The 70,906-nt window shown below is 50.3% G+C and overlaps 1 protein-coding gene across 4 annotated transcripts; it reads right to left on the bottom strand.

Annotated features, from left to right (window-relative positions):
• Nucleotides 1-13,019: 13,019 nt before the first annotated feature.
• On the bottom strand, nucleotides 13,020-46,214 carry ZBTB40 (zinc finger and BTB domain containing 40). 4 transcript variants are annotated; one of them, XM_062626331.1, is made up of 16 exons: nucleotides 46,092-46,214; nucleotides 39,573-40,357; nucleotides 38,847-38,980; nucleotides 33,551-33,746; nucleotides 32,892-33,034; nucleotides 28,163-28,355; nucleotides 25,613-25,746; nucleotides 24,042-24,210; nucleotides 18,982-19,389; nucleotides 18,312-18,518; nucleotides 17,238-17,402; nucleotides 16,611-16,825; nucleotides 15,774-15,936; nucleotides 15,358-15,444; nucleotides 14,222-14,442; nucleotides 13,020-13,500 (listed from the first exon to the last, which is right to left on the bottom strand). In XM_062626331.1, the coding sequence occupies exons 2-16, from the start codon at nucleotides 40,303-40,305 to the stop codon at nucleotides 13,309-13,311; spliced, it is 3,360 nt and encodes a 1,119-aa protein (XP_062482315.1). In that variant the 5' UTR covers nucleotides 40,306-40,357; nucleotides 46,092-46,214; the 3' UTR covers nucleotides 13,020-13,308. The 4 variants fall into 4 exon arrangements, 3 of the variants coding, with proteins under 3 accessions (XP_062482315.1, XP_062482314.1, XP_062482316.1); XM_062626330.1 differs by having other exon boundaries at nucleotides 39,573-40,360; nucleotides 46,092-46,208; XM_062626332.1 differs by having other exon boundaries at nucleotides 38,847-38,977; nucleotides 39,573-40,360; nucleotides 46,092-46,208.
• Between the last annotated feature and the right edge of the window lie 24,692 nt (nucleotides 46,215-70,906).

The following is a 70,906-nucleotide window of genomic DNA, read 5'->3' as shown; positions in this document are numbered from 1 at the left end:
GCCACCTCTATCTCAGACCCAGTGGTTGGAAGTAGCCTATAGCATGACCATGGCCTTCATGGGCTGCACAGGGAAAGCTGTCCTTTCCTAAATCTGTGTGGGCTAACCCATTCGCTCTTCTTGGACCACGAGGTCAAACTCAGCCAGTCCCCATGGCTTCTTACTCCCCTCATTTCAACCTCAGCAGCCACCTCCTCCATGACACATCCAAGTTGGCATCTGCTTGTGGGTGCAGGGGAAGGCTGTGTAGCAGGAGCAGAAGGTGGAGGCTTTAAACTGCAGGTGGTGACATCCATAAAGCTGTTGGTCCACCCTTCCTGGCTCCTTGGTCCTGCTGGCGATGATCTCCCAGCCTAATGCTCATCTGGTGAGACAGATGCCCCTGTGCCAGCTGGAGGGATGCTGGAGAGCAGACACCCCAGGGTCAAGCCTGGTTCTCTAAAGTGCTTTATTTCTCTAACAGTGTAAGGCAAGTTGCTCTTTCCCAGTGCTCTGCCCTTTGGGATGTCAGGTTTTCACCAGAACAAGGTGGCAAACACCATCTGAACCCCACACTCCAACAGTGCCTGGGGAGCTGAGGAGGACACTGGTGATGCTCCATGCAGAAGCCAGCCAGAGGAGTGAGGTTTATCTCCATGCAAAACTTGCCACACATGACAGTGAAATTCATTCCTGGAGAGATATTTCCCCTTGCTCTCCCCCCGCCCTGAGACCAGGTTTGCTGAGCTTAGCTCTGAAATGAGGGACCATAATAAGTCCATTAGCTTCAGAGGAGTTATCCTGAGCACACAGTTTGACCTGTGATCCCTCATTTTACAAAGGGCTAAAAGCAGAGAGGATGGAGCAGTGGAAGTAAGTGAGAGACCCTCGGCCGTACTGCACACAGGAGGACACGGCTGTGATGTGAAAATCAGTGCTGGGGTGAAAGCAAGGTTATGTGGGGCTTATTTCACCGTCTGAAACGTGTGGTCCTGGCAATCGAGCTTCTCATAGCTGCCTCTGTGCTGTGGGATGGGGTATGGGGCATCTCACACTGAAGGGTGTCTGCAGACAGGGGGTACATGAGTCAGGGAGTCCAGCAGTTGGGTACCTCTTATCTTCAAGGTGTCCTCAGCCGCAGGGCAGATTGGAGGGTCCACCCCCACAGCACGGGGTGTCCTGAGGATGTGGGCGTTACAGCATCCCAAAAAGAGCCCCTTTGGCTTCATTTTCCCTAGGAACAAGCCTGGCTGGATGCAGGGAGAGGTCTGCAGGGGAGAAGAAAGCAATAACAAGGGTCCCAGCGCTGTGGCTCGGACGATGAAGAAACAACCCTGCAATTTGCAGCTGAGCCCACAGTTTTGGAAGCCCATCTCATGGCTTTTGAAGTGCGAACCAGCACAGCACCCTCCCCACTCACCGCGGACACAGCCCTTTGTGTCACCTCCATGGCAGGAGGTGTCCGGGACCCACTGAGCAAAGCCCCCCACTCCTGCAGCCCAAGCTGCTGGGCAAGATCAAACACAACCCATTCCCCAGGCTCCCCCCGCCTCCTCCAGCTGCCCGGATAATCCCTTGGGCTGAAAGGGAACCTGAACCCTGAGTGGTTTCCTGCGATGGGAAACGGAGCTGAGCCCCCGAACCCCTCTTTGTGCCGGGATAATGGTCACGGTGCCTCACCACATCCCGCGGCGCTTGGCTGGGAAGATGAGCTCCGGAGCATCCATCCAGCAGAACCCAAACTTTTGTGTTTAAGGTAAAAACCGAACTAAACCAAACCAAAAAACCAAACCCCAAAAGCAGCAAAAGGCAGCGCCACGTCTTTGATCTTGAATAAAGCTTTTATCACGGAGCCTTCAGTCCCGGTGAGCAAAGGGGGATTATCTTTCTCTCACACAAAAGTTCACCTCCCCATGCAGGTCACAGGAGGAAGATTTCACTGGAGTTGGAGGCGTTTTCTCCGGGGCATTCACCCCCAGCCCTGCAGGCAGCAGCTCCCAGGGAAAGCTCTTTATGAGCTCACCTATGGCCTCGCATCCTTTCAGCTGCAAAGGGAGGAGAGGGAAAAGCTTCCACAAGGAAGAAGTGGGTGCGAACAACCTGACAATCACCGCCGGCCTCACTTAGCAGGACAGACCCCAGCCCAGCATCCTGCCGGCTATCCCACCGCCCAGAGAACAGCTGGGATTCGAAGGAGTCACTTGAGGCCATGTCCTGACCCAAACCCCAGCCTGGCTGAGGTTAGTATGGATAGGAATATGGTCCGGACCTGGCTGGGGCTGTCCCTGTGAAGCGGCTCCTCACACAGGGCAGGCTGGAGCCACAGGGTCATCCCTTTCCCCATTGATAGGGGAAAAGGTGCTCGCTGCCTGCACCGAGGGTAACTGCTTTCATTACCGGGCTCCCTGCCTTCATCTCCCTTGCCCACACGTCACGCAGGCAAGTTATCCCCTGATGCCAGGATCCAGCAGGAGCAGGAGGCAGCATCACCACAACCTGTCCCAGGAGGGCACACAGGCACCTGCAGCACCCATCTCCACACCCCTGTGACAGTGGGGAGCCGCAAGGAGCAGAGCTCCATCCCTGCCATGGCCGCAGCTAGGAAGGAAGGATGCGGGGAGGCCACATTCCCTCCTCACTCTCAGGACATTAATCGAAGTGACAAATACACCTTGACATCAATTACGTTGCTTTCTTGTTCAGCCAAGAAGTAATTAACTTAAGTGAAGCAATTAGGTAAACTTATCAAGTGAGGTTTGCAGTACCTTAAGCAAACAGCTAATTGGGCTGAGGGATAAAAGGGGATGGGGACAACACACACCCAAAGGGGATGAGGGAGTCCCCAGGGATTGAGGGTGCCACAGGCAGCCGCTCAAGGGGTAGATCCTGCTGCAGGATCGTCTGGAGTGGAATATCTTTGTACACCCAGAGCAGGTCACATCCCCATTGCTGTCCCTGCTGCTTGTCTCAGGACATAGGCGAGAGGAAAAGACACAGCGATCGCTGGGGACCCCCACCATGTACAAGGGATTCAGACAAATGGGTCTCAAAGCGTTTGCTGATAATAGCAGGTGAGGCAGAGGATGGAGACTGATGCTCAGTGATGCTGGATTCCTGCAGGGACAGCAAAGACACGGCTGTGTCTCACTCCCAGCCTCCCACACCAGAGGAGGAAGAGAAAGGGTTGGGATGCTCTGCTGGGACAGACATGTGCGCAGTGACAGTGTCCCACAGGGCAGTGGCATGGAGAGAGATGCTGGGCTTGGAGCCCCCATGGCCCAGAAACACTGCTGGAAGCTCCCAGGACCCATCCCATTATAAAGAGACTCGAAACTCTGCAAAAGCTGACTCAAGAAGAACCATCAAGGGTCAAAGCAGTCCCCCATGCACCAGCCTCCTGTCACGAGTGGACATGGATCCTGTGCTGCTGCTGTGGGTGCATCTGTGCCATGGTCTTGACTACGGTCACTTTTCAAAGACCCATTAAGGTTTTCTTCTCCATGGTGCATCCAGCCCCTTTCCCCACCTTTCAAGCCAGTGAACTACCACATGTTCAGGCTCAATTCCCAGACTTCAGCAGAACCCCCGGCACGAGTCGCTTTTACAGCTTGCTAAAGGTGTCGAATCAAAACGCAACCCTATAAATCATTAATGCACCCCCGGGTCGCAATGAGGCTGGAATATTTTAATCACTGAGTAATGAAGTCAATACTCACAAATCCCAGCTGTCATTAAAGGAGCTGCTTGCCTCTGTGCGCCCAGCACGAGAAGGAATTCTGCAAATAGACTGGATTTGCCCACTGGAAGGGCAGCCGGGAGTAGTGCAGGAGCAGTGGGACACAAGGGGATGGGGTTTGCATCCTTTGTGGCTCCTGATGCTGTGGGAGCAGCACGGTTGCTGAAAGAAATAAAGTTAAGCTTCACTGCTGCATGGTTCCTGGGCAGGAATAACGGTGACCTGAGCGCATTATGGCTTGGGTGAGTGATGGGTTCTCAGTGTGACCACCACCAGGCTGCTTGCCTTGGTACCACGAGAGATATCTCCAGCCCCAGTGAGGACAGACTGAAGCATGCCCAGAGCGAGAATGTTCCATTTAGGGCTGGAGAGGCCCTGGAGACCAGGCCAGGTACCAACCTAGAGCTGGATTGACCCTGGAGACTGCAGCATGGAGAGTATCAGCAAGGGCAGAGCTGGAAGGTGGTGAACAGAAGGCAAAAGGGCAAAGTTAAAACAACTCTGCAAACACTGGGACGTGCCTGCAGGCAGCAAGAGCCACCGTGTCCCCGGCACAGATGGAGCATGTGGATTAGAGCCACAGCAATGGTGCGGGGGGGAGTACCACAGGGTTCCATCAGTACAGGTGGCTCTGCCAGAGGAAAGGGGGACGGGAGTCAAACATGACTGAGAAAACACGGCTTCCCCAAAGAGAGGAAACCCCTGGAAGGGCAGCATCAGGCTGGAAAACAGCCACAGCCAGCACGGATGCTGGACACAAAGAGAAGCACCTGTATGTCTGCCCGCCCCCAGTTAGGATGCTCAATGGGATGCACTGCTCAGGTGCAGCACCCAGAGGCACAGCAGGACATCCAGCCAGTACTCTTCTATGGGTGATCATCAACAGGTCCCAACAGATGTGACTTCTGGTTCACTGTGCTTGAGGCCATGAGGGGCTCAAATTTAAACAGGGGAGATTTAGGTTAAATACAAGGCAGAAGCTCTTCCCTGTGAGGGTGCTGAGGCGCTGGCACAGGGTGCCCAGAGAAGCTGTGGCTGCCCCATCCCTGGCAGTGTTCAAGGCCAGGTTGGACACAGGGGCTTGGAGCAAGCTGCTCCAGTGGAAGGGGTCCCTGCCCGTGGCAGGGGTTGGAGCTGGATGAGCTTTAAGGTCCCTTCCAACCCCAACCAGGCTGGGACCCTGTGACTATTTCACAGGTGGAGCATCCTGTATGTCCAGAACTGGTCCCCTGAACACAAGGGGCCTGGACAACTGACCCCTAAATTCATTTCAACCTGGACAACACCCATAGGCTGTGCTGCACTGTGACAGTTCTGCCCTCCAGAAGGGATGACCAAACCACTCATTTAAAAGCTGAAGGGGGTACAACAATGTTCCAAAGGGATTTCTTTCCCCATCAAGCTGCTGCAGAAGTGTTTGCATGGGTGGGCAGAGGATTTTCACCTTTGGGGCATGAGACTGGGCGCTTCTGAAGTGAGGACCCCGAGCGAGCTGGCCCAGCGTGGCAAATCCCATTTCCTCACCGATTTTCTCGAAGGATGCTCTGGAGGAAGCTGGGTGTATGCACTCATGTGAGCAAGGGATATTAGAGACTCATGCAGTGAGATTATAACCGACACCGAAGGTCGTTCTCTCCTAAACCCCTCGTTTCAAGCATTAACAACTTAAAAAATAATGGGAAAGGATTCTTTGTGCTGGAGCTGTCTCTGGCTTCATCACAGATGAAGGTTTTTGGGGGGAGAAAACAGAGATGAAATCTCCACGGATGTGTTCTGCATTATTTGAGCTTGGAAAAAAAAAAAAGGAAAGGGAGGGGAAGTGCTCCCTGGTAATTCTGTTTGTCGTAATCCTCTTCCTCCATCATCCTGCCCAGCAACAGCCTCTCTGTCCTGCCACTGCTCCAGCCACCGATGAGTAGAGCCAGGAGAATATGGATCAACCTATTGATGAGCAGAGACCTGCCCCAAACAAGACCAGAGGATGGGGATGGCTCCCCCCTACCCCAGCCCTCATCACAAAGACCCCAAGACAAACGATGTCTGCAGGTTAAACTGCCAGGCTCCAGCCCCCAGAGGCCTGCCTGGGGTCTCCAGAGCACCAGCATCATGTTTCCTCCTCCCAAGACACTTCCCCTCAGTCCCGTGACACAGTGCACTGGTTCAGGGTGGTCTTGGCAGTGATGGGGTAATGGTTGGACTTGATGATCTGAAAGGTCTTGTCCAACCTGGTTGTGTCCATGATCCTCTGTGGGCACAAAGGGCCAGGGCAGCAGAGGAGCTCTTGGAAAGCAGAAGGCTCTGGAGGTTCCAATGTCTGAGCCCTAAGGGCCCGGGCAGTGTCTCCAAGGGTCAGGCAGACCCTACTGCCCCTGCTGCAGCCCATCATGAGCAAGGATCTGTCTCCATCCCCCTGACTCGCAGCCACTGATCCCAGCTTCCTTCACATTCTTTCCCCTTCCCATGGGGGAAACAGCTCAGCTCCTTTCACGTTTAAACCAACAGCAGTTAATTCCCCCAAAGGTTACAGGTCCCCAGCCCAGGGAAAGGGATTGTTCCCAACAGGACACCTCTCCTTCAAAGCACCAGGTTTGAGCACAGCCCCAGGAACAGGCTTGGGACAGGGACAGAAGGAAACTGTGTTCGATGGCTTTGCCACAGTGAGCTGCAGCTCCCAGAGGGAAAGGGATGCTCCGGGTCCCTGTGGGCTGTGGAGCTTTGGCAGGGGGAAGCAGCCAGGCAAGGCTGCAGAGGAGCGCATGGAGGAGCACAGGGACCCTGATCCCTGCCCCGAGCAGCTCCAACATGCTCAAAATAATCTCTTGGGCATTTGCAGTTCTCTGCCAAGTGCTGAATCATCCTCCTGCAGTGTTTGCATTAGGCATGCAGGAGCAGTAGAGCCTTTTGCAGCGAGAAACAGGGAGGGGGAACAGGTACCAACACACAAGTAGTAATGCTCTTTCAGTGCTACCTGCTCCATCAACCCCAGGCTGAGCAGAGGATGGCATCGCCTGTGCATGTCCCATAGGGACATAGGCAAAGAGAGCAGGGCTGACGGTTTGCTCAGCCACTGTGAACCCCCAAAGCACGTCCTACCCATCCTCATCCTCCACCACGGCTGCAGGCAGCCCCAGCACCAACTGTGCAAAGCTCCGGGGATCCCCCATCACATCACCTACCACAGGGTCCCATCAGCTGCATCACCAGTACTCTCAATGAGTGCACCAGGTGAACAGCAATGCCTCACCTCTAAGAAAGAAAAGCCCTCTCCATCCACTCAGTAAAAGGGGGTTATTTATTTAGGCTTTCAATAGAAGTTTGACAGTACCCTGCACTGGGGGATTGAAAATCTCACAACCTACCCTGGTTACGCACAAGGACACCAGAACTTTTGTGTGTTTAATAGATCTACAGAGATGTGGCAGATAGCTGAGGATTATCTGGGTTAGTCGATGAGAGAGGCTGTAGGGAGCTGCAGAGGGAATTCACTGCTAACAGAGACCAGATCTGCTGCGAGGGAAACGTACTGTTGATAAATGGAAGTTCACACACGCCACAGGGATCATCTGACCTACTCCTGCGTATCACCAAATTCACTGTCATCTACACCCTGCTGGAAGAAGCCCTGTGTGTCACCGGACAGCTCAATACCAACCACATGGAGTCAAAAGAAACAAGGTTTGCAGTGCAATGAGCTAAAACCAATGGCATTATTATGGCATTAAGTATCAGCTGACAGGGCAGCCCTGCTGTAGATACTGCCTCAGCTGTAGCCTCTGAGCTGGAAGGAATTAATACAAGTCGGATAAAGGGAACGACTCACACGGTTGTAATTGCCAAGGGGTCCTTCCATCCATCCCACCCAACTCAGAGCCCTCCTCACAACTCCTGCAGGAGGCCAGAATGGGAGTTATTTACCAGCAATTGGAGACTTCCCAGATGTGCATCCGCACGTAGTCCCTACAGAGAGCAAAGCCCTGCGTGGGGCTCATGGCAAGTGTACTTTGAGATGCACCATGTCCGTGGAATGGGCCTTGAGGAAGATGCTCTGAGAGATGACAGACCAGGTGAAGATGGTGGAGGGCTGGGGTGAACCTGCAGGGAGACCTTGTCCAGGTGAAGCACAGCAAAGGGCAGGGATGAAGGCAGCTGACAAGGACTGGAGCTCAACTCTTCCCTACCAAAGTGCTGGCCAAGGCAGCCAACACCATGAAGCTGGTGGCATATGGCCTTGGCCTCCTTGGGCAGAGAAAGCCAGATTCACATGTCAGGGAAAGCCATCATCATACCCGATAGCAGGCTCGGCACAGCTGGAGCGGCACGGATTATCTCCACAGGCAGTTTGAAACCTAAGGCAGGGCTCTGCTCACCTCCTTACAGCCAAGAGGAGGAGAGCAACCTCCATCAGCAGCATGAAGCCTCCAGTGGCTGAAGACCTGTGGGCTGAGATGATTTTGCATGGCACATAACTAGATCTAATCTATCTGCACAGACCCATTTGTTGGCAGCTGCTTTGTGCTCCGAGTGAGAGTGCGTGCAGCAGACCCACCCTGGCCAGCCCTCCCCATCTGCAAGAGGCTCTGGGGCCACTGGGAGAAGGTCTGGGTAGCACAATGAAGAACACAAGCAGACAGCCTGCCCAGACCAGGCTGCCCATATGCTGCAGGGCTCTAAGGATCCCTGATCCAGGGGATGAAGGAAATACCAGCCAACAATTTGACCCTGAGCTCTCCAGGAACAAGACAGGGACCGACTGCTCCTGTTAGAAGTGAAAAGGTCACTGCTTGAAAAGGACTGCCCTCAAAGCTGGGCACCTCCAAGGCATCCAAGAGGGGAAGGGACATAAGGCAAACCTAAGCATTTGTGCTGTGTACAGATGGACCCTTGCTAGCATTGATGCCCTTCAGCACTTTGCCTTTGCTGGAGTCCAGAGACAGGAATGAACACAGTCTCCAGTGCAGGGGGGAAAGACTGCCCCAGGTCACTCCTTACCCACACCAAGCAATTACTGCTGCTTCGCTCTCATGCAATAAGGCAGATTTTCCAGCTCCTGACTTGGGCTGTCAGTTGTTTCCTCCACAGCCTCCAGTTTGTCATTCATTTGTCTTACACTGCTGTGGGTGAGCAGCTGTATGGGACTGGCATCGAGCCGCAGCGGTGCTCAGAGCAGGGGCAGCAGTAAACACTTCCTGACTCCTGCCAAAAGCAACTACTAAAGCCCCCAAACGTCACTTACAGCTCCAGTTACCTTGAGCACACCTAAGGATGCCTTCAGACGCGCTGGCCCTGATCCCCTCCCTCTTTCCATGCACCAGCATCACCTCTTCCCAGATACACAGCCTGACATGTAGTGATGGTAAGACACACACAGCTTGGCTGCGCCCGTGTGCCTGGCAGTTTGGATCCCCACTGCTCCTTATCACTCCTCCAGCCCCTGCCTCCTCAACACGCTTTGCCAACAAGGACTTTCTGTTTCCTTGCAGGTCATAGAAACAGGTGCCATGGTCTAACCCACGGGTGCTTCCCAACCCCATCCCATTTGTAGATGAAGGCTATATACAGCAATTTAACAGCAGGCACCATGCAGCATCCGTGTGCCTCATATTAAACAAACTAAGAGCTACACTTTATCAGGTTTGCTTAATATGATTAGAAACCTGGGCAGATTTCCTGCTTTCAGTGATCATACATGGTGCAGGGAAGGCAAAGTGAGAGCTTCTGCTTTTGCTCTCTGTGCGAAACACCGGCTGGAGACCTGATAAAAGGAATTGCTGCTTTAACACAGGAAATTAGGAATCGTGGCAACTGACTGCAAGGAAGCATCATACAGCTGACTGTACCGGGGGATCAGACACATTAACTGATGCTGGAGAGACAGCCGAGCCCCTCCATCAGCAGCCTGCTCCTCCCCACTGCAAAGGTTACTGAGCCCAGCTCTCAGGGCAGCTCCTCAGCTCTCCCTGTGTGCAGCAAACCGCTGGGTTCAGGAGAGGGAATTGCCTCTGGCTGCTGAAGCATCTCATCCCTGCCCTGTGGAACACCGCATGGCGCTCACCGAGCTGGAGCCCATCGAAAACATTATTTCCTTCCTCCAGTGCTTGAATCCGCTGGGCATGTGCCAGCAGCCTGACAGATCCATCATGAAATCTGCCAGGAGCAGCATCAGTCAGGGCTTGCCCCACTCACAGAGGGTTTCAGGCTGTTGGTACCTGCTCTCCTCCTCTTATCCCCCAGGAGGGGCCTTCAAGCACTGTCCCCCCCCATGCTCCTGCCACCTCCATCCCTTGCTCAGGGCAAGGCAGCAGCACTGCGCTTGCACACACTGTGTTCAAATAACACCCTGCAAAAGTACATTTTGCATTGGGAAATGCCAAGGGAGGGCTGCTCACAGCCTGCTTTTTTCCAGAGGATCCTCCCATGAACAGGGCAGATGCCAGGTCAAAGTTGGGCATAGAAACAGACATTTCCTAACAGCCACAAGCTTAGTCCTGCACCCTAAACACTACCAATTAATGCATGGAGATAGAGAAATCATGAACTGATCTAATGTCCTCATGGATGTTACTCCCAAGACTTCTGTTCCCAAAAGGGCAGGATGGTCCCATGCTTCAGTCTGAGAAGACAATAGCTCCTCTGCTCCCTTACAAGGGATGGCACCAAGGTCAAGAGGGCCACAGGACCTCACAAACCCCAGTGGGTCACCCAGCACCTAGGATCACATTCTCAGAAACAAGCCCTTTACCTTCCAACCAACTGCTTCACATGACAACCTGTAACATCTTCCCTTCTCCATCTTTTATTTTTACAGAGGAAAAAAAGAGAGGCAGCACAACCAGAAATCTCTAGCGATCAGCATCTTCAGTGTTACGCACATCAGACCAGGATGTGCCCTAGGAAACGCATCCTCCTCCCAGGTAGGACATAGGTGTTGCTAACACTGCAATTTGCTCTGATGTGCACATTTCATCCATCAAAAAGAAACTGGAATGGGGGAATCTGAGTTGTTATCTCCTCATAATGATATGGGAGATGCTTGATGGTGTCTGTACAGCTGCGGAGCACTCACTGGGTGTTTACTGCTGGCAGGACTCTGCCAAGGACATGTCATCAAGGCAGGAGAAATGGCCCTAAATGAGACACATAAGCCTGAACTGTGCCTGATGTGCAGTCGACACAGTTCCCCTTCACCTGTGACAATGCTTGGTCAACAGGGACCAAATGGATCAAAGCCAAAATGAATCCCTAGCCAAGCTCCCTCTGCCTTATGAGAGGGCTATATATAAGGCAGCTTCTCCACAAGCCCTGCTAAACCTTTCCTCTTCCTTCAGATTTTTTCAGGAACAAAGGCAAATCATCCTCCACCGTGCAGATACTGGCTCTCAAATGAAGGCCAGGACATCTGCAAAGCACTGCCTGGACAACTCATCCCTGCTTCAGAGCACTCATGCAGCCTGTGCAGGATTCCCACAGCTCCCAGCCCTAGGGTGACAGAAAAGGGGGAACAGCTTCCACCTCCATCAGCCCGCAGGACAAAATCCACTGTTAACATCCCAACACATCTGCTCTGAGACCATCAAGATGTACTTGCTCACCCTGCCATTACTCCCATGCTCATCCTAAGCACCACACAGAGCTCATCCATGCTCAGGCATTAGATGGTCTTCAGCAGTTCCACCTCTGTTCTTCTGGCCAAGGAGGGTCCCAGCCTTTAGCACTGCTTTGCCTCAGTAACAGATGTATTTTCCCCCCCTCCACAGGTGGCCACAGCCCAGTTGCAGCCTCTCATTTAAGCAGCAATATCCAGGGCTTGTAGGTGTCCTGCCCAGGGCTTGGAGCTGTCCTTCAGCTTTGCACTAGCTTAAGGACTCTCCCTGCCAGTCCAAGGAGCTGGGGAAGGCCTGGGAAGGCCAAGAGGAGCTTCAGCAAAGGTGCAGAGGCACCTGCCCATCAGCACTAATCCTCAAGACCTTGAGCACCATCTCCTGGTCATCCCTGGATTCAGTGGCAACTTAACCTCATGCTTCCTCCATTTCATTTCACCATCACTGCAAAGTCTGGGGGACAAACCGTGCATGCAACTGAGGAGGAGAAAGGTGGGAGCCCTTCAAGGCAAACGCAACACTTCACCAGTCGTTTGCTGCCACGCACACACCCCAAATCGGCTCCACCAAGCCCTTCTCCTGGGAGCACCCCTTGCTGTTCACCTCTCCCCAGACTGTAACAGGAACAAACTCTCTCATAGCACAGCCAGCTCAGCAACCATCTCTGCCTGGTGCCTGTGAGCAGCCAGCACGAGAAGCTGCTGGAAAACTCCAATCTGTTCCTCTCCTGTGCTCCCGTGGCTCTGGGCAGTGCAATGGAACAGGGCTGCTCAGGGATCACTGCTCAGTATGTAAATACCACAGTGGCAGAGTTCAACCTTTTGGCATGAGGGAAAGGAAGATAAATGCTATCAGTCCCCTCAGAGCCACAGGAACCCTGCATCTATCTAATTGCACTTCATAATGGATTCAGCAAACCATTAATTATCAGATTATATTTTAGGAAACTGAAGATAAAAAAGCTTTATGAAATTTAGCCTTAAAGGGGCCAGTGTGCTACAATGAAGCTGTTGCATCAGGCTGGCACCAGAGAAGCAAACTTTACAGTAGGTATCTGAATGCATTTTACAAAGCACTGCCCTGCGTGCCAGGGGAACATCTGTGTGCAGTCACTGCAGCTACTGCACACTCAGACAGAAATACCTTCACTAGTGGCAATCCATTGATAGCAGCAGCAAGGGGCCCTGCTCCTTTCTCAGATGTGGCAGCTTCAGCATGTCCTGGTGAATCAGAGGGGGTGGGAGGTCTCAGGGATGTCTGCCCTGCGAGGACATGGATGCCCAGACATGCCTGTGACCCTTCCTAACAGACAAATGCAAAACATGGATGGGATAAGACTTGTGCTACACAAGGTATTACCTGAACAGCTCCAGAGCCATTTAGCACAACTCAAAAGAAGTCTTTGCTTCAGCAGAGAGTCCCAGATGTCAGCTCTGCATGGCAGGGCTTCTCTAGCTGGCACAACAGATAGCACAGTGGCACAGGGGAGAGCAAGAGAAGAAACAAAGCAGCCCTTACACACCCTGCAGAGCAGCAGATACCTGCAGAGCACATCACTGCTTCAGCCATAAAAATCTCCACCCCAAATTCTCAGGACAGCTTTTCCTTCGGTTTCACATACTCACACCACCCCAACTTTGTCTTCATTAGTCTCCTCCCTCCACTCTTGTCCCCAGCAGTGCAGGAACACAGCTGAACACCCTCAATTTCCATCTTTTCCTCTGCTGCTTTATTTCTCTTGAGCTGGGAGAGATGAGTGGTCCAGCTCACCTGAGCTGCCAGGTGCTGACTGCAGAGAGACATCCCAAGCCCATGTGAATGTCTACAAACCTCTCCTGTCCTTGGCCATGCTGTACTTGCTGCATGCCATTTCTTTGCAATGTCACATCCCCAAGGAAACCCTGAATCTCCCTGCTGGAGCAGCACGTTGAGGCACAGCTCCTGAACGAGCCCAGTGGATACCAGGGGCCCTGCATGGGCACCCGCTGCTCACTCTCACTTGGTTTCTTCACAAATCAGCATGATTTTGTCATCAAACAAGTCCTCCATAGTCACTGCCACCAGCTCAGAGCCAGTTTGGCTCACTTGAGATTCAGGCAATGTCACAAAGACTTGGGAGCCAGCCAGTTGGGCGTCATCAAAAGAGATGATGTGCTGTGCTGCTCCTTGCTCCGACGTCTGAATCACCTGCGTGGAAGATGACCAGAGAGTCAGCCACTTCCAGCACCACTTCCCCCCATGCCCACTCTGCTGCTCACATCTTTCCCAGCCCCAGCTCTGGTAAGAACGTTTAGCTTCACACCAGAGGTCTGCAATTACAGTAGGTGTGAGACTAGTGGGAAACACTAAACCACACACACCGAGGATGCAAAAGAGAAGACAGGAGAGCAATTTAAATATTTCTCTCCATAAAATCGCTATTATTTAGCTCCATAAGCAATGGCTGACAATAAACACTCTGTGATTATCTGCTGGAGGAATGCCAGCCCAGGGAATCACTGGGCACCCTCATCCAAGGGGCTATTCTTCACTGAAGGCTGAGACATAGAAGAATCTGGTTCAAGCCCAGCATTTGGCCTCCAACAAAACAGCTATAATGTCACAGGGTATGTCACTTGGATTTTAATAGCCTCTCAGTGACCAAGCACCTCTGCACACACTGGTGGTCCCTCTTCCTAAGCTCCTGAAAACCAGGACTAAGCTCCTTCTCCTTCAGTGAGCCCACCTCACACTAGCACAGAAATCCTAGAGCACTGTGGGCTGGGGAGCTCACACCCTGGACTCCTCCAGGAAGGGGGAATCAGGGAGCAGAAGGGGTGGATCTGGGAATGGATCTGGGAAGAAGAAGCAGGTTAGAGGTGGAGGATGGATAATAACTGTGGGGGCTGAGGCACACAGCAGTCTTTACCTGTACAATCTGGGCTGTGGTGGCATGGGAGAAGAGCACCTTGGGATGCTCAGCACTGCAGTGCTCTTCCAGCTCGCCCTGGGACGGGAAGAGCTCCCCACAGAGCTCGCAGGGGAAGGTGCTCTCCTTCTGCTTGAAGTGCTCGCTGGTGACGTGGTTCTGCAGGGCCCCTGGGAGGTGGAAGGATGCAGAGCAGTACAGACAACGGAAGGGCTGTGAGCCTGGGAGGAGAAGCAGCATCCTGAGCCTAGGATGGGAAGACCAGGACCAGCCCAAGGGCACAGGGAGCTGCAGATGCACAGCCAGGACATGCAGGGCTGAAACCCACCAGGGACTCAGGCACAGCATCTGCCAGCATCCCTTCTCCTGCTGCACACAGCTTGTGGCTGTTCAGGTCCACTTTAGCTCTAGCTCCCTGCAACACCATGTGCAGAAACAAGGCTGGTGTATCTGGCTGTAGCTGTAGCTGTCCCTTCTCACAGTAGTCTCTTCTCCCTATTTCCTGCACCACTCAGCACTGCTCTTTATCGGCCTAGCTTGCACCTCCTGATGCAGCTATTGCAAACCCACTATCCACCCCAGGGGCTTTCTCCTCTCAGAGAGGGCTAGGGGCAAGTCTCCTTCTTCCCCACTCTCCTGGCTGCTGTTGGCTGTCTCCTCCAATGTCTCCTGATCCTGCTATCCCACGCACAGACCTGGAGACCCACCTTTCATAGTGGTCTGGTCTGCCAGTTTACTGCCCTCACAGCCCGGGTCCCTCTCTGATCTTTCTGGCGCTCAAATCCCTTTTTCTTCAGTCCCTCACTACCTCCATCCTCTGCAAACTCCAATGCTCAGGGCTCAGGTCCTTGTTTCTCTGTGCTGCTGTCTCCTCACCCATACTTAGCTCTCTTCTATGCTGTAACAAGCAAACCCAGAACCCTCCTTGACTCCAGTGGCTCCAGAAGATTAACAAACATGCCAGCCTCACCAAAAGCGGTGCTTTTCCAGTTCATCCATGTTTTCTGTTTCCTCACACCCTGTTTCCTTACCATGACCATCTTCACTCTTCTGCTTAGAGCTTAGACATCACCTACTCAGTGAGAGGAGCAGTCATTGCCCACAAGGTAACATGAACAACAGCAAATGCAACAGACCTGAGTGCCTGCACTTCACATGGACCTGCAGGAGGGCCAAGGTAGGGAACTGCTCCTTGCATGTCTCACACTCATGGAACTTCACATCTGCAAACGAAGCGAAGAGCAGAAATGTGTGCTCCCAAGGTCTTCAACAAGAGACCTTCTGGACCAGAGCTCTGTTAATACTTCAGCAACACCATAAGCACATACAGAGAAGCATCTTTGGAGAGAAGGCAGGAAAAGGAGAGGCCAAGAGCAAGTGAGCTGCAAGGTGCCGAGGTGAGACTTGCCAGAAGAGACTGCTACAGTATACAAAGAATCTATTGTGATTTGCAAGGTAAAGGGGGGTGTGCAGCCTCGTCCTGTCACAGTTACTACTACACCTCTCCCAGCAGTCCCCATGTGGTTGTGTTTGCTGACGAATGGGTTGTTACCTGTGTGCTCTTCCTTGACGTGCTTTCGGTGAGCGGCAGTGCTGGAGAAAGTTTTGTCACAGGAGCTGCACTGCAGGGAGGAGAACTTGGAGGAGCGGTGGTTCTGAGCTGCAAAGACATCAGGGTGGTGGGTCCGGTTGTGGTACCATAACCCTGACAATTGCTGCAATGATAAGGATCAAATCATGGTTACAAACCAAAGCTGCTCCAGGGGCATCATGACAGCAAGAAATTGCATGGGAAGCAACAGAATCAGTGGGGTTGTGTTCAGCAGCTACAAGACCTGCTCATCCTCCCACAGGAACAGACCCAACGCCTCACTTATGTTCTCCATTGCCCCTGAAGAGATGAACACAGCCCTTCAGTGAACAATCTCTCATCCTGATCTCACTTGCTGCAGATCTCCTTTTGGTGTGAATTTTTGTTCCCTACTAGGAACACGCTCCCACACTTACTCCCACTGAGGCATGCCATTTGCAAAACAAGCATTTTATTCCTACACTTCCTGGCAGCTAGAACCTTGGGTGAAAGAGATTCCTGAGGGTCCAGGTGGGCAGGGATGTAGCCCTTGGCAGCCACAGCCTATCTGTCATCACTGACTTGGCAGTCCTGGGGCAAAGGGTGGACTTGTATAATCCTTGAAGGTCTTTTCCAACCTAGTTGAGTCTACGACTCTATGGACCTACCTTTTCCCTATGGACTCTGCCTCCTCTGTGCAATCTTTCCCTCTGCTAACCCCAAACTGCTGCATGTAGCGTGCATGGAAGCAGCCTGGTGCACGAACAGGCAATGACAACCTCCAGCACACGAGACCAAACCCTCGCTGTCCCAGCTCACCTGGTAAGCTTTGTCACAGATCTCACAGCTAAAGGGCTTTCCCCCAACGTGGGTCACCATGTGGCGCTCCAGGAGTGATGGGGCACTGAAAACTTTGGAGCAGGTCGGGCAGGGGTGGTATTCCCGAGAGTGAGCTTCATGGACGTGCTTGCGGTGCTCCTGCAGGGTGGCAAAGCTCATCCGGCACTTCTTGCAGTCATAGGGATCTTCGATGTCTGCCACCCAGAGACACAACAGAAATCACAGGGGCAAAGAAATAAAGACAAAAAGAATTAAGAGAGGAATTCACAGAGGGAGGAAAGAAAAAGGGAAGAAACCCTTGTTACTTCCCAAATGAACGCTAACACTTTGCATACAGATGATGCTGCTCCCGCTCACCTACAGCTTCCTATGGTGGGTTGGCAGCAGCTTGCTGGAAGCCATTCCTCCCATTTTCTTTGGGATAACCCTACTCACAGCAACAAAACACTAAATTTTCCTGCTTTTCTTGGGTGGAAAAAAAATCCCATCACAAGACATGCAGCCAGCCTGCAGGCACCGTAACACTCGCATAAGCCTCCACTGGCACAGATGAGTGTGCCATGACTTGGGTTTGCCCAAGCCAGGAAGGCCGCTGGCCACACTCACTGTGGAAGCTCCGGAGGTGGATGGAGAGCCCGTTGGCCTGGCGGAAGCCTTTCCCACATTCCCGGCAGACGTAGGGCTTGTCCCCGGTGTGCGTGCGGACGTGGCGGGACAGCTCGATGGACTGGGCGAACACGGCGTCGCAGTACTGGCAGGCGTACATCTTCCCTGCAGTGACACCAGGGTGAGAGCCTGCACCTAACGGGACAGGAGCTCTCTCTGGACTACGCCTAATTTCAAAGGGAGAGGGAAGAGATGATAAAGTGGACAATGTGGCTCTCCTGAGGCAGCCAGAGCATCTCAGTGCAGGGTCAAAAAGGTCCTAGAGGTGCTGGGGAAGACCACACCTGCACAGACAGTGTTAAATTACCACAGACCTTAAGTATCTGGAGGTATTACACACTTCTAGAGGTAGTACATGCTGGTGCGTCTCATAGAATCATAGAGTCAATAAGACCTTTAAGATCATCAAGTCCAATTGTTTCCCCCAGGACTGCCAAGTCCACCACTAAACCATGTCACTAAGGGCCTCATGTTCAAAACTGCCCAGCTGCATCACACTTGAGCAACACTGGGAAAGACACCCAAGTGTGTTTATCACAAACATAGCAATGCACCCTCTGTGCCCATGAGCTGGAAGAGGCAAGACTAAGGACCAGTAGTGCATGGGGCTGAGTGTGGGGGCAGGAGAAGCACTGGTGTGAAGAACTGTGTGAAATTCAGCCAGAGGGAGGGACAGGAGAAAGAAAGTTAACCAGAGGGGAGGAGGAGGCATTGCAGGAGTAAGGGAACAGAGAGGAGCTACTGAGGAGAAAAACAAGGAAGAGAAGGACGAAGATCCTCTTAATGAAGAGTACACTGGGTAGCTATTTGGATGATACAGAGAAGGGGATGGGGGAAAGGCAGAGTGGGGAACTGCAAGCAAAATCATGCATGTGAAAGAGATATGGGAGCAACCTGCTGCCCAGGGCTGCCCAAAGGATGGAGAAGCAGCCTGGAGGCAGATGGAGCAACAGGGCACAAGGGCATGGATGGAGTAAGCTAAGCCCATGGCTGGGTTCCATGGGGAAGGCTCACCCTCAGCATGTTTCTTCTTGGTGTGGTAGGCAAGGGCCGAGGCCTGCATGAAGGTCATCAGGCAGTGCTTGCACACGAAGGGCCGGTCCCCGGTGTGTAGCCGCAGGTGGTTCTTCAGCGTGGAGTTGGCTGCAAACTTGGCCCCACACTCCTTGCAGGAGAAGGGCTTCTCATCGAAGTGCTCCGTCAGCTTGTGGTACTGCATCCCTGTGGAGGCAGGCAGGACACTGAGATGGCACTGGTGGGACACCCAGGGCGAGCCCTGCCTGCCCCTGTGCAAAGGCACCACTCCACCCAGCCTGGAGGCCCATCAGCCCACCCGTGACACCAGGGGTCCACCAGGATATCATGAGCTGCCACAGGGAGGGATAGAGACTCAACTCCTCTTACTCATCCAGCTAAACCAGTCACAGAGCTGGAACAGCTTGATTATTTCTGGAGGCTTTTAAATGTGCCAGTAGCCCCACTTTTCCTTGATGAGCCATGTGGAAAACCAATTAAGGAAGAGCTAATCGGAAAGCAGTTGTGCTCAGTGGGGCAGGAGAAATGAGCCAAGCTGCATTTCTCACACATGACGATAACAGAGCCCAGGAAGGAGGAGATTTCCAGCTATCTCTTTACTATGTTGCCCAGGCTTCTGTCCAAATGCCCCTGCTTCCACCAACCCTACCTGAGGCGTGAGCAAACTCTCGGCCACAGATGTCACACGTCACAGGGAGCCGCTTCTTCTTCTTCTTGACCATCCCCACCACACCGTGGACCTCCAGCTGATGCTTCTCCAGCTCTTTCTTTGTCAATTTGACTTCGCTGCACTCCTTACACTGGATCTGCTTCCCTCTGGCCACCCGACAACGTTTCATGTGCACCTTCAGGCGGCAGTAGAAATGGAAGGTCTTATCACAGGCTTTGCAGACAAAACTCTTCTTGGAAGAAGGTTTTTCACAGGGTTCCTTCGGTTCCTTGGCACCAGCACCTCCTGCCTTGTCCTCATCTTTGTCCAGAGCTTCAACTTGGGATTTACTGTTCACCTTCCACTTCCTAATCCCAGGCTTCTCCCCACTTCCCTCAGTCAAGAGACCTACAGGAATAGCAAGTCCTGTTTTGGTGGTGACCAGCAGGACTGGGCACCAGCCCCTTGGTCTCCTATCTCCTGAATGCTCTTACACTGACAGTTGTGCCTGCACAGCAATAACAGACACATATCAGACACACTGTCCCCAACACAGCAGTGGTGCGTGCCTCTGCCCAAAAGCAGCCATGGCCATGCATGGTACGATGCATGAAATCACATCCTTGGTCCTTGGATTTCTTCATCCACAATACCAGGGGCCGGATGAGGTGGCAAGAGCCAGATTTTCCAAAGAGCTTGCTCCTCAAACACCAACAACTCTTGTTTCCAAGCATCTGCCTGCTAACATGAAGTTACAGAGGTGCTTAAAAGTCTGAAGGTCTGAGCCTCAGGGGTGATACTAAGTCTGCCACAGAGATTGGATATCTAGCCATTAATCACAAGAACTCTCAGGAACACTTCCCAAACACAAACTCTTGGAAAGAGAACAGACAATCTTGCTACAACCCGTTTGAATCTTCTGGTTAGGGCCCTGAGGTATTTTGAATCGCTCATTACATTCATTTCTTACAGAGCCTAACACTTTCCTGAGCCCCTGTAACATCATCATCTCAAAAAGCGAAAGCTGGAAAATTCACCTAGGATCTCAATCTACAGAAAAGACCCACAGGGAATGTATATATGGAAGGAATCAAAATACAAACAGATATATTTGGCTTTTTTGCTCTAATGAGAACCATGCAACTGTGTGGCCATGGAAACCACTGCAGACTTCTCCTTTTGCCAACACACAGGAAATGAAGCCTGTGCCTGCAAAACTTCATTTCTGCCTTCCTCACTATGGGAAGAGCTCAGCAAAGTGTCCTCCCTGCACAGTGTTACTGCCCCGGATCTCCAGCCATGTAAAAACCAGGTTACACAGCCCAACAGACTTGGAAATCTTAATACTTAGGTGGTAGTGACCCACCAACCTGTGAACACATCAAGGGAGAAAAACAGACTGGATGTCAAGTTTCCAGTCTGCCCTGCTCTGTCAAGATAGCAACACACACCTTTCACCTCTGAGGTCTCTTCCCACATTCCCTACAACCAACAGTGCCAGTTTTTCTGACCCAAGTGAAGAAGTATCTTTAAACCTCCCAGAAATGTTAAACATCAGAAAGAGTCATCTTGCTGCGCAGGATGGATGTGGATGAAGAGATGAGCACTAAAGAAACCAACACTGGAAATGTCTAGAAGCAGTGCCATGGCGGCAGGGGTGTAATCTGAGGCAGATGAAACAGTTTTGCCACAGACCCAAGTGCACCAAGAGCCACCTCGAGGTCCTACTGCTCTTATGCATGTGAAAATGTTGTTCAGGATTACAAACCTTTAGCTTGGACACCAGCACAGGACTGTAATGGTATAAAAGCAGGGGCAGCTCTCAACTTGAGTCCACCTTCATGGGTGAAATGCATAAAGGGGCTCCAGGAACAGGTCTCCATCTTCAGGGGGATGCTACTACTCCCAGGGAATCATTTCGAAGGAAAGCTGAAGCAGATCACATGAAGAAAACCTTACTGTTAATTATGGTGTATTTCACACCAAGTTCTCTTTCCCTTTTGTAAGTGGCCTTCAGAGTCTGTAACCCTGGTGGCTGCCCTATCCTCCCTGCAGAACTCCAGAAACAGAAGATCTCTTGGTGTGTGATCATCCCATCTCCCACTTCTTCAGCTTAAGATGGAAGAAAATTCCACCTATCCCTTTACATCTTGAAGGTCATCCAGTGTATCCTGACCTGTGTGGTGGCTTCTAATGCATAACTTTTACAGTTAATGGCATTTTGCTTGCAGACCCTCCAACTTAACAGTTCCAGAGGCTGACTCTGGCCTAAGTGAGGTGCTAAACACAAGACTATGCAGAGGAAAAGCTTTTCTGCTGGAGTTCTTCGCATCTCTGAGATATGAAAGCAAGATGTATCTTGACAAACATGATCTCCCCAGAAGTGACTCTATGGAGACCAGGAAAGCAGATGGCTAGAGAAGAGGTTACAGAGCTGGCTGGAAGAACCAAACCTCGTCCTTACATGCACCAGCTGCCAACAGGGAAGTGCTCTGGCTACTGAAGGAACCCAAGGAGAAGTTAACAGATTTCACATTGTACCTTCACCAAAGAAACCAACCCAGTACTTTGATAATGCTGAGTGTTGCTGGGGAGGGGTGTAGGCAGTTTCCTCCACAGGGATGCCTTGTGCTTTCCAAGTGCTTCAGCTCACCCCTTTTTGGGTTTTGCATGGTAGAGATGTAAAAACTGTTGCTTTCAAGTGGAAATGCAAACTCTGAACAGCATGTATGCTCTTCAGAAACGTAAGATCCCTGCTTCAGGTGGAAGCTCACAGCCCTCAAACATGAGGCCCACAGTTATCATCCATATCGCATGCCAAGAGCCACCTGCAACAATTAGGTCTGGTAAGCAGCAATATCTGAGCTAAGGAGACTGACCTAGAAATTAAGATATGGAACCTCACTGTAGGATGCCAAAAAGGGGCCAGTAACTGGCAATTTTCCTCCAGACACTTCACACAGAATGTATCTTTTTGCCAAGTAAATACCATTTTTCCAGGGCTTTTGTTTTTGATATTGCTCCTTGCTTGATTTCATCTCAACCTTGGCTTGAAGCCCTGCAAATACACTTAGTAACAGCAGTCTGCTCTCTTTGATATTGGTGCCAGAGACACAGGCATCTGCCAGAGTGATGTAGCTGACTCCCCCGCTGCTGAGCACCGCAAGGTGTCCAGGAGCTAAGGTGGGCTGCACATTCACAGGCATGTGCAACTCTGCTTGTCTTAACTCCTCTAGAATCGCCAGGGAAACAGCCCTAGCACATCCCATGGCCAGAAAGGGTCAAGGGGAGTGGGACAAGTGCCTGCGGCATCAGAAGGAGACAGAGATGGAATGGAAGATAAGAACGAATCGCCTTTTCTCTGGAATTCCTCATCAGAGTCATGACATGGTGAAAAAGCCAGCTGGAATGCTGGCAACTCCTGTTGGAGTTAGAAGAGAGGACCTAGATCTAAACTGGCCATGAATACTGGATGTACAGCACAGGACATCTCTCAGGGAGACCACTAAGGCCACTGAGTCAAGAGGAGCAGAGCACGTGCTATTAGCTTCTGAGACCTACAGCTAGGGCAGTAACACACATCCTTGGTTTCTTCTATACGTGTACTGGTCCCAGTCATCCAGTAGCATCCACCACCCCAAAAACATTCCCCCACTGCTCAAGAGCACAGGCAAGCCAACAAACCTTAAGGGACCTATGGGCAGGTCACCCTCTGTCCCTTCCCAGCACACAGCGAACACTGGCTTTGCCTGTCACTGTCAAACACGAAATGATGGCAAGTGTCAAAGCCACAAGGCTCGTGCTCATTCATACAGATCAGTCATGGACCGAACCCAAACATTCAGACAAAGCAAATCAAACCTTCAACCCCTAAGAAAAGATGAGACATTAACAACAACCTGTTTGCTCTACCTATTTACCAATCTGCTAGTATTTCTATCAGCTAAGAAGCTCTGGCCCCACAAGTAAATAGGGATGGACTGAACCAGTGCCTGTGCTTGGATAAAAATCCCACCACATACAACCCAGTGGACTCTGTAGCCCAAATAATCTGGATACACTGGGAAATATGACGCCATAAAAATGTCTGTGAACAAACAGAATAAGCAAGTCCCATTTGCATCCTTTTCAAGAGAATGCAAACCTGCACTTAGCTTCCTGGCCCTCTGTTATCTTTTTCATTAAAGTACCAAATTATTCTGTTAAGCATTCTGCATTCAAATGTCAGATGCATAGATATAATCTGGCTCCGCTGAAAGCATCCCACAGCTCAGGGCAGGGTTTCACACATGGTTACTGCCATGCATTTGTTTTCTGAAGCTCACCAAATTGCTCTCGGCTATGTTTTGCTCATCCCTTTGCCAAACTAGTACAGAGTGTAACATTCCCCTACTGCTATGGGACCCTCCCAAGGGATCATTTGCTCTGTAAAGTGTATATATAGCAAGACCAAATTAAGGCACTGTAAGAAAGTTAACATAGAAAATAGTCTGGGACTACAAACTGCACCATCATGTTCATCTTTGCACAAGACAAGCATGCCCTGACGTGACCTTTCTGCAATGAGCCTGTGAAGTATCTACACATAACACATATGAAGTCAAGGGACTGTAATACAAGCCCAAACTCACACAGATCCAACAGCACAGGAAGAGCAAAAGAAACCCTGCAGCTTAAGATAGTAATTCTGCAAAATAAGCCAATATAGATACAAATTACATAGGTAAGTGGCTTAAATGCCTCCAGAGCAAGGGCTGAGGTGTAGAAATGTAAACGCAGGTAAGGAATACCAGTATGGGCCCAGTCATGGTCTCCACAACCCTTGTAAAGTACAAAACATTAATATGATGCATTTTGCCAGCAGGAGAAAAGCACTTTCCAGTGCTTGGATCCAAAGGGTCACCCCTGTGAATCCTCCTATAATTACAACCCCAACATCTGGCCAGGGGTAGCTCTGTGAAATGACAGGAAGGCCACTGAGGTCCACTATCAAACTGCCCATGACCCCTATAGCCATGTCTAAAAGATCAGAGAAGGACAAAAACTTGTCCTTTACTTACCCACATGCCCCAGCTCCTGCATCACTGGCTGCAGGTCTGGGAAGGACTCGTGGACATTGCACAGCAGCTGACAGATCTTGATGGCCAGGACAGACTTCTCCTGGGCTGTGCTCAGGGCTGCTTTCAAGGAGGCCTCTGAACTTTCCTTCTGAGCAGAAATACTCAGCAGCTGGAGAAGTAAGAAGAAGAAAACATCACATGATAGAGATTTTGAGCTGTAAAAGGTCGGGATGGGGGCACATCCTCTTTGTTTCATCTCTACTGCTGGGAACCTGCTTTGAGAAACCAGAAATGAAACCCCTTTCCATACAGGTCTTTGGCCCTTCACTGATGCATGTGCATGAGCGGAGGGAATTTCAGGATTAAAAAAGTTACAACACATGAAACTTTCACACTCTGTTTTGTTATTAGCTCACTGAACAAGTCCAGAGGAGGCCACAAGGATGATCACAGGCTGGAGCACCTCCTGTATGAAGACAGGCTGAGAAAGTTGGGGCTGTTCAGCCTAGAGAAGAGAAGCTGCGTGGAGACCTCAGAGCAGCTTCCAGTGTCTGAAGGGGACCTATAGTGCTGCTGGGGATGGACTCTTCATTAGGGACTGTACTGATAGGACAAGGGGTAACGGGTTAAAACTGAAACAGGGGAAGTTTAGATTGGATGTAAGGAGGAAATTCTTTACTGTAAGGGTGCTGAGGCACTGGAATGGGTTGTCCAGGGAGGTTGTGAATGCTCCATCCCTGGTGGTGCTCAAGGCCAGGATGGACAGAGCCTTGGGTGCCATGGTTTAGTGTGAGGTGTCCCTGCCCATGGCAGGGGGGTTGGAACTGGATGAACTTAAGGTCCTTTCCAACCCTAACTATTCTGTGATTCTGAAACCCACCTCCCTATGGAAAGAGCAGCTCCTCAATGCCTTAAAGCATTACAAGCTTCCCTAACTCATAAACCTGTGCTTCACACACAGCTTTCCTCTCTCTGGGCTTTACCTTCTAAACCCAAGCCTGCTTCAGCCAGGCACTGCAAGGAGACCCAAGGCAAGAATCTGTGCATGCCCATACGTATCTCACCCATCCAGATCTCCAGCAGCAGCTACTGGAGCAGGAATGAGGAACCAGAGACTGCTAGGTGGAAAAGGCTAGCTCCTTACCAACATAGCCCGTTTTCCTTGTCAAAGGGAAAAGAGGCAAAGCACTCTGGGCTGCTACACAATCATGGCATCCTCAGTGCACTTTCTAGGAGCATTTCATTCTCACATATCCTGGAATAGCCAACTGAAATGGACACCCACTCCTTGGCAGCTCTGCTTTCCCTTCGCACCCTTGCAGAGCTGAAACGGTTTTGCTGTGTTTGAACATCCACAATTTCACAAACTGAGAATCTCACTGGCAATTTCTTTTACCCCAAAACTCCCACAGGATTTATATAACACACCCAACACACACTCACTGTAGCAGAAGGGCACCTCCAACATTGGATGGCTTCTCCAACCCAAGTAATGTCCCTTGATTCGAGTGCACATGAGGGCCTGTCCACCCACCCTTTGAGCTCTGAACCACGCCAGCATCTCCTTGTACCTCTTTTACTGCTTCAGTGAGTCCTGCCTCCTCCGGGGCCAAGCCCTCCAGGTCCCCTCTCTTCTGGATGGCCTCTGTGATCAGCTTGCTGTGCTGCAGGATGATCTCAACAGCTGTGCTCTCGCTGTTGGCCACTGAGAATGAAAAGTAAAGGTATTTAAAAACACAAAACGCAAGAACCTGAAAGCCTCAACTTTGCTTAGCTTTGTCCAGCCCACTCCTGAAGCTGAGCTCTTAACAGCAGGAATGACTCCTTTAGGGCACAGGAAACAGCAAATAAAGGCAGGCAAGCTTTGGTTATACTAAATGCAGCACTGACATCCAGCATAAAACCCTAGCAGGCCTCACTTTTCACTGCTTGTCCAACTTTGGGTGAGAAAATCAGGTTTTCCAAGGCATGTTGCTGAAAGAGACAGTGACAACCTCAAGAAGCAGGCATGGTTCTCCCGAGACTCAGGATTTCTTCTCCCCCCCTTCCTCTAGTTATAGAGAACCCACTCTGACTTTTGCAGAATTCAAGAAAGGGGAACAGTGTTTATACAGGATAACAGGAGACACAGGTAAAGTACACCATGTACCAAAAGTAATACACGATTGTACTTGTCACCAGATTATTTGAGAAATAAAACTGGAAATTGCCAAAGAGATGAATATGAAAAGGATTCTTTTCACTGTTGGAGTTACTAAGTTGGAGAAGATGCATAGTTACACTTTTATAGAAGAAACCAAAACAAAAATCTGTAGTTCATCCAAGACATCTATGCATGTTTTCTGTGGGTGTTTAGGTCTTTTCATCATTTTGGTTCAGTACCAAACAGAACAATCTACTGTTCACACAGCACAGCAGCTAAATACAGAAAGCTTGGTCAAAAGAAAATACAGGCTTGGGACCCAGAAGACACACAGTGCTGGGTAAGAGGAGAAAGCTCTCCAGAATGGGGAAGGAGATAGTGGGAGGCTCTGGGACTTTTCAATGCAAGATTTTAAGCCAATATGGAAAGACTCCCTGAAATCCAAAGATTTCTTGGAGACATGAGTTACTCCCCAGCAGAGCTAAAGGAAACTCATTAAGCACTTGAGCTCCGTAGGGTTTAAGTATGACTTAGATGTGCCCCACAGGGATCAGAGGGTGGTTTACAAATGAAAACTATTTCCTCTCTTCTCCCATCAGAATGTTTCTGATTTCATTACCTAAATTTCATTTGTGAGGAAAGTGCTCTCAGCTCTGCTACTGTACCAAGGTGAGCTCCGCCAGCAAAGCATGCCCTGCACCGCTGTCAGGACGTTCTCCTTTCTGCTATCAGGGCAGCACAGGACATCAAAAGATGCCACCAGTGGCTCAAATCATTCCCTCCCTCTTCATTTTCACGATAAGAAATATTTGTGCTTCTGTTTGTTCAAGCTGCAATTTGAGGAGATTCAGCTCTATGTAATTAAGGAATGCTCCTCCTTGCATTGGGTATTACCACTAGATAATTAACCATGTTGGGAGTCTGGTGTTTTAAGAAAGCAATCGTGCTTAACAAATGACAAAGCAAACTGCCTGTCGGGAACGTTTGTTACAGAGGAAATTATCAGCATTATGAGCACAGTTTTGCTTTCTATTAAACACTCATTTACATTTCGCTGCATGTTAATTTAGTTTTTAATTTTTATGTGACTTCAGGGCTGGTGAAATTTGCCTCTCACCCAGAATTGCTCAGGGATGTGCCTAAAGCCAGAACTTGGAAAGCTGTCCCACTATGCATCCCAAAGGCCCCTGACCCACCACAGGCAGGCAATGAACAATAAACCCCCACCAAAACAAACAGGAGGGGACTGACTGTCCAAGATAACTATGTCTAATGGAGACAATATGTGTGGGTTTCCCATCAGCACATTCTGCTCCACACAGGAGACCACGAGTCAGCAACCACACTGTGCAGAAATGCGACCTGGATCGAGGACAGGAGCTCAGCCCAACTAATCTCAGCCCCACAATCTCCCTCAATCACAAGGAATTCACAAGGACAGCAGGCAGGTAAGACACTGTCTGTATTTAATGTCAAGACTGACTCTGGGGAATTTTTAGGTATTTGCTTTCAAAGCCACCAAGTACCACAAAGTCACCAATGGACCAGAGTTTGGTAAAGATACCTTCAACCTGCGAAGCATTTCTTCTGTGAAAATTGTTCTGTTTAATATGGAGACTCATGCTGCTGCTTTTAAATAACTCAAAACCAAAAATTAGTTTGACACTGGAGGGAACAGTTCTCCTGTTTTCCAGAGATGACATCCTAGTTTCTACCCCATCAGTGTCAAACTAAAAGGAAGGAGCCAACAGGCTCCTGCCCCACACTGCTCATTACATTGCAAAGCAGGGGCCTTTTTCCTGGCATAGTGCTCCTACCCCAGTGCTCCCAGACCAGTTTTGTTTGAATATAATAACCAACCCATCCCCTTAGATGAAAACAAGGCTATAAGAGCATGCTGAAGTCCAGACAAGCACGCAACCTTCCTGGCAATTCCCAGAACTGAGTGCCCAGGTTCTGAAGCTTAGTATACCCATACCTCTGCCATCAGAGACATTTGCTGTTGCCACTAAATTGTCTAGCAGAGGGTGGAGACCAGGGAATGATGTTTTCACAGCCCCAAGAAGTTTGACCAAACTTTCGACTTTTAGGGTTTTCTCTTCATCCACCTTCCTGAGGAGATTGTCCACGGCTTCCCTCTGAGAGATGCCTCCACAGCAATCCAAAACCACCTGCAGCAAAGAAACAGCCAAAAACCTGTTTGTGAGAGCTTCCTACAAACTCTTGGGTCTGAACAGAGATCACAGAAACAGGAACAGTATCAACAGTACACGCAACTGCAGTGAATCCATACCTACTGCTTCCCCTAATTTAATTAACTGGGAAGTATCATGAGGTCCTAGTTACAGGAACACCTAAGCACATCCCAGGTATATCCTGGGATGTGTGTCACCCTGAAAACTACCCTGGTGGGTTCTTCTGCTAAGTCTAGCTATTAGAAGTGGCTGACAAGCCACTTCTGTTTCTTTTCAAAAGGAAACAAAAAGAGACTTAAAGATGGGGTGAAAACAGCATTTCCTTCAATATTTGCAGCAAACACTTGGTCAATTGGCAGTCTTTTCCCTTGCCTCCCCAGTTTTTCTGCAGATGTCTCTGCTTCAACAGGAGTTCACTTTCTTTGAACAAAACTGGACCTGCACACAGAAATTTCTCATGCAGTCTCAATTCTTAGTTCTCATTAACTACATGCAAATACAGACCCTTCAACTTTAGACTACCACAACATTCAGTTCTCACTACTTAGTTGTCCAGTCATGTAATTCTTCTCCCTCTTGCAGATCCTCCTCTGTGTGGACAAAAGATGCTGGTTTTGCTCATCAGCAAGTTCTCCTAAGCATGCTTTGGTATTTTTGTGTCAATAACATTAGTGTTAATATTAAGTAAGTGCCAAGAATCCCACTAGTAACCTTGCTCCATCCTGTCAGTCTTGCCCTCAGCACAATCTGCACTTTACTCCCAATAAGATTTATCCTTTTTGTGCATCACCACTTCCTCTAGTTGAACAATTTCCTCAGATGAAATTCAAATGCTTTGCTCAAATCTAGACTGAGGCAGAAAAAAAAAAAAACCCAAACATTTTCTCTCATCAACTGAAGATTCCAGGTCAGGCAGAAGCAATTTGAGCATTTTTAGCTGCATTTTATCCTATTTTTTTTTACTTACAAGCAGTGCCCTCCCACCTGTCCCAACACACACGCTGGTGCACACACAGGGCTGACTGCCTAAACAACTGCTTTTACATCTCTGTCCTGGCCATCAATGGTAGGGACCACTCAACTTGGAAAATAGAGGAATAAACCTTGCTGTCACTCTCACAGCCATGTGTGTCAGCTCTTCCTGTCTTCAGCTGTGATCTCACTTCAGCTGCAGGAAATGTCTATGTCTTTCTCCTAGATTGGGCACTAGGCTAAGCTGTGAGTTTACAGGGCATCTCCTCTCATTATCCTTTCTCTTCAGTTGGTCAGACAAATGCCTGTTGCTGTCATGCCTGATATGCCACAAGCCTCTCTTCATATCTCTAAAGTACATTTCTCTGCCTATTGGACATTTCAGCCATTTCTTGTAGGTCCTAATACTCTTCCTCGAGTTATCCATTCGCTCAGGTCTGTGACCCCCCATACAAATTCTCCTCTCTTGTTCAGGATGCAAACTTCAGACAGTTCTCCTACCTTTAACATAAAAGAAACTACTCCAACAGCTCCTCCTGTGCACTCACCACCACCTGATCTCACTAATTAGTTTCTCTCATTTCTAAAGAGCTGTCCTTTTGTAGCCAAAACTCTGTTAGTGAACCTGTTGACATATCCTCCCATCTAATTCTCACTGAGCTGACTCTGGATGACTCAGTCTGAAGTCCTCAACACAAAAACAGGTACAAAAGCAGCATCCTTTGGGGGATGCGCATGCTTTAACTTACCACTGCTCTCAGGCTAGTGTCAACAGACGCAGAAGTGATGGCCATGGCAGTGGGAGATGCAGCGCTGACACTTTAAGACTTAGTTTGACACCAGTAGGTGGGACAGTCAGAAAACATCCCCCCATTCTGCCTGCAGCAGGATTTCCAGATCTTGATCTTTAAGGTCCTTGATATTTGAGATCCCTTCCAACCCAAACCATTCTATGATTCTCTGTCCCAGCTCTGAAGCAGTTTGGCTTAAGCATCAAGCTCCATAGACACTGGAGCCAAAGGAGAGGGAAAGCACATAGCTCAAAATACCCACATCCCCTCTAGAACAGAGCCTGGACAGAAGGAAAGGATGAAGGTTTCTACCATCTACTCTGTTGCTCCAGGCTCAGGGCTGTCTGAATTCTGCAACAACCTAAGCCATGGGACACCATGTGTGAGAGGCTACCTACTCTTCCTTTGTAACTAAGTTTATTCATTTTAAGTGATAATCTGCATCCAAGCCATCCCCCAAATCCTCCACCCTACCTCCCCCCACTACAGAAACACTGATAAAGCCACAAAGTTAAGCCACAAAATGCTAGGTAAAATCTCCCCCAAAACCCAAGGTTTTACAAAGAGGCTTCACAACTGATCATGTACTGGTTTTCCAGCAAAGAAAAGCAGACTTACTCCATGCACAGCTTGGGCCAGGTACAGGAAGAACCCAGGTGCCTAGAAAAAAGGCTGTTACACTTAAAATTCCCTTGTCTTCCTTAATAAATGTGTAGCTAGTGTGAGAAGAAAAAGGAAAGCCTCATCTTTAGGAACCCTTGGAGAACTACATCCTCTCTCTGCCAGCCCAGAGCTCTAGCGCAACGCTGAATCAATCAGGTAAGGTGAAACTTTCAGAGGTGGCTGCTAATTCCATCTTTGTTTTCCCAGTGCTGCAGCTGAGACACCAGAGATCTCAAATGCACATATGCCACAGGCCCACTGCTTTAATCAGTTTAATTTCTAAACTAATTAAGCACTTTTTGCACTTGTCTGGGGGGCAAGAAAACCCCCCAAACCAATAAAGCAAGCCTGCAAAAAAGGAACCCCACCACCCTGAGGTCATTCTACACTTGGCAATTCTCTTGTATCTTCCTGTGACACAGCAGAGACAGAGCTATGCACCCAGCCCCACTGGAGTGCTCCCGAAATACTATTACCAGGGGGCTAAAACAAGAGCATGAAGGGATCCCGTGGCGAGAAGGATTTTGTATTTGGAGCAGGGTTTGGAGGCTCTGCAGCACACCTATGGCAACAGAATGGTTTGGTGCATTGGTGGTTGGCATTTTTTGTTTGCTTGATTTTCAACGGAAGGGAGATTCAAAATGGCTGCATTTTAACTTCCTAATTTTATGAAGACAAAGAGAAGAGTGCAGGGAAAGGGAACAGGGATATATGAAAAATCATCATCTCCCTGCTGCTGATGCAGCTCTCATGGCTCAGCGCTAGGCTCCAACGTGCAGGTCTCTGCTGATAGCCCCAGCAGACAATAAGCCCTTTCCTGCACACACACCTCACTCCATCCTCTCACATACCCACATTCCAGGCTCAATCATGCTGCTCTGGGAGGAGAAAATTTATCAGCTGCCAGTCCCAGCCCACCAGGAGAATCATAGAATCCCAGCCTGGTTTGGGTTGGAAGGGACCTTAAAGCTCATCCAGTCCCACAGGTAGGGACACCTTTCACTAGAGCAGGTGGCTTCAAGCCCTGTCCAACCTGGCCAGGGATGAGGCAGCCACAGCTTCTCTGGGCACCCTGTGCCAGCCCCTCACCATGCTCACAGTAAAGAGCTTCCTCCTTATATTTAACCTGATCTTCCCCCGTTTCAATTTGAATCCATTACCCCATATCCTATCTCTACAGTCCCTGATGAAGAGCCCCTCTCCAGCATCCTCATAGGCCCCCTTCAGATACTAGAACCTGCTCTGAGGTCTCCATGCGACTCCTCCAGGCTGAACAGCCCCAGCATTCTCAGCCTGTTTCCATACAGGAGGTGCTCCAGCCCCTGACCATCCTCGTGGCCTCCTCTGGACTTGCTCCAGCAGCTCCATGTCCTTCTTATGTTGACATGAAAACCAGGACAGGAGGTGTGCAGGCTGCATGCTGAACACAGCATGCCAGGGCACCTGGCAGGTTTTAGCTGCACAGGCAGGGTACAGCCAGCTCCCCACAAAACACAAAGGAAATCTTTTCTTCGTGGCTTCTGCAAATCAGTATACATAAAGCAACTGCTTGCAGGAAAGCAACAACTCTCCCACCAACTGCTGCATTCAACACATCAAAAACATATCTTTAAACATGCCAGTCAGTGGATGTGCTGCTCTTGCAGGCAACTGTGTGATAGGAGTTAAAGAGTTAACGCTGGGAGAGTCAGCTGAAAGGTAAGCTGATGACCCCTCTACACAAGGACTTCATTAGCAAGCAGGCAGCACAGAGGTCATTAGTGGTTCTGCTGAAACCAAACCACTACAGAGCCTTCTCTTGGCTCACAAAAAGGCATTTTCAGGGTCTATAGGAGCACCAGGCACGTCACCTACTTGCAGGGCAATCTCGCACTGCACCAGGCTGTGATCATCCTGAGGCTGCCTTCACAGCTCAGCTCACCCCCACAGCTCAGGGCAGAAGGGAGATCTGTGATGTGCAAAAGGGAGATGAAATTGCCAGGTGAGGCTAGCACATCACTTGGCAAACCGAGCAGTGAGATGCTGCCCCACAGATGCCCCCCGCCACCCTCCCATCCACAGCTTTCCTTATTTCAGATTGGTTTACCCGCTTCTCCGAGGCAGTCAGGAATCCCTCTTCTGCTGCCTCCAAGAAGTCTAGGATGGGGCTCAGCTGTGTCACGCTCTGGATCAGCTCCTCCCTGCATCCCAGCAAGCGAGCAGTCAGCGTCTCTCCCTCGTCTGTGCTCTCTAGGGGGAAAAAGGATTCAGAAACACAAAGTCAGTCTGAAGGAACTGACAGGCTCCCGAAGTGAGTGAGACTCTGTGAAAGATCTAAGTGAATAGCAAAGCTCATCCCAAGCACAAGCAGCAGAGGAAAAACACTTTACTATTCTCTTTAAACTCTATGAAAGGAAAACGTCTCATTTATCTAACAGAGCACAAAGCCATAAAGCAAGCTGGAGGTTAACACCAGGTTTGCAAGGCCACTGCTTTGTGTCAGACTCAAGTAAAAACGGAGCTTTCAATCCCGAGGCTCAGCTGTGCTCTGACCCGTGCAGCCATGGATCGATCCAGCCCTGCAGGCAGTGATGGGGAGAGCCCTGCGCTGCCCGCACCCGCTGCTGCAGGATGGAAATGCTCCAGGATCTTGGTCAGCATGAAAGAAACCTCCTGCATCTGAGTGAGGACACAGGGTTTCTGGAGACCCACTTTGCCTGTAAGGTTGCCCACTCACTTTGCCAGTGGCTGCACTCAATTCCCTACCTCCTTGCTGCAGGGCTTCTCCACTGCCCTGTTCCCTCTCCAGCAAAGCCGCTCTCAGCTTGGGATTTGTGTCTTGAAACAGCTTCAGTAAAGACACGAGGGTCTGAGCATCCAGGGGCTGAGCATCCTTCACCTTGCTCAGCAGCTTCTTGAACACTGACTGTTCCCCTGCCTCGGCCAGGCAGGAAACCAGAGCCTGCAACAGAACAGGGAAGGTTTTAACAATAGAATCAACTGCCCTGTACAAACCGACACAAAAAGCAGAATCCTGGGGTTTTGTTCAGGGGACAAAAAATTAAACCAACAAAACAACCACATAGAAACCCACCACTGAACTCAAGCTCCAGTCTGTGGCCACCAGCCATGTGAAGGAAGGCAGCAAGCCCTGCCCTCCAGCCCTTACCTTTACAGCAAGCCCCACAGACTGGAGCAGGTTCCAGCACCAAACATCACTTCATCTCTCCCCTTAATAGCCTAATGCCAATAGGAGACTTAATAAAACATACTTTAAACACCATTACTTTTGAAGCCCAAACCCAGGGCAGGGGATACTGGTTTTCACTGCAGAACACTTGCACAGAAGGCATTTTAAATGGGACTTTCAGGAATCTCCATCCTCAAGTCACAGTGGAGCTGCATCTCCCAGAGAGAGCTTTGGAGAGAAGGCAGCAAACCTCACATTGTGTGCTCTCTGCATGCCTGGCAATCATGCCCAGAGCTCCAAAACCCACTCCAGCGACCCGAAACAGAGACCAGAGGCAAACATGCCTGTGCAGTTATAGAAATAAAAGGAAAAGAAACAAGCTGGAACTCTTGCTCCCATTTCCCTGGAGCCCTTTAACGCCGTAAATATCGCCCCTAAAGACACACACTTCCCAACTCTCCAGGAGAGATGCCAGCCTTTCAGAGCAGGCTCCTTTATCAGAGACTCCAGGGATGCTACAGAAGTACCTTTGAAGTGGAGAGCTTAGCCCAGCTCCAGAGAGAGCGACCATTTTCTGCTGTCATTGTCATTTTCATTTCAGTGATAAAAAGACTGAATGCAACTGCTTGGGGCCGCACCAGGGGGATGGTGGACTTGCTTTTCGTAGCAGGTGTAAATGCTCATGTATTAGGGCAGCATGACAGTGCAATGACCTATTGCAAAGAGTATCCTCAGAGGGGAAGCTGCAGGAGTCCCAGCTCTTTACCCGTTAATGGCATTTTTGCTGCCAAACAGAAACATGGACATGAAGGGCTCTGCTATAAAGGAAGAAAGGAGATGTTGCAGGCATGCTGAAGAACCAGCTGAAAGGTATTTGCTAATGCAAACATGAATTTGTAATGAGACTTGATAACCAGATCATGTTTGTTCCCGAAGTTTGCATGCCTGGCCCCTTCCAGATCACAACGAAACACAAACCATCTTGACTCTCACCATCCCAAAGGGGCTCAGCACCCTGCCAAATTCCTGGTTTTACGACAGGGATGAAAAGTAACTTGCCTTGTTGCAGTATTTTCTCCTTTGTTTTAATTAGTTTCTAATTCCAATCAGCTCAGCATTGCTCAGGTACCACCCCTTCCTCAGTGCATGGATTTGCTTAATGGAAATGAGTTTTCAGAAACTGAAAGGCTCTGCTATTTATAGTCTTTTTCCAGAAGACCTTTCCTCAGACACATTGCTCAGTGGGAACACAAGAGCCTCTTAGCATTGTTTTGAAAGAGCACACAGTGCATTTTAGACTTACTTTGAAGCATTAACAATTCCCAAAGATCCTGGAGAAAATGGAGAGATACTGATATTCACTGGAATCACGGCTTCCACTTAGTCATAACGTGCTCTCACAATACAGTCTGACCCATTAGGCTTTCACTGGCTGGGACACTTGCAAGAGCCTTCCTGGCCAAACTGGCACAAATCAGCACACATCCAGCTTCCAGACTGGAGCAAGAGACCGTCTCTCTGAGCAGGGAAACCAAGAGAGACCATTTCCCTAGTCAGAAACCTCAGCCCAAACTCCCCCACAAGTACACCAGAACGGGGGGGGGGAAGTTCTCCAGCTCTGTGTCCACACACCCCCCCCTCAGAAGCCATTACTCCTAATCAGGATGCAGAAGACAACAGGAAACTGTTTTATGCTGCATCCAGAAATGCAAACAAAGGATGACAATAGTTGGACAGGCCCATAGGCAATGGAAATGATCCACAAGAACAGTGACATTTATTCTATGCGGGAGTATCGGTACTCCTCCACTTCATCTGAACCCGGTAGCAGAGGGAACAAATGAGCTGTGCAATAATTTGAATTGAGTTTCTCTAAGAGAGCACAGGAAGATAAGACTCGACACCAGCAAAGCTCTTCTACGCTTCCCCAAATTACTGCAATTTCAGCCTTGTTCTCATTTCCAAGCAGGTTTCATCCAAGCCAGAACCAAATTAGATACGAATAGTTTGTGAGATACACAGAGAGACTCTAAAACAAAAACAACCCCCAAAAATCACATCTCCTTAAACAGAAAAGCAACTCGCCCACATTTTTCAGCCCAGAGAGCAGAATTCAACATCAAACTGGGAGAGAAGCAATAATTCTCACAAAAGCAAGGTCTGCACAAACCTCCTTGGGGAAAAAAAAACAGGCCCTAAGAAACCCCCTGGAGGTAGCAGGAAAGAAGGCAGCAACGCTGGAGGGGAGCAGGCAGCAGTGCTACAGGGAACAAGGCACCCAGACAGGGATGAGCTCACAAGCAAAGGACCAGAAATACAGGGGCTACGTCCAAGGCAAAATCCCACTGAAACCAGAGGAGCCTGAACACCAGGACAGCCCTGTAAAATCCCCACATTCCCAGGCTTTGCTGTCCATTGCTGCTTGCCTACACAGACCAGCCATCCACAAAAGGCTCCTAAGCTGAGGAAGGATGTGGAGGAGGGGAGTGGGAGATCTTCCCTAGAGCAGGGCAAAGGCACCCAGCAGCTTACTGCAAAGAAATGGCATCTCACCGGCTTCCAGACCTGCTGCTACTCGCCCTGAAGCACCAAAGAGACTGCAAGCAAATGAGCAGCAAAATAATACAGAAAAGTTGGGGGACAGAGAGTGGGGAAGAAAGGAGAGAGGAAAAAACCCCACAAATCCATTGATGTCTACCACTGGCACAAATCTCAGCCTTAATTACACATCCCAAGCTGGCCCCTTTGGAGCTGAACTTGCACTTTAAGCATGACTTTAGAAACACACAAGTGTGTTTCCCCCGAGGAAAACACCAGGCTATTGTGGAAAAAAGCTGCTCTGTCTGCTGAAAACAGAGCCCAGACTGAGTGCTGGTACCCACAGGTCCTGCTTGTCCTAGAGGAGAGCTCAGAGAGGGACAGATCTAGCTGAGCCCCTGCTTACAAAAGGTTGCAGTTTGTCCCCCCACCCCGCTGCCCTGGGGCTGACACTTTTCATGCTTGTCACAGCTGAGAAGTGATTTTTCAGGCAGGCTTAAAGAAAATCCATTTCTCATTTATTCAGTGTTTATTTATAGCTGCAGAAAAATTGTCCAGCTGCTGTTCTGCGGTCAGACACCGAACTGCCTCTGAGCTCCACAACCCCTCACTTGGCTTCTGCTGCAACAGCTCATCTGGGAGCACAAAGGGCCGGGTACGGGCATGTGAACCTTACCTGCTGGTTCTTGGAGGTGCTGAAGAAGCAAGAAACAACACTTACTGGAAAGCAATAGGAAACGGGGCTGTTACACGGAGCAGAAGTCAGGCAGCATGGCAGTGAGGTTCTGCACTGCAACCCTGGAGCAGCATGAGCAGGCATGTGGCACAGGCATTGCCTGCCTGCATAGATGCATGGAGCTGCCAAATCCCTTCTGGCAGTGCCCATCCACATTGTACAGCACACTCCTGCCCTGCTCCAATTGCCAAGGTGCAGAATAAGTAAAACCTTAAACCTGACATATTTGTCTGATCAGGGTGATGAACAAACATAGGAAACCCTAATCCTCCCCAGGGCGTTCAGGCACACTGAGAGCTGAGCTCGCTCAAAGGTGCTTCTCAGTGCTTGGGCTTGCTGTTACAAACACAAATTGGGATCCACATCTTGCTCCTAAAGATGTTCAGTTCAGGACCATCAGGAGGGTCAGCCGCTAAGGGAACACAGGCTTCCCTCCTGCAACATTGAAAGGCTTATCAGAAAAGAAACCTGCACTCCCCAAACCAAGGGAATTCTCCTCCCTGCTGTCATAAGGTTTTTTTTTCCTAATAAACATGTTGCCTTGGGTTTTTAAAAGCAGGATGCCACCACAGCCCAGATGTCCTGTGGTTATACTGGTGTTGAAGGGACTAAGTGACTTAATGACTTGAATCCAGACACCTTCCCAGCTAGCAAGGGCATGGAAACCTAGAGAGCATCACAGCCCCCCAACCTATGGAACAGCACTTCTTGCCTTCAAAATGTCAGCTAACCACAGAGCCACTGAAGAGCCAGCCATAACACAGTCACACTCCCATTCTTCCACATAAGAAAAGGCACATGGGGCAGTTCATGCAGCCTGGTGTGGAAAAAGCTACCAAGGTGAAGAGAGCAAGTGTGGTCCCAACCTCGCTCTGTAGTGGCTGCAGTTTTCTGCACAGAGCCTGCAATGACACAGCAGAGTGCAGCCTGCACCAGTGCTCACCAGACACATGCCAGCTCCGAGTCCTCCTGCACCACTGCCACCCCAGCATGGACTCATCTGCTGCTTCTGTGGTGGCTTCAAGCCAGTACAGCGGCTGGTATCATCGCTCGGAGCCCAGAGCATCCTCCAGCATGAAGCAAGTACCAGACTCAGATAACCCCCCAGCAGTAACTTGAGCACCATTCATCAGTGATGACAGCTCTAAAGCACCACGGGGCAGCACCCACAGCCCCCCGCAACGCTCCCCACGAGCAGCCTGCCACATGCAGAACAGAGCAGATGCTCCACGGCCAACCCTCACCCAGGGCTCGGGAAGCTTATTTTGGGATCTCATATGTTGACGAGTTGATACAGTTCCCAAAGCAAATGGCTTAAAACAGGAGGAGAGAAATCAGTGGTGAAGCACTCCCACAACACAATGAAGATGTCTTCAGGGCAGGACACACACTTCTTTACCTACGTCCACAAGCAGCTTAATCTTACAGATGCTTCTGCCCAGGGTGTTGCTCAGGTGAGCACGTACTGCCCTTCAAACAACCAGGCACCAGAGCCCCAGTTTGCCATGAAACGATTTCCTAAACAGGGCACAAACTACTCTAGCCCTCAGCAGGGGACAGAAAAAACTTGCATCATTTACCCAAGTCAACACACCTACCTCCTTCTGAGAGGCATCAATTTCTCTGCACTCTTCTAGCCTGTTCAGCACAGCCTGGGCATCAGAAAGGGCCTCAGAGAAAATGCTTTCGTATCGAAGAAAGAAATCCAGTTTACAGCTTTCGCTGTCTGCTGCTGTGTGAGGGAAACAAGATGAGTTATTTGCTAATTGAAGGGATTCACAGAAAGCATGATGTGATTGAAAGGCACTGGTTTGTAACCAGCACATTGGTTATAATAGGGAAACTGTGACTCACAAATCCCTTCTCAAGATATCACACAGCCTGGAGGGAAAACCAACAGTTTATTTAACACCAGTTATAAATGGAACATTTATTTTAAACCCAGTACAGCCTCTGTTTTCCTCCCATGCTGAACAGGAGTTTAAAGGATAAAGTAGCATTAGCAGACAACTCTGTTCACTTACTGTTATACAGACTGCCTTATCAACCTGCACTAATGCAGATCCCTACTCTACATCAGATGCAATCACATGCACGAGTAAGTTTTGCTCCCTACAGCTCTGGCAAATTGGTGAGTGTGAGGCAACTGCAAAGACCAAAGGAAAGTATTGCACAGTGCCAAAGGAATAAATCCCTGCAGGAAAGGGATTTGCTCCCAACCTAGGGCAAACTAAAACACAGAGGAAAAGATGCCCCATAACAGGAAAACATCAACATGGCTGCATACAAGAGGCAATGCTATGTCCAGACCTGTAAAGTCTCACCTAAATCCCTCCTCACTCCTCCTTTCTCCTCTGGAGGCTCAGGAAGCTCCTCTTCTGCACAGCCAACCTGCTCAGCACAGGCAGGCTGATCAGGATGAGAGCCTGGACCCTCCTGGAGGGATCTGATGTCACTCGATATCCCATCCTGGTGAACCCATGTGTGATTCACAGCAAGTTCCTGGCCAGGAGGAGAAACATCTGCTTCCACTTCTGCTTCTTCAGGGCCAAGAAAAGGGGAAAGTCTCTGTGGTATGAGGTTATCTGTTTTTCCTTCATCATTTTTTTCAGACTGGGGCAGGTTATTAGCTTCAGCATGGTTTTCAGATGAGTCTGCTGCCTGGCTGGAGACTTCATTTACTACCTGGTCCTGAGTGGAACAGCTGATGAGGTCCCTGAGGAGGTTTTTGCAACTGACAGCCACATCAACCATCTGCAGACTATCTGCCACGGAGATAGTTTTGGTGAAATTGTGTTTCCCCAATGGGAGTTTACCACTGTACATCATCTCCAGCAAGAGCGCAAACTCCTCAGGGCTCACCACAGAAGCATCGATGGAGATGGTGTCTGTACTGTCCAACAGGGATTTAAAAAGCAGGCTGGCAGCAGCCAAAACCACTTTGTGTGCCCTAAAGTGAACATTCCCAATGAAGATGGTGCAATCACAGAACTGCTGCTCTTTGCAGAGGGTATAGAGCTGCTGCAGCAGCTGCCTGCTGTAACCAGGAAGCTCCATGGTACCAGGACAGGGTCTACTGGCCTCCTCCTGCCGTGGTCTCCACAAAAGCCTGCTAGTGAGAAAAACAAGGATGCTGTTAGCACATTGCCCAGAGAGGAGCCAGACAGAAAGAGAGGAAGCAAAAATTACCTTTCAGTTTACACTTCCCAAAAGCTCACTACACTGCAGTTCAGTGGTTGCACCAAGAGGCCCCATGGACTGAACTTGCAGTCCCCAGATTTAGCAACTTACCCTGCTAGAGTGAGTCTAGATACTGTTCAAATAGAAACACTTCAGAAAGAGCTTGGGAATGAATACTGAGCCCCAGGTGGCATAAAAAGGGAGAAGAGACTCCCTGATGTGCCTCCTACCATAGAGCTCAAGGAGGTGCAAGTACTCTTCAAATCAGGCACTGCAGTGACAGGCTTTGCCTGTATCCAGAAGCTGGACCTGGTTTCTGAAAGGGCAGGTGGGGAAGCAGTGCAGGAAGACCTGTTCAGATCATCTACCAAACACAGGAGAATCAGAGGTGTTAGCTTTGACCTGTAAAGCACCAAGTGGTTTGGGATCAGTTAATTTTCCCCCTGCATCACTGTGGAGCTCAGCAGGGGCACACAGGTGTTAGAGATGGAGATCTGCTTTCAGCCCAGAGCCTTCAGCACCTCCCTTCTCAGCACACCCCAGTCCTAACTTCTTTGATTTACAAGTCTTTTACCCAAACTGTAACTTCTTGCAGAAGTCCACAGCCCTAATCCCATCTACCAGAGCCTCCCTTTTACTTCCCCCATATCACTGCAGGAGAGAGAACAGATAGAACATCTGCCAACAGAATTTTATCAGTGGGATATCTGGAGTTTTTATCTCCGACAGGATAACACTGTTACTGCCTTGTTGACACTCTAGGCTGCCTAACACTGGTGCTGGCAATGATGCTGAAACAAAGCAGCATGAGTGCTGGAGGAAGAGCACCCAGATGGACAGGATTTACATGACCTTCAACTGCTTAACATCTCTGCACTTAGCTTCCTACTGTCTTGTAGAGAACAGGAGTAATGTTGCCTATCATCAGGGCACAAAGTGTGACCATGCTCATACACCATCCTAAGCTCTGCCTCACACAAAAGCAGGCTCGGAGCTACTCCTAGCTTGCAATGAACTGCAAGTTGCAAGCAGACACTGGGTGCAGGTTGAGCTGATGTCTCGCAAGGTGCCAAGCCCTCTGGAGCACAGAGGCTGTGGGAAGCAGGACCTCCTGCCCAAAGCCACAGACATCTGAGCTGGTGGATAACACTCATGCATGAGAGCGCTTCTGCTCAGCCAAGAACTCCCCCATGCTTTAAAGATGAAGTACTATAACTTGCTTTTCCACCATCAGGATAAGATCATAGATGGTTCTGGCATCACCTCAAAGCACAGGTGTCATGCTCCCCATCTGAATACCTTTAAAGCGAGAGCACTGGGTAGCTGGGGCCTTTCTGGAAGGCAGGGAACCTAAGTAGTCCCTGATACCCCACCTCCTGCTTCCCAGGAGCCATAGTTTCTCTGGGCACATTGCCACCAAAGACTGTCTGGTCTGCAGCTCATCCCTGCTGCTTTGCAAGTACCAGATCCAGCCTCTCACCCGTGCACAGGGCCGGTCACCTGCACTTCCAGCCCATTAACCACACAGGCCCTGCAATCCTCCCACACCATTGTAAATCATGACAAACCAAGCTGCCATCAGTGGAGTTGCTGCTGGTCGTGGGAGAAGAAACAGATCTGTTTCTTTTGCCAGGCTCAATGTAATAGCAGTTTTAGTCCACCCACTCCTTCTCTGGAGCTGAAGGAATTCCAGTATCTAAGAAGAAACTGAATCTGCTGATTAAATAATAAGTTGTGGCTCTTCCTCCAAAAGGACAAGCAGGAAACATCAATGTCCTGGACAAGATGTCTGCTCACTTTGCCATGAATAGCCTTCTACATAAAACCCATCGCTTCTACCATAGCAAGCTGGAAGAAGCTGCAGCACCATCTGCTCTCTCTATTCCTGGCAAGAACACAGAAGACATATTTGTCCATGACAGCTCAAAACGTGAAAGCTCTAAGCAGCCTAGCAGCACCTCCCCTTCTTCATTATAGGAACTCAGAACACTAGAAAATGCAATCAGATCAGACATACTTGTTTAAATACATATTACTTCTTTAATTATAGGGACCTAAAGATCCAGTACTGCCAGAGAGAACAAGTGTTTTTAATGAGGGCCAAGACCATCCTCAAGGCAATTGCCCCATACTTAGAACATGCTTCAGGCTTTTCTGCAAGGAGGAACCACCAACAGCAACCTGACTTCTCCCTCACTGCCTCCTACATCTCCAGACACAGTAAGCTGGGTTTGGCTAAAGCTGCTCTTCCAGCAAGGTCATGGTAAGAACTCTTAGGTTTTCAGGTGGAGGACCTTTCACTGCCATATTTATTCTGTTAAATTACATGCCTTGTTTCTCACCCAAATTTGTCTGGCTTCATCTCCCAGACACCTTCTAGACAGCTTCCAGGAGATCTGGCTGGGAGCCTGGGCTGAACTAGGAATCTCTCTGAGAGTAGGTAACACTTTAGCAGTGATGAGTGCTTGCAGAACAAGAGCTATCTGCCTCTGCCAGCACCACTGGTCACTTTTCAGCTTGAAGATGCTTCTCAGCATCCTCTTCAGAGCCAGGCTCACTGGGAACTTCTTATGGATTTCAAACTTCAGGTAAAACATTGTTTAAGCTGCTTCTGGGGCTGCTGACACCAGAGCCACACCAGCACTGCCCTCTTCAGCAGTGCTGCCTCACTGGAGTCACAAAAAGGGACAAAGGAGACAAGATACTCGGTCATCTCACCTGTATGACAAATGGGCCTTGCAAAATGAACCTTTTGAGGAACACTGGGGGACATCTTCAGCCTTGTCCCGCCAGCTTCCCAGGGAGAACATCAAGGTGGCTGAGGAATTTTCATTCCACCCATTTCCAGTGAGACTGTGAATAAATTCGAGCCAAATTTTCAGAAGTGCCTAAAATTCCTAAGGCTGTACTTGCCCCACGTGTTGATAAAGGCTCTCCTGTCATCCTTAAGCAGAAGTTATCATCTGTGACTGCTCTCAGGACATCCATTTCAGCAAAGAAAATCCTTCTTCTGATCCTCCCAGGTACAAGAGGTCCAGAACGGGTCTGCAGCAAACATTATCCTCTGCTGTCCCATTTCAGCTTCCTTTTCCTAGGTGTTTCCACCCTCACATACCTCCAGAGTTTGAGGGGATCATGTCTTTTTCTTTAAGCTACATTAAAATGGGAAAAGGATATGCTGAGAGCACCAATTCTTCTCCATAGAGGAGGGAACAGGAATACCCAATTCCACCTATAGAACTGAAATGGACTTTCCAAATTAAATTACTTCTCTTCATTATTCATACAATTACTCCAACCTAGATTCAACAGATTCCAAAGCCATCCAAGTCACAAGGTTCATCAAAAGATGGTCTAAATTTAGGACTGAGTATCAGTAAGACACAGCAGAGATGGGTGCTCAACAGATGCATGATGAGACCGCCCCTCCCCTGCAGTTGTGAGGCTGCCACAGCACCCTCACACTATCAGAAAGCCCATCATAAAGCACAGAAAGAATTTTAATACCACCACCTTGGCAAAAGGATTCTATGTGCCCCTCACTGGCAAAATTAAGGGCTTTTACAATACAAGGTGTTGGTCTACACACCTGCTGGAGTTAGTGTAATGATGAGCCCAACACTCCTTGCTTCATTGATTAGTACCATCTCAGTGGCCAGCTTGAAGATGGGCTCCGTGCCTGACATTCTTCCTTGGGATGCACACGGAGCAGGCTTATTGTAACTTAAAATAATTAAAACCACCCCAAACCAACCACTATTGCTGCCCTGGCAGGGAATTAAGACCAGCACAGAGCTTTTTAAGGCACAAACCCACAGCCTTGTGCTCCCTCTTGCTGCCAGCACAGTGCAGTGCAATGCCGTGCACTGATGGATACAACCACCTGTGCACCCAGCGCAAAGCAGAAGCAATACCTACGTGAGCTCTAAATAGCTAAACAAAGCAAGCAGGAAAAAAAAAAAAAAAGTAGTTAAATAAATAAAGAGACAGAAAGAGAAAAGCAAAATGGAAAAATTTAACTTCTCTGCCTTAAGTAAATGTCACTTCTGTTAGAGCTGATCTGAGTGTCTCACAGGAGCAGCCCTCCTGTGCACAGCTTTCTAAAATCATAGAATCCAGCCTGGATTCGGTTGGAAGGGACCTTAAAGCTCATCCAGTTCCAACCCCTGCACAGGCAGGGACCCCTTCCACTACAGCAGCTTGCTCCAAGCCCCTGTGTCCAACCTGCCCTTGAACACTGCCAGGGATGGGGCAGCCACAGCTTCTCTGGGCACCCTGTGCCAGCGCCTCAGCACCCTCACAGGGAAGAGCTTCTGCCTAAGAGCTCATGTCAGTCTCCCCTCTGGCAGGTTAAAGCCATTCCCCTTGGCCTGTCCCTACAGGCCCTTGTCCCAAGCCCCTCTCCAGCTTTCCTGCAGCCCCTTTAGGCACTGGAGCTGCTCTAAGGTTTTCCCTTTGGGAGCCTTCTCTTCTCCTTGGCCCTGCAGCCCCTGGGGTACCACAGCAGCCTCCAAAAACAACAGGCACCTTTCTGGTTTTCTCACTGAGGACTTAAGCACAGTGACAGCCTTAAATCAGCATCGGAACACTCCGTGTGTGTGTTTACCAGTTTCCTGTTTTCTCCTTACTAAAATGATGACCTTACAAAGAGTGGAAAGCCACAAAATCACGTACTGCAATTCAATTCTCTTACCCCTCTCACCAAAAGTAATTCAGTCTTTGAAGCATTGAAAGATGCTGAGGGGTTATTACCTGCATCTGAGGTGTTCCAAAGGGTCAGAGTAGGCAGCTCTCCCAGAGGATAATGTAAAATCCAGTCCGAGGAGCTAGGGCACGCCAATTTGGTTTTCAATCTATTTTATTTCAGTTCAGAGCATCAGTGCAGACTGGTAACAGAGAAAAACAAGCAACGTTTTGACTCAAGTTCATCACACTGCAGTCTCTAAAGGCAGCAGAACAGCACACAACGCTTAGGTGAGCTCTCTGAATAGAAATATAATAGCTTGGGAAATGAAAAGTTCCACACCTACATTTCAGAGAACTTTCTGGAGCAGTTGACAGCTTCTGACCAGGCAGGGGATGGAGCTCAGAGAGACAGAGATTCTGTGAAAGACGCCCTGAAGTGCGTCTAACGAGAAACACCTTCGGGGACAGGGGAATCCAGCTACAAGCTCAGAGCCAGGGTTCTGGTGGAAGCATCTTTCAGTGCAGTTTACAGAAGGAATACTGCCGTATTTTCCACAGCAATAATACAACCAACCAGCTCCCTCCGGCAGAAGGGACACGTCCATTGCTCGAACGAGCAGGACGGCGGCCCTTCAGTTCCCTGGCCACCCGTGGAGCACCCACCAAGCACACCTCTATTTAACAAGCCTCTACCACAGGGACCCAGGCCCGGGCCCTCCTGCAAAGGCTCCGCAGGAGTCACTCCTTCCATAAGGGCGAAGCCAGACCCTCCCGTGCCGCTGCGCTGGGACGCGGCAAAACCTCCCCATCCGCGGCGCCGCAGAACCCGGCCCCCAGCGCGGGTTTGATGAGGAAGCGGCCGGAGGTCGGAAGCGGGGACGGAAGGGGAGCCCGCGGCGACAGGAGGAGGAGGAGGCGGACAGGCCCGGCTCTCCCCGCAGCGCAGGCCCAGGCCCGGGCGGCGTCGCCATGGTTACCTTTATTGGTGGCGGCGCGGCGGACACGGAGCGCACAGGCCGGAGCCGCGGGAACAATAAAGCTTCAACAACAACAACCGCCCCTCCCCTGCGCCCGCCGCCATCTTGAAGCGGCAGCGGGCCACGTGACCCGGTGGGGCGGGTGTTATGTGTGGCGCATGCGCAGGGCTCTCTCTTTGCTTTCCCGCCGAGTCGTGAGGAAGCGGGCTGTCATGGCCGCCGGTCGTGGCCGCCCTTCGTCGTGTTCCGCTGTCTCAGGAGCCCTCGGAGCCGCCTCGGGCAGTTCAGCGTTCATTGCAGTGACCCCCACACCTCCTATCGGTGTACCCTGCCCTCCCTCCCTCAGCCAGCCTTCGCCTCATGGGCCCTGCAGGCCGAGAAGGTGACTCGGGGATCACTGGCAACCCCAGCGGGGACCCCCGGTGAATGGCTGGGACCAGGAAGCGCAAAGGAGCCCTCAGGTGCTGAAAAGCCCCCACGGTGGTTTCCAAGGGCGTGTGTGCGTGTGGGCGTGTGGGAGGACGTGGGGTGGAATGGGCAGAGGTGGTGAGGCTTCCATGTGGGTCATGCTGAACGTGAGCAGCTTGTGCTTGGGCAGCCAAGAAGCCACCAGCATCCTGGCCTGGATCAGCACCAGTGGCAGGGATTGTGCCCCTGCACTGGGCACTGGTGAGGCTGCACCTCGAATCCTGTGTTCAGCTCTGCGCCCCTCACTACAAGAGAGACATTGAGGTGCTGGAGCGGGGCCAGAGAAGGGCAGTGGAGCTGGTGCAGGGCCTGGAGCACAAGTGTGATGGGGAAGGGCTGAGGGACCTGGGGGGTTCAGATGGAGAAGAGAAGGCTCAGGGGGGACCTGATGGCTCCCTACAACTGCCTGAGAGGAGGATGGAGCCAGGAGGGGCTGGGCTCTGCTCCCAAGGAACAAGGGATGGGACAAGAGGAACCGGCCTCAAGCTGCACCAGGGCAGGTTTAGATGGAGCTGAGGAACAATTCCTTCCCCAGAGGGTGCTCAGGCATTGGAACAGGCTGCCCAGGGCCGGGCTGTAGTCACCATCCCTGCAAGTGTTCACACATCGTGGAGACGAGGCCACAGTGGTGGCCTTGGCAGTGCTGGGAATGGTTGGACTTGACTGTAAAGGTCTTTTCCAACCTGGTCCATTCTGGCATAGCTGGAGTGCTCCATGTTTCTTCCCAAGACCTCGGTGTATTTCTCTTCTGTCTCTGCCAGTAACCTGGCCCAGCCCCAGCTCAGAGGGGGACTCTGGGTGTATTTCACCTCAGCAACTTTGAGAGCTTCCAGATGGCCCCAGCATGGAGCTGCCCCCAGCCATCAGTGTGCAGGGAACAGCAAGGTGCCAAGTGTCCCTCCCGGCCTTGCCAAACCTCTGTAGGGTAGGAATTGTGCCCCCACAGCAAAGATGTGGTCCCTCTTCTGTGTGTTAACTTGAGCCATGTCTTCTGCCCTCTACACTGTCACGGAAAGAACTTGGCTGTATTTTGCATGAAAGAAAAAAGAAAGAATAAAATAAATTGCTAGAATGTGCATTGAGCAGCAGGCTCGGGCATTGCCATTTGTATTCCCAGACCTGGAAGGGGACAATCTGCTGCCATCTCTTGATGGATTGAGGGAGAGACCTAATGAGCCAGCTCATTTACATAAACAAGTGCTAATTTCGGGATAAGTACATGGTGGTGGGAAGAGCGATACCCTCGACTATAGCTTTGAAACCAGGCTCTGTGTGACCTGGCAGAGAGTGGCAGGGTCGAGGCAGTGGGTCCTGGTGATGGTCAGGCCCTTCCCACAGGGATGGAGATGAAATCCTGAGGCTGGCATGTGGTCGGGTAGATCAGCATGCAAACAAATGGGTATTAATCAGAAACCCACAGTGTCATGATGAGACCTGCTCTGCCCTGGGGCCACGGTGCTCTGCCAGGGAAATGCCTTTTGGCTGGGATCCTTGGCCACAATTCTGGCCATTAGAGTAGGAATGCCATTGCAGCAGCAGGTTTCAAGGTCACTTTTGGTGAATGGAAGAAAGCAGGACAGGAGATTTTCTTTTGGAGGTTTGGAGAGAGGCTCCTGGGGACCTGCTCACACCATGGTCCTTTGCTGGTCTCCAGCAGCTAGTTGTCTCCGTTTGAGATGCCAGTTCCCACTCCACCAGTTTTCTCCTAAGTGCTCCTATTTATGTGCCGAAGAGACCCCCATGAAAAAGTGTGGGATCCAGATTTGGTTATTTTTATCCCCAGACTGGTAACGATCAAAGCAAGTTGATGCTGGAGCCCTGAGAAGTGACTAGTGATTCTTACTGTGTGGCTGCTGATAGCTCCTGACCTGAAGGTGACAACCAGGCTGCACCAGATGAAAACCGTGCTCCCCATTTGCTGCAGGGAGGGGCTGGCACTGGCCAAAACATCATTGAGAGAAAGGGCAGCGAGTGCTGTCTGCTGCACTAGAAAGACAATCCCCATCACTGCTGGATCTGCTTTTGCTGGCAGGGTTGTGTGATGCTGTCTGAGGCAGGAGCTGTGTGTTACAGTAGGTGCCTTCTCTGGAGCAGCAAAACCTTTCCTACCAAGTCTAGGGTGAGAGAATGACACAGTCACAGAATGGTTTGGGTTGGAAGTGACCTTAAAGCTCATCCAGTTCCAGCCCCTGCCACAGGCAGGGACACCTTCCACTAGAGCAGGTTGCCAGCTCTCCAGGGACCGCACCATGTAAATCAATGTCATGATCCAGGCTAAGAGCAACTTCCCCAAATGAGGATGAGGAAACAGGACAAAACCAGTTTCCCAACACACCACTGTCAATTCCCATAGTAAGACCCTGTTGTCGCTTAGAAGCATCTTAATTTTCATATCGCAAGTACTGGTGAGGGAAGTGTACCAAGTGTTTTCTTCCCTGAGTGTAGGATTGTAGGATAAAGCTCCACCAAGTGACTCTCCAGGGAACCCACAGGGGAAGATGAGACCAAGGTGAGCTGGTTATGAGCTCAGCATCCTGCGAGGGGTCACTTGTGTCACAGAAGAGCCCAGAGAAACATGTCCAGTGTCTCCTGCTCCTGGTGTCTCACTGAGAGCAGGCAGAGCTCCCACATTGGATTCCAAACAGGCCTTATCTCTTGTTCCCTGAAAGAGCCCCTCTTCCTGAGACAGAGCTTGCTGAAGGAGCGAGGACTGCTCTGCCTTGTTGTGCCAACATTATCCACACAGCTTGGAAAGCTCACGGCAGGGAGTCAAATGGGGTGAAACACAACCTCCTGTCCGAGCTGGGACACTAAAACTCAGTCTTTCCTTTCCAGAGGAGGGCCCATCTTCTAAAGGGACATGTCCAGGTCTGGCTGGATGGATCACTCCAGTGGTCAAGTCCAAACCATGCTGTTTTCACAAGCTTTTGAAATGCTCATCTTTTCCAGGAACACAGAGCACAGATCTGCATTGAATGCTCTTGGAGCATCTCTTGGTGACAGCAGGGCTGTCACATGGTGCAGATCTGCCCACGAAGGGAAAAATAAGTCAGGGGGATGCAGCCATTTCATCTGAGCACAGGCTCGGTGAGCCATGCTCTAGGCCATACAGCCACATCTTTCCTCTCCTAGTTCATAATCTATTTTGCACTGCAGCCTGGGTGGTGACAAGCTCCATCCCTGCCCTGCGGCTTCTCCTTTGAGCACTTGAGGGCACTGTTGGAGTTCAGAAAGAGGCAGATTTGGGTTCTTGTACCGTTCAGAGGCACATCGGTTTGCAAGGACTCTGGTTTCCACTGGAAGCTTTGCTGTTCACATGGGTTTGTAGCTTTGGAATGAACCCCATCTCAGGCAAAAGCTTTCACAGAAAGTAAGTGATGGAGACTTATCTTCCCTTTACTGTAAGCATTTTCCCTTTCCATCTTTTAAACCCCAAAGCTTCTCTCTTGGGGGTCTGATTTCCGGGAAGAGGGTGGGCTGCACAGTCAGTTCTTGAGAGGAAGCAGTGAGTTGATTCACATGGAAATACGCTTCACCTGCACAGATACTCTCTATGTTTCCAAAGTGCTGTTGATGCAAGGGACTTGCAGCCTGTCCATGTGCAAACACAGATCTCATTGCTCCTAGTGTCGGCCTCCAAGGGAGCTGGCAGAGCAGGCTGTGCTGCGGGGTCAATGCTACAAGGGCTTAGGAGGACTGCACACAGCACTGGGCTGGGAGGCTGTGCCAGAATAAGTATTTACATGTGCTGGCATAAAGTAATTACTAATGGAGCGGAACACCATGCCCAGCCCCTCCAAGCTGTCCCAGAGGAGACACTGGGAGTTACCAAGCAAAGTGCACTCTCCGTGTACCAAACTCCAGATTTCCTCTCACTTCTTCTCCCAAGGGAGCAGCTATTCCATGGCAGAGGAGTCTCTGTCCCTCCTTTTGCCCCATCCTCTTGCCTTTGCCAGCACAGTCTGAGGTTGTATTCAGACACTGTAAATTGCCTTGTTATTCCAGCTAAAATGCCCTCAAAACTGATTCTGATGAGGTCTTTTTGGGAAGGGGACATTTGCATTAAGAAGCAGGGATTGGAAATGGGTTTGGAGTATGTCACTGCTGTGTTTCTCCAGCCAAACTGAATTTTCACTTAGGAGATGACTGACTTCCTTATGCCCTCTTGTCGTTTTTGGTTCACGAGCTTCCTTGCCTCTTGACTTCACTGCTTTCCATTGCAGTGATTCCCAGGGTCCCCCTCTCCAAGGACCCTCTCCTTGGCATTTGCCATTCCTTCTCCCTTCTGTGGGGTATGTGGGGAAAGATCTCTTGTGTCCAGGTTCCCACAGGATGCAGTCTGGGTCCACTGTGTTGCTGAGTGTTGTGTCCCAGTGTCTGAGCAGAACACGTTGAGAACATCAGGCTTTCTGGATGTATCTTCAGTGCATCGTCTCCATCAGATTCTGACTTTAGTGTCCTGTAGAGACTCCAGTTCCTGGGCTCTGTGGCTGCTATTGCAGCGATTGCGTATCTGTGACCCATTACTAAATGTGATCAGGTTTCTTCCTGTCTTTTCACATATGGTTTGGAGTTTCAGGAGGCTGCTGAGATTCCTTTCAGGATGGGGCACAGGGCTTGTCTTCAGCTGAGCATCAATATCCAGCCCTGGCACCACTCCAGGCATGCCTTCATCCTCGACTCAGCATGCCTAGGCATCTGTTCATGATGTCAGTTCTTCAGTCCCCTGGTCTTAGTGCCTGGCCCCTTTTAAGCAAAATCCCACCCTAAATGTGGTCCAGAGCTCACCCCTCACCTGCTGGTAGGAACTGCTGGTGTCTGTCACACTGATTTTCTGAGATCTCACCAACCTTGCTGTACAAGTTATTGTCCTGTCTCAATACCTGCTTCTGTTGGGATCTTTGTAACTTCCCTTAAGCTTCTCCTTCCAAATGTGCCAGTGCTGTGGTAAGCTAAAAGACTGCAGATCCGCCTGCATGTGTGGAGTGCAAGGTAAGCCCAGCTCAACTTACTTGAACTCTTTTTTTCTCAGAGCTGATCTCCAAAGCTGCTCAGTAGGTGCTTCTTTGTGGTGACTGGGCATCACTCAGTGTGTGCGCTGCAGAGCTGGAGGGTTCATCCCCTTGCAGAGGATGCAGTCAGCAACTTGTTTTCTGTCTGAGTGCAACCGCCTTCCTGTCCATAGATGCTCTGTTCACAAAGCAGCAAGCTTCTGCCTTGGCAGGATCCCTGCTCCTAGATCTGGAAGCTGCAAACTGCACTGGGCACTGAGCACAGAGCAGTTCCTCCACTGCTGCCCAGTGCCACACGTTATTTCTGGCCACACTATTCCCTTGTGTCCATTGTACATCACTCTGAGCCGGCATGTCCCAAACACTGGCAGCTACCTCTCATTAATAATCTCATAACTCATAACTGTTAGTCTTGTGACATTTCTTCTTTATTAGATCTGCTTCTGTCAGCATCTCCCTTACAGGTTCTGCTGTGCCACCTCTGCAGGCCCGTGCTGATGCAGAGTTCCCTACTCCAGAATCAAGTATCTATTTCTTCTCCCGTGTCTTGGCTTTAGGTAAAAAACAGTATCTCTGTGCTCTCATTTTTTCTGGTGACAGCACCCATCAACACCTCTCTCAGCTGTTGGAGTGCTTCAAACACCATTCCTGCGCTGAAGGGTTTGTTCTTCCAGAAATCATATCCCCACTTAGATAGTAAAGGGTTTTCCTTTAATTTTCCTCTCTTCTGGAAGCCAGCTCTGCTCAGAGCCTGTTTTTCCTTCCGTGCATGTGCATGGGTTTGTCTGCGCTCCAGCATCCCCGGTGGTCTGAGTCCCTCCATGTTGTCCGTTTGCTCCGTTTCTAGGTGCTGATTTGTTTTCCTATTAATCTCACTCCCTCCCTTGCTGCAACTCTCCCCAGACTGACCGCTGCCAACTCGCTTCATGTATCATGTGCTGCGTAACAACACAGGGGAAGAGGACTCCGTGCCTGCAGCCCATTCTCTGTAAGAGCTATTTCCAGAGGGGGCAGGTGCTGGCAGGGCTCCAGCCATGGCTTGCCGGCAGATTTAGCTGCTCTCCCTCCACGCTGCCCCTGGGGTACATGTCCCTCAGCACGTCCCATCCCAGTTGCTGCATGGACCATGTTCCTGCTGGGGCAGAGACTCCATCGAGTCCCCTTTTTGGCTCTCGGGAGCAGAAAGCACGCTTTGCTTTCCCACCACTGCTGGAGGAGCAAGGGATGGAGGCTCCTGCAGACCCCAGGCGGTGCCAAGGTAGTGCTATGGTTTGGATCACGAGCTCCTCTTCAAGCAGCAGGGCAGAGAAGGGCTTGATGTTCTCCATCACTCAGCCAAACAGGTAGATCTGTGCCCCATGTTCCTGCCTGGGAAGCATCCTGCTTTCAGGCCTCCGTCACAGAGGAGTAGTGCTCCAAGCACTTCAGAAGGGTCTTTTCTCATGGACTGGGACCTGTCCTGTGTGGTGGCGTCACTGAAGGCTGAGTAGAAGAGGCCCTGATAGCTGGCATCCATCGAGGTGGAATCTATCTCTAGCTGATGCAGGCAGAGCAACCTGCAGCCCGTATGCCATCTCACAGATACCCCAGTCCAAATACCAGGCAGGACATTTTGGGAAGTGCTGTCACAAAGGAGGCTTTTTTTGTCAGGGAAAATCAGTTTATGGAGTTGCTGGTAATCGTCTCTCCATCCTCATGCCACAGCTTGTTGTCCCTGCCATCTGCTGACACATTTGTTTGTGCTAAAGATCAAGCTGTGGGGATGACTTGGGGGTTAAATATAACCCCCATCTGCTTTCTACAGCAGCCCACAGTCAGCTGGATAGGAACAGTGGAGGGAATGGCAAGGCATGAGAGAAAGGAGAGGCATTATTAAAGTCATCTTTGTCACCCATGAAAACATGCTGTGTTACTGCAGTTGTGGTGAGAGGGGGCTGGTAGGAGAGGACCAGAGCTGTGTAAGGACTGTGTTTGCTGCCTGATTGTGGCCTGGAAAATTGCAATCCAGAAAACTCAATGCCCAGTTCATATTGTCCTAAAATAGTTATTTCATTGCAGCATTCCTTATTGGCTCCGTGAAAGCTGAGGCACTGACTTCAGACTCTGCTTCATGTGGGCAGGACAGGCTCCTGAGAAGAGGAAGGCTGATCTGGACCCTGAACAGGGGAGGATGGAGACAGTCTTCTGTGTCATGGGGGTGCCCCAACACTCCCTTTGCTGTGACAGAGCAGCCCCCAGCCCTTTCTGACATGGGAAGGCAGGTTACCACTGGCCAGTGCTACTTGGCAACTCCAACCCAACTGGGTCAGCACTGGCACTGAATATCCTCAAGGATTCATTATGTTTTCACATGGGAGGAAAAGTCATTCTCTGTGTGAGCTGCCCCTGCCCAGCAGCCTCCCTGTACAGCCCAGATCTCCTTCTCCCAGTCCCAGCCCATATTCCTGCCCTGGGGAACACAGAGGTGACTGACACTGTTAATGCAGCAGCCCTGCCCACCCTGAGTCCCATATGGATCACTAGGGCATGGAAGTCACGGCATTTATAAGTATTGATCCTGTCTTTGGGGAAGTTCACCCTTTGGAGAGGGAGGTTTTTTCTAAACAGCAGCAAATGGAGATGCTGGAGTTACTCTTGGCTCTGTCAATAGCATGGATGTGTGTGGCTGCCCTGTGTGCCAGGCTGTCCTTCTCCCTGCTCCTGCTGCTTCCTCCCCTGGGGCTCTGCTGTGTTTATTTTCAGGTCTCTCTAGGCAGGGCAGACCTGGGAAAGGTCTGTCACAGAGGTGTTTGCAAGGGAAGTGTTGTAGCCCTCTGACTCTGTTAGCCCTCTCCCACACACCGGGGACAGGTTGTGCATGGCCACCAACCCCTCCAGTGCTGGCTGAGGGCAGCAGTGACACTGCACTGGCTGTATGGTGTCTTCTGTTATAATGCAGGGTACCCAGCAACAGTCACCCACTGAGAAAATCACCACCAGCATCTCCTCTGTGCCTGTTAGCTATCTGCACCACCTGGAGAATGGAGGAGAGACTCAGAAACAGGGTGGCAAAGGTTCTTGCAAAGCTCCATAAAGTTTGTTGGTGGGTTATGTGGCTAAGAGAGTGTTTCTGATGGAGCCTGTGAATCAGCCCTGGGAGGTCTTTTATTCCAGGTAAAAGGATGAAGAATGGCTCATGTTCTGGTGGGCTGGAACACTGCTTGTGTATGTGCAGGATTATTTTGCTGTCTCTCAATAGAGAGCTGCTCTCCCAGCAGGACTGAGAGCATCCCTGCCATAAGGAGAGGATTCCCCTGCATCGCCAGGATGGAGTAACTTGGGACACTGGAAATTCAGCCTTAGAGTGAGTCAGACCTGTGAGTCAGTGTGTCCCAAAGCACAGACCACAGTGTCCAGCCTTGGGCAGGAAGAGGTCGTAGTCCTGCTCATGCTGTGCAGGATCTGCATGGGGATAGCCGAGGGCAGGTCTTCATCTACTCCAGCACAAGAGGGATGTGGAACTGTTGGAGTGAGTCCAGAGGAGGCCATGGAGATGCTGCGAGGGCTGGAGCAGCTCTGCTCTGGAGCCAGGCTGAGAGAGCTGGGCTGGGTCAGCCTGGAGAAGAGAAGGCTCCTTAAGGGGGGACCTTAGAGCGGCTCCAGTGCCTAAAGGGGCTGCAGGAAAGCTGGAGAGGGGCTTTGGACAAGGGCCTGTAGGGACAGGCCAAGGGGAATGGCTTTAACCTGCCCGAGGGGAGACTGAGATGAGCTCTTAGGCAGAAGCTCTTCCCTGGGAGGGTGCTGAGGCGCTGGCACAGGGTGCCCAGAGAAGCTGTGGCTGCCCCATCCCTGGCAGTGTTCAAGGCCAGGTTGGACTCAGGGGCTTGGAGCAAGCTGCTCCAGTGGAAGGGGTCCCTGCCTGTGGCAGGGGTTGGAGCTGGAGGAGCTTTAAGGTCCCTTCCATCCAAACCAGTCTGGGATTCTATGACACAGCAGAAAGTTGGGTTTTATTCACTCACTCATCAGTGAGCATTTTGGGAGACCAGAATATTTACAAATTAATGTCTTCCTTCTCTGTCCCAAATCTCTTCTGATGGCCTGATGGAATATCGCAACCACAAACTGCATGCTGGTAGACCAGAGCTCTGTCCTTCAACTCTGACTCTGGAAAACCAGCTTCCTTTGATGCAGCTTAACCTTTGCAGTGAGCCTTGATAAGAGACTTAAGCACAGCTATGCTTCTGCAAAGCAAAGAGTTGAGATCTCCAGACAGCTCTGGAAGAAGGGTGAGACCTACCAACCATTCCCTTGCAAATGCTCCATGACCACATGCAGCCCAGTGTTAACTAAATGAACGTTCATGGTAAGCCACCAGGGACATCAGCCTGGGAGACTTTTGACCTCAATCTGAGGTTGTCTTCACAGTTTTGCTGTTCCCCAGCCTGAGGTTAAGCCACAACAGCCTTTTGTTTCTTCAGAGCTGAAAGAGTTCCTGAGATTCGCTTTAGCAGTAGGGCACTTATGTCTTCAACTACCAGTACTGGTTGCTGGAGCAAGAGCAAGGCCCTGTAAATCCAGAAGGACTATAGCCAACACCGCAAACAAGCAATCCAATATTTTTAGGATGTATTTCCAAGCAGCTGAATGTTCTCTCACCACAATTACAGCCCCTAGAGAAGATCCTCCAGATCTTCTTCAGAGCTAAACGGATGATAGAAACAAACCTGGAGGCTTTAACTTCCATATAGGAAGGACAATTCCATTAAAAATTCAAATGAGCAAGGGGCTGGAGTGTTGTCTTGTGAAGCGGCACAGTAAAGGTTGGGAGTCATCATTTGGGAAAGGAGAAAACTGAGGGATGTGACAAAGTTTACAGAATCCCCAAGGTGGTGAATTAGATGAAGATGAAATCAAATCCCAATGACAATAACTAGGGGCAGTCAGTGGGACTGGTAGGGTATCACTCTACAGCAGAGAAAGGGAAAGATTTCTTCATGCATTGAGGAATTTACTCAGGAGCTTACTGCCACAAGAGGCTGTGGAGAGAGATGCTGTCAGCATGGTCAGAAAGGGATTAGACCAGCTAGTGGACAGCAGGTCCATAAGGGAATATCAGAGGGAACAAGCAGGAATGTGCCTTCTACTGTTCCAAGCCCAGAGACTATGGATGCTAAAGAATGAGGTGCTTAGGTTGCAGAATGCTTACCCAAAACAGCATCTCCTAGATGCAGGCTAGACAGGCTGTAGCTCTGACCCAGCAAGGCATCTCTTATATTCCTACTCCCTCTCCTGTTCCAGTTTTCTCCTACAGGATTTTCCCATCAAGTAGCACTCAGCTACTGGAGTGTCTCAGCAATGGGACTGAGGGATGTACCCACAAAGTTCACCTCCAGTCTCACCATGGGGAGAGCAAGCTCTTACTGATAGGAAGCACAGTGCATGCTGTGTCCGTGTGCAGTCATTGAGACCATCCACATGCAGCTACAAACACTTTTGGCTGCATGGGTCCAATGGGGACTTGCTGGTGCCACACAAATCCTTTACACCCATCAACAGAGGTTGTGTATCACACAGAGACCCATGCAGGCCATTCAGGTTTAGTTCTTTCTCCTCTCTTTGCAGATAACCCATCTTCCTTTTCCAACCTATTTCCCCTAAATTATTGAGGCTGCTTTAGAAATGAATCCCACCTGGACAGGAGGCATGGTATGAGGTTCAGGCAGAGCTGGATCATCATAATAATGAACCATCTTCCCAGCCAGGTAATACGGATCCTAGCTCAAGTGCCCCATTACAAGAAAGTGCTAATTAAAGATACACAGGAAGCAACTAGGGATGGGTAAAACGGGTTGGGCTGGGTTAGGAAGAAGGCTCCATCTCCATTTCTCAGCTCCAAGCATATCCCCAGTTCCACAAATAAATCATTTAGAAGATCTAGAAACTAGTGCATAAGGGTACAGCTGTTTCTTCGTATCTGTATCAGCATCCAGGACTTCTCACAGCCTTGGTAACATGCTTGGATAAACCTTGTCTGCTCCAAGCCGTGTCCAACCATGTCAGCATGTGATGAAGCTGGAATATCTGTCTCTTGTCAACATGGGTCATTTGAAGTTTTCTTAGCTGAAAATTCATATTTCTAACTTCACCAAGACCAACAGCTGGAGTTTCAGTTCACATATTCACAGGAGAGTGGCCAGCCTGCATTTCAAGTCTTTATGGGATGGGTAATTCACCACATCTCTGGGTTCTTTGTTGCAATGATCAGTTATTCCCACTGTTAAAAATAGTGACTTTATCTCAATCCCAACAACCAGCTTTGCTCTCCAGTCCCTCTTTCTTTTTCTGTCTTTGTCTGCCCTCTTAAAGAGCCCTTTGCACTCAAACTATTCCCCCACATCAGTTCTCACAGACTATGATTAAATCACCTCTTAAAAACTAGATAAACTAAACAGATCATGTTCCATTCGTCTCTCACTGAGAATGATTTCTAGCCCTGGGATAATTTTCTAGTTCTTTCCTGAGTCCTGTCCAAGTTTTCAGTAGCACTCCCAAGCATAAGTCCTAGGCCTGAATGTGCCATTTTGGTGGTGATGTCACTAAAATCACAGGCAGGTGTAACGCCACCTCTGTGATATTCCCTGCTCGTGCATATCAAGATCATATTCAGCCTTGCAGCAGCAGTGGGAGTTTCTGTTCTCTGGGTTTCAGACTCTCTCCAGAGTCCCTGCTTCCCCTGGTCCATCAAGGCAGTTGCACATCTGACACCAAGCAGTCATTAAATGTTGACTGACATGTCCCTGGTTTTCTATATTACGGTGCCTATGAACTGCTCATCCCTCCAGCTTGATTTCTTCCTGTGCCACCAAGTATTTGTCTGTGTTTTTCTTTAGATAAGATTTTATCCCATCCCAGACAACCACTCTGTGCTGTCATTAATCCCATAAACAAGCTTTTCCCATGAAGTTCTTGTGGGCATACCAGTTGCTTCCAACAGGGAAAGAAAATCTTTGCCATCTCTTTGCACAGACCATTCCAGTTGTTTTCTATAGCATGAAATGACGCATTCAGTTCCCTCAGATTCTTGCTCCAGTATTCATGTATGTGCTTCTTAGCAGAGCTCAGCATCCTCACCTAGCCCCAGGAAGGATGGGAGGCAGGGCAGCAGTGTCCTCCTGCATCCCAACTGCATGGTGAGCACTGCCCTTCTTTCCTCACAGCAGATGTTGGGTTCACACACTCATCTGAATGCACTCGCTGCCCGTCTCAAGGGGATACTTCCCATCTAGCTGTGAAGGCTCTTAGTGAGTAAAGTATTTAAGAGGTTATGGTGCCCTGTAATAAAGCACTTAGAAATATCTTCAATGCTACTTAACTTCAGCACCAGGAAAATGCACTGAGCCCTTTGTGTTTATTTGCCTGCACCGAAACACCCTGCATCTCCCACTGCTCCCACCCTTCCTCCATGGGAAACCAGCAACCACCAAGAAAAGGCAATAACCAACTGTGGAACAGCCATGACTCGGGTGGCAAAGGCAGGTGAGAGGCTTCTTGAGCTTTTCTGGCTGCCTTTGTATTTGTATTTCCTCCATTCATTTGCTAAGCACCAGTTTCTGAATCAGGACCTTCAGGGCCCATGGCATCCTGCAGCCCCCACACCAACACTCACAAACCCTGCGAGAAGGAGGACCTGGCAGGGGGACTGGGAAATATTGTCACCAGCTGAGGTCACTGCACAGCCCATCTTTTACCCAGAGACCTCAAATGAAGAAACTGGAGAGTAACACTGGAACAAACTCACATGTTATTCTCAAGCCTGTCGTTACCCTGACTCAGACAGAGACGAGCAAAGAGCTTCTACCCAGGGTAGATTGTAATCGGAGTGATGGAAAAGACCATTAGGTCATCTGGGCCATCTGCCCCCGCCAACACACGCCTGTTCTCTGGTTCATGTTATCTAGTGCTTAGCTTGGACTGAGTCAAGTGATGCAGCTTCCAGTTTCCCACGGGAGACTTTTCCTAATAAAACTAATAGCTGACATGGAAATGTTTCCTGATATTCTGCCTAAATATGCTGTTGCTCACATACATCCCGTTACTCCTGCTGATCCTCCCATGGGGCACTCTGAAAGCATGTCTCCTTGGTGTTCATACCCATCACATCCCTGCTGGCAGTTACTGTCATATTTTCCCTGGGTTGCCATCTAGACAAGCTACATTTTACAGTATGGTGGTAGTGGCTCTGGACCCAAGGCTGCAAAACTGCCACACTTATTTAGAGCTTGAAGTCCCAGCAGGACACATGATGCCACTTAGAGGAATGAATCAGGCACCAGGTGACTGAAGGGTTTGCAGCTAGTAGAGGCTTCAGTGTTTACTAGCAAGGTGAATGATGGAGAGGAAAGGAGATAGAATAGGTGATGTATAGATTGAGGCCTTTAGGAGCAAGAGATGTAGCCATGACCTGGAAACTTTCTAGACTTGAAGCAGATACAGGCTGGTTCCCCTTCCCTTCTTTAATAAAAGGCTTATTAAAGTAAGTGATTTTCAGGGTTGTGCAAGCCCCTGTCAAGCAGTTCTCCAACATCACGTGCTGCAAGGGTGGGGAATCACCTTGGTTGTGGGATGCATAATGTGCTCCATGCTGAACTTACGGCCAAGCTGAGCACCCACCGCTCCTTGGGGCTTCCTTCAAGGGCATCACTGAGGAGCACATTGGTGGCAGTGAGGGGTATGGAGAGGACAGACCTGTTCCTTGAATGAGTTGGAGGGACACACAGAGTGTCCAAAACAGCAGGGTTTTAACTCAGAACTGAGACCTGGCTTTCAAAGCACTTCCTACCATTGGCTTTTTGGCCTCTGAGCTCTGTTTGCAGAAACCCTGCCATGCTTGATGCCATCAGCCTGGAGAAGCTGCAGTCCCCAAGGGGAAAAGAGTGTCTTGCACAGAGCAGAAGGAGCTGCAATCCAAGATGGAGCGTAGGTCAGATAAACAGAGCTGTGCCTGCCACAGGAAATTAATTCAGATGCAGAAGAAATAATTTCTTCCCTTGGTTGAATGAGATGGGAGATCCTCCTTCTGTTCTTCATTAAGCAACAAAGGGTGAAACCAACAGCAAATTGTGTGCAAACCACCCAACTGCGGCCCTGAACTCCTGAAACATCTTTATTCACTTAATCTGGGATTCAGGAAATTCTCGTCCAAGCCAGTTTTATTGGGTGGTTTGAATTGAGCTCTCAGCCTCCCAATCAGTAACAGATGAACAATTTTCATAACATTTTTCTCCTGTATTTTTGGCTCTGCTCCGTCCTTCCTAGTGGCTGAGCTGATGAAGCAGGCCTGTTTCTCATCCCTTTGGAGAAGCTCCACTTCTGGGAATGGCCACGGGCTGTCCTGGGTCCTCATCAAGTCCCACCTTTCTCAGTTCAACTCCGTTGGCGACTCATCTGCCCATCTCTTCTCTCACCACCTCCCTCTTTACTCCTTCCTCCAGCTGCTTCCAGGGCTGGCATAAAGGAATGAGCCCATGCAGATCAGCCAAAACCAAGGTCCCAGGTGCTGAAGGGCAGGCTGATGAGCTGCAGTGCAGCCTGGTTGAGATGTGTGGACATCTGCTGATAAAACATATGGTGGGACAGGTCCCGCCTGTGGCTGGAGCTGCATGGGGAGAAAGGATGCTCTATGGGCTAACCTACCCTTCAGAACCCCTCCAGGCAGGTCACTGTGGGCTTGTGTTCACGGTCTGCTCCTGAGCACAGTTTTTGTGACTGGGAGCAGAGCACAGATGGATTTCTGACCATTGGGATACACCAGTGTCCATGCTGGTCCATCACTCAGCACGTGTGAGGTGCACCATGCTGTGCCAGCCCTGCACAATGTGTGGACACGTGTGCCAGAAGCAGTGTGCATGTGTGTGTTCGTGTGAGCTTGTGCATGATTGCATGCTCATCCCTATGACCAAGAGAGTGCCAGTTCACAGAGCTCCTCTGCCTCACTGGGGATGCTGGGGAGGAAACAAAAGGAAAAGGGCAAAACCCTGGACAAAAAGGGGATGTAAAATGCTTGGAGAAATTCCAGCCCTCTGGCAAAGGGCTGTTCACATCCATGCCCCCATGCTCATGCATGTGTGAGTTACTTGTCAGCACCAATCTGCCTCCACCCTTGCTGCCTCAGCTGCCTGGGGCTGCCAGGACTCATAGAAGGCCAGTCAGAAAATGAAACGAGTGCTGTGCACCCACCATGTGTGAGCTCCCTCACCCTGCACACCCTCTGGCACCAGATTTCCATGGATGATGCTCCTGCCTTGGTGTTTCAGCACTGCCAGTTCCCAGAATAACCTGTTCCCGTGGCTGGGGGAAGCCACACACTTGCTCAGGCGATGTGTTTGCTCAGACGCTTCAGCCCAGGCTCTCATTATTATAATGCCTTCGAGATCTGCGGCTTAGAGGAGGATTTGCTGCCATGTGCCTGACAAAGAGAAGTGACCTCAGCAACACCGGAGAGCGGAGAGCGTGTAAAACCTTCCCGGGCTCTGCGTAGGAGTGCTGCTTCCCTTCTTGGCTGCTTTCGGCTCCATCTGCTCTCTCCACACACGGGTCTCCCTGCGAGTCCCTCCTGGGTGGAGAGAGGACCAGGCAGGAGAGGAATGTTCACACAAACGGGTTTGACATTATTTGCAGAGCTCCCAGCTCAGCATGCCTGGAATTTTAAGCACAAGAGCAGTTCCCCTCTCTCTGGTGGGTCTTCAGCTTCTCCTCTCCATCCTTCTCCCTCTCCATCCTCCAGCCAATGCATCGTCCCATCTGCACAAACTGCTTACCCCAAGGGTGAAGGATGCCCGTGCCCCATCTGTCAGCTCGCCCACAGAGACTTGACCCTAACTCTCTGCTTTTCAACCCAGGTCTCTCCTGTGCGGACTGGCGGTCACCACCACGTGCTGCAGAGTTGGAGCCGAGTCAAACCGACATGTCGGAGATCGCCTTAGACGTTCCTTCACTCGCCCCGTGAAATATTGGCCATCTTTTCTGCCACATGGAGCAAAGTAAGTTGCAAACCCAATGGGAAAGGCAGGAAAAACAATCATTAATAACTGTGCTTAATTACAACCTAATTTCTTGAAAAATGTGTTTGAAAGCAGCTGGCACCAAGTTGAACTATGTGGAAAGTTTGAAGAATACCAGAGCAGACATTAATTAGTCAACAGCCTCCAGGAAAGGTCAGGCTCTGGAAATATTTAAAGGGCCCATAATAAAATGAATTTTAATTCCAATGCTGAATTAAAACTTCATTGCAAATCCCCAGAAAATAGAATCCTTCCCCACAGGCTGCACTGAACATGTCTGAGGGAGACTTGCTCTCCACACACCATTATATTGGGTTTCCCAAACCATGTCTTCTAGTTACCTTCTTGTGTTGGAAACTCCACACAAGCACCTTCCTTTCCATCAAGGGGTAAGCCTGGTTACTGTAAGACCTCTAATACTAACCTCTCCAAATTGGCCTCTGTAATGCAGCATGAGCTCTCTAGAAGCCTAGTGCCATCAGTAAAACCCGATCTCACGTCCGCACTTGTACAAGGGGAGAGCCAATCTCTTGGGAGGACCTGCAGAGGTGTGGTGGCCATAAGCAGTGTGATCAGGGATGTTTTCTGTAAGTGACCATGCATCTCTTGCTGACCAACAGCATCACTGTTATGCTGTCCCTTGTTGATTTAACTGAACTCTGTCTGAAACACAAGCATACAGACAGATATAGCCCATGGTTTGAGTCCCTGCAGTTCTGGCAGAAGCAACAGATCAGTCATCATGTGCTGGGGGTACAAGTTATTCACCAGACACAAAAGTCCCAAGAAGGAAATCTGCTGCTAAAGAAAAGCATCTACCAGTAAAGGATGACACTCACCCAAGTGGCATTTGACAGAAAGCCAATACCAGGAGACCTGTTCTGTGTCCCTGAGTCTGGAGTATTTCAGTCTGCCTAGCTTGTTGGTTCTCCAACCCTGTCCTTGCCTTGGCCTTCTTCAAGGACACCCCTTGGCACCCTGCAGGGAAACCTGTGCATGTTTCCTCTGTGTGAGGAAATGTCATGATACTTACAGTCAAAAGGGGCACATTTACCAGTCAGTGGGAGAGATCTCTGTGGGAAGAGAACTGGCCCATGCCACCAGCTGTCTAGTCTAACTATCCCACCACAGACACCATCACGTTCCCATGTAAAGGAGCCACTGTTCAGGCTGCGTGGCATTGCCCCGAAAGCACAAACTCAAGGCTTGCATGGGATGAAGAGCATTCCTGGTCCTACGGCATGGAAGCCACGTGCTGAGCCATCACACATAAGTGCCTGTTGCTTACCCATTCTGGCTGTTACGATATGTGTATGGGGAAGTGGGGCTGGGACAGGCTGGCAGCTCACTGGTGGATGGTTTTGGGCAGAATGCAGCATCATTAAACACGTGATGTGCAGGGTTTGGGTGAGTGCACACTGGTACCTCTGGGCTCTGCCTGCTCCTCTCCTGGCTCATCTGCCCACCCAGCTCTGAGGCAGCCACAAGCCCCAGACCTCCCTGTGCTCCTCAGCCACGTCCAGAGCAGCTGGCAGGAAGCAGTGGCTTCCAGGTTTGCAAGGAGTTGTGAATAGTTTGGTTTCGGATATAGCAAACTGCTTGGACTGCAGGTGTTTCCAGGACAAAACATCTTGGGAGCTTTCCTTCTCTGAAAGGGTTCATGAAGGGCAGGACCCTGGGGCAGGATGGTGACTCAGCCTAGGGTCCTGCTGGGGACAGGGTGACAGATGACAAAGGTACCCTATGGTTGCAGCTCTTAGAGGGTTTTTCTTGCTGGGTCAGCTGGCTCGAGGCTTACTCCCAAGTCCAAAACTCAGAATTGATGGGAAACCCTGCAGACAGCCAGCAAGGAGCTCTGCAAGTCGCAGACAGCCCAGTCTGCAGGAAGGCATCGTTGACTCCAGATGATAGCAGGCAGAAAACTGCCTGGGCCCCACCTTCAGTGGTGGAAAGCAAATCCCCTCTCTGGGAAAGGAGGTAATCTCTGGGCTATGTCAAGGGACCTTGGCATCAGCTAGGACACAGCACTGCTCCATCCCGTGGGCTACTACCCATAGAGACAAGCCAGTATGCCATGTCCCCACCTCCTTTACCCAGAGACCAATACAGAGCATCTGTGGGGCTGCCAAGCATCTCCTTCACCTTGACCCTGAAGCCCTCGTTCCCCAGCGAGCAGCGAGTGCTATCAGAACAGAGCTGGGTCAGGAGTAAGTCAAGGGCTTGGGAGATTTCCCTGTGTGCGGTGATTCATGGCTCGTGTTTGTCAGTAGATGGGAGTGTTTGGAGAAGAGCCAGGTCATCGTGAAAACATTTACAAATCCCAGACGTTTTGAGGATTTCACCACAAATTATCTGCTGTCCTACACAGCCAACCCACACGTTCATCGGCATTTTTGAGCTGCAGTGCAGTAGTCCTCCATTTCCAGCAGTGGTGTGAAGATGGCAATGGCCAGCAAGAAGGGACATGCTGTTAGGGGTGTGCCAGCCAGCCAGGAGAATGGTGAGGAGTTGGAAACCAAATGACTTTTCACCATGGCTGCATCACCTTGCCCAGCAGTTAAAGAAATATAGATGCAAAGCTTCTCTGGGGGAGAAGAGAAAAATGACTGTTCCTAGGAACCCAAAGGCTCTTACTGAGGGCCTTGCCAGCTTTCCACATGCAGAAGAAACCTACTGAAACCGTTCTGGTACCCAAAGCTTTTGTCCTGTTTCAGAGTGTGAGGAGCTTGGTTGGAAAAGAGAAATCATGCCAGAACTGCCCATCATCACCAGCAGACATCAGACTGAAGGGCATGCAGAAGTCTTTGTGTCCCCCTTGGCTGGGCCACAGTCCTCACAAGACTGCCCAGCAGTGGGGTATAGGAAAAGGTGAAAAGCTCTTGAAAGCAAACACCGTGCCTTATTGACACAACCTTTCCTGATCAGAGCAGAGGACAGGAGTAGACTGGGCTTCCTTCAGAAGACCTGTGTGTGCCTGTGGAGATGTGTAGTAGACACATAAAGCCTGAACGAGAGGTTAAAGCTCAGGAAGAGATGTCAAAAAGGGGCAAAAGAGTATCAGGCATTTGTGGCACCAAGGTCATTCAGGTTACAGCACATCTGTGAGTAGCCTTTCAAGAGAGACTTGCTGCTGGCCTCCTTTCTCTTCTGTGTTGTGGCAAGGACTCACCGAGTAGAGCTATGTCTCAGAGCATGAACACTGGACATTTGTCCTGGTGTTGTTTGTGTGTGTGTGTGTGAAAACAGTTCTGGTTGTGAGGAATAAAACCACCTTTTCCTTCTAAACCCTCTCTCACAGATATGGGGAAATACATGGAGAGATCTGAGGAAACATTTGCACCTAATGACAAAGTTTCAGCCTGCAATTCCAAAAGGAGGGCAGAAACCCATCCTTTTTCATGGCATATTGGGCTGATCCCCCAGAGAAGCTAGGTACCCTGGTTAACCTGATGGTTGGGGATGTAACTGAGTAGATGTTCTTCTCCCCATCCTTTACAGTGCAGGCTGCCCCCTTCATCACAAAGTGGAAAGGAAATTTGGCAGGAAGATTTCCTTCAGGGCCTCTCCACTTACAGTGACTCCCTGGGCAGGACACAGCCCAGCTTTCCTGCTTGTTGAGCATAGGAAACACAGATCCATGAAGGTCCTTGGAAGCTGTTCCTACCTCTTTGGCAAAATGAGGGCCTGGGGAGGTTTCTTCTTATTCACCAGGTAATGAAGGCAAGAAGTTGGACCCCTGAGGAGGACTGGTCCTGGAAAGGTTCCCTTGGAAAGGAGCAATCTCTTTCAGGGTGATGCTGGGATGCTCCTAATGCTCAGGGAACACTTGTCTCCACCATCAGCAGGGCTCTCCACTTGGTTCATTGTTCCTGATTCAGATTTTCCCTCCTGCAACAGCCAATGTAGCAGCAGCTGTGGCTAACACTGCCAAGACTTTCTGTCATGCACCCTTGTGGAGTGGCTCTTGGCTGCCTCCAGTCTTGGAGCCAAAGTGGTATTTGTGGTATCTTAGTTTCTGTCAGCTCCTGCACCCCGCCAGTGTGGGTAGGCAGTGAAACGTGGCAGGGAGAAATCACCTGCACCCCTTCCATGAGATCACATCATGACCAGGCAAGATGGTCCCCGAGCTCCCAAAGCCAGACAGAACGCACATGGTGGGAGGTACAAAGCCTGGTCCTTTATGGACTTGCAGAGGTTGGTGTTAGCTTGCTTTGGCCATCCCTCCTCTCCAGACACCCGTCCTTCCCCTCACCCTCCGTGGCCGTGCCAGGTTTGACACCTATGGAGTGGAAGTGCTGCCAGCACCCAGTGTTCCTCTTCCCTCTGTGAAGGAGCAGCGGGTCACGCTGCATTGATGCCAACCAGTCTGAGGAATGACCACACAAACCAGTGGCCGAGGTGTCCCCGTGTGTTAAACAACCAGGACCAGACCCAGAGCCAAGACCTCCAGCCTGCAGCCACGCTCTCCCCTGCCTGCTATCTGCCAGGACCATTGTAAGATCATGTTGATTTCTGCTAACAAAGCTATGCAAATCACAAGAGAAGTAGTAAATCCCCTAATTCAACCTCCTAGGTATCTCAAGCCTTTGATCTTTACCTTGATTTTTCTGTGTTAGGGCTCATAATTTGGCTAAAGCATCTCTTCAAGACAGCAATGTCACTTGATTGCGCCAGCACTGCTTCATTAAAGAGAACCTTTCCTCCCTGTTCAGTCAGGATTTTGCGGTGCTGGCAGCAGGGCCATTAATAATGTACTCATTTTCTGATGTATTTTTTAACATGGAATAATTTTCTGGGACTTTCACAACTGTTTTGAGAATTGGCTTCCCTCGGGGCAGTGTGGGAAGCTGCAGGATGATGCAAGTTCCAAAAGAGGCAGGAGGAGATGGGGCAACCTCATGGAGCCCATTCAAGACAGGGGACTGCCAGGGCATGGGGGATAGGGTGAGGTACAAGGTAGCCTGGTCCCTCAGGGAAGGGACAGCACATCTGGAAGAGAAACTTCAATGGTGGTGTTCCCTCAGCACAAGTCTCAGGGTGTCCTTCCCAGATGAAGGACCCAGACTGGATGTTTCTCTGGAGACCACCATATCTCTAGCAGAGTAATCATAGTAAAACTAGGCAGGAAGCATTGGCCAAGGGATAAAATCTCCTGATCCAGGCTTTAAACTGGCTCTTTGGGGTTAGCAGGAAAGCAGCTTGCTTGCACTGGTGATGGGTTTTCTTTAGCCTTCCTCCAACTTGACCGTGCTGGGGGGTCCAACACAGCATCTCTGCCTCTCACCACCCCAGCACCAGCGTGAGCCCAGCCTCCACCTCCGCAGTGAGTGAACTCAAAGCAACTTAAAGCTCTGTTATTCCTTTTCTCCCATTCTGAGTCCTTCTAAATATCCCTTCTCTCTTCTCCAGCTCCACAGGCTTCAGGGATTTGGCTCTGGCAAATAGTCTCAGGCAAGCAGGAGCTGACTGTTACATGACCCTTCTTGTAATTTGCTGGAAATCTCGTCCGTAGGATAAACAGACCAATGTTAACCTTTATATAGTAAATAAAACTGCAGTGAATGTGGCCACTTTACATGTCTAAAAGCTCCATTTTTACTTCTAATATTAACACATTTTAAAAGAAATCTTTCTTTTGGCAAAAGCCAAAACAAATATTTGTTTCCTGTTTCAGTGAAGAGCCGGCATGGCAGAGCAGCTCCATCTGATACTTACTCCCTGCTCCATACAGCTGATCCCCCTTTATCCCTGTTTACTGCAGGGATACTATTAAATACCTTCGGCCACTCCTGCTTGCAGATTTCCAGAGAGCCCATATCCTGTTTATAGCATCCCTGCCCCAGTGGCGTGCAGAGGGGAGCTCCAAGCAGAAGAAAGAGAAGGAAAAAGGGGTCGGGGGGAGATGCTTCGATGTGAAAGGAAAGGAGGGAGGTGGAGAGATGTCTGCTGCCACCCCCCCAAGCACATCCCACTGAGTCCTTAGGATGCTTCCAAGCATCTCCCCCGATGGTCCTGACAGCATCCTCTCCCCAGAAGTGCCTGCTGATCGCATGGGAATGCCAGGATCAGGCCTAGCAACCTCCAGAGCAACTGCACTGCTGTCGGGGGCTGCATTAGTGGAGGGACCTGCCCTGTGCTGTGACCACTGCAAGGCTTTCTATTCACAAGGCCATTTCTGCACCATCATAGAGCCATAGAACACCACTACTCACCAGCCTTATCCTGCAGCCTCCACAAAGCCACTGATGCAACCACTGCTCGAGAGCTTGCAGCCCAGGGACTTCAGTGCATTCAACAGAGGAGGCTTTGGAGCCTGATTTAGTCTGCTCTTCCCAGCTGTTATGTACAGGTGGAGCAAGGCTTTTCCACTCCTTTCTGAAAGGACTGCATGCAGCACTGCTGTTGGAGGTAGACGTGGCCTTGAGATGTGTGACCTGTGCTGGGTTCCTGCTTAGACAAACAGGCAAGAATTGCACAGATCTGGGCACGGTATCCAATGATATCCACAAGCATCTTCAGCCTTTTATTCCTTCATGGGACCCCCACAGGGATTTCTTGCTTCCCTTGCAAAGTGCTCAGATGTTTTGGAAGCATGGGCAATAACCAAGAATGGATCTGGGGTTTTTAAAACCACGTGTGCTTTCTGTGAGAGAGTTTATGAGAGCAATAAAAGCAGAATGATGATGAGGGGAGACAGGAAAGGGTTTGCACGTCTTGCTGAGCGCAATCTTGGGTTTGGTTTTTTGGCCAGTCTGCCTGAACTGTGACATTTCGCTTCACATCTGACTTGCATTCAGGAGGAATGCAAACGTATCCAGTATCTCCTTGGTCTCCTGTAATGGGCTGAGCCTCTCTGGGCAGCGCCTGGGGACTTGTGGGACACCAGACCTGGGATGATTTGCCCTTGGGGTGACCACAGGGCCTGAACCAAAGTTGGCTGAAGCCAACATGCACCCTGAGTTTCAAAGGACCAGATCCAAGAAGGGGGTTTGCTGCAATGCTCTGCACTGCACAGCCTGACTTTAGGTGTTTGGATCCAGAGACAGGTTTACAAGTCTGGGTTCCCTTTGGGATGGACAGGGAAGCTGGGGATGGGGGCCTGGATGCAGGCTGGAGGCTTTGGCTCGCCACTGCAGGATGGGAGACCTGAGATCTGGTCCTCTCCTCATGGATGTCTCATGTACATCACATCTGACAGTCCCTGGATGAAAACTAGGGTCTCTGAGCTGAGTAATTTATGTCCTGCAGGGTCTGTGTCACACACTGCAGCCACATTCAGGCACTGGAAGGGGAGGGAGCCTTTGTGGACCACTTCCAACTTTGGCTCTCCTGGGGAGCAGGAAGAGCAAAGAAGATAACATGAAGACTGACAGCCTCGCCAGTGCTTCCCCGGTGAATACCTCCCTAACTGAGTTGCCCTCCATCCATCACAAACCCCGTTTCAGTTCTGAGATTACTCTGCACCTCCCAGCCAAGCCTGTGCATCACCACACCCTGTCCGGCCCACCGGTGACCACGCACTCCATCCCAGCTCCAGGCTCGTGTGCAGGGACACTGGTCACCCATGGTCACCCAGCTCAGCGACAGGAGCCAAGCCACAGCACTGGTCCTGAAACCTCTGCACTCCGAGCCTCGCCATCCCATTGAGCTGAGGAATGCTTGGAGACCTGGGAAAGCCATTCCATCCCGAAGCTTGGCAGACCTGGAGCCACGAGCCCGGCTGGCAGCCACCTGCCCCGGGCTGTGTTCTCTGCCACCCCTCTCCAGACAAGCAGGTTTTGTTCGGGGTGTGTGCAGGATGTGGCTCGGTGACCCCTCTCCGCAAGAGGCAGCTCGCTGTGCCCACCGCTTCCTACAGCAGCCGGGTGCGGGAGGCAGAAAGCCCTCTTTGTGCTGGGGAAGGTGTCAGGTACTCGGCACACAGGCAGCTGAATTGGGGCTTTTCATCGGGCCAGAGGCTTGCCGGTTGAGGAATGCTGGCTCCCGGCTGGAGCTGGCAGGGAGCTGCCTGCGCCGGGCTCAGCGGTCCACGGTACAGCATCCAGGAGCTATTTGGGGGCTGAGGGCAGCAGGAGCCGTGTTGCCTCTGTGGGGACACGGGGATGAAGCTGCTGTTTATAAATGCAGAGAGCTCTCGAGGGGGAGAAGTTGCCTTGCTGGTTTGGGAGGCACAGCCCGTGCTATGCGGGATCTGGGATGCATCGTGGGAGCTGGGGATGCATCACTGCAAACCCTCAGCGCGAGCCCTGCAGCATCTGGGCAGCACAAGGGGACAGGCCAGGGAAGCGTGCTTTGG

Source organism: Pezoporus occidentalis, unplaced genomic scaffold (assembly GCF_034315485.1).
Source record: "Pezoporus occidentalis ecotype Australia unplaced genomic scaffold, CSIRO_AGI_Poc_V1 ctg290, whole genome shotgun sequence".
Taxonomy (NCBI): Eukaryota; Metazoa; Chordata; class Aves; order Psittaciformes; family Psittacidae; genus Pezoporus; species Pezoporus occidentalis.
This window is presented reverse-complemented; position numbering and strand designations above follow the sequence as displayed.

Bases quoted from the DNA above. Each gene is read 5' to 3' on its own strand.
- ZBTB40 (XM_062626331.1), bottom strand. From the start codon at position 40,305: ATGGAGCTTCCTGGTTACAGCAGGCAGCTGCTGCAGCAGCTCTATACC. The intron at 25,747-28,162 runs GTATGGGTATAC...TTTCATTCTCAG, and splicing joins AAATGTCTCTGATGGCAGAG to TGGCCAACAGCGAGAGCACA. The intron at 19,390-24,041 runs GTAAGTAAAGGA...CTATTCCTGTAG, and splicing joins GCAGGAGCTGGGGCATGTGG to GTCTCTTGACTGAGGGAAGT.